Source organism: Acomys minous (genome assembly GCF_964271855.1).
Source record: "Acomys minous genome assembly, chromosome: 20".
NCBI classification, from domain to species: Eukaryota; Metazoa; Chordata; class Mammalia; order Rodentia; family Muridae; genus Acomys; species Acomys minous.
The window spans coordinates 17,910,390-17,970,480 of NC_140502.1; the positions used below are offsets into that span (position 1 = coordinate 17,910,390).

Consider the following 60,091-nt stretch of genomic DNA (forward strand, 5'->3'; position numbering starts at 1 on the left):
TCATGGGAATCCTTTCCACAGTTAGGATGGCAGACCTGAGAGCTGTAGGTGAGGTCCTACCCCCCCTCCCCAACCTCCCCTCCCCCATCCCCGCTCTCCTACCCCCCCTTCTCTTTCCTTATCCCCCCACCTCTACCCACAAGGCTGGTGGAACAGGCTGAGCCTTGTGCTTTTTTTTCTGTTCCCCCTACAGACTTTCCAGGAGAGACAGCATTCAGGGCGTTCCCCAGGTGCTCCACAGAGCCCAGGAAGGGCCTCTTGGCTCCTCCAGGCTCAGTCCGGGTCTCTCTCACTGCCCCTCTTCACCCTTTGGGAAGCCCCAGGCCTTTCTCCCACTGATGAAATCAAAAGGAATCTGGGTAGGAGGTTGGGCCAGGGTGGGTGGGGGGTGGGGGTGGGGGTGGGGGTGGGGAAGAGAACTGGCTGGAAGCAGTTTGTGTGTTTCTTCTTTTACTGGGTGCCAGGCAGTGGGGCAGAACATCCCCAGCCGGTTCCTAATCCACAAACTTCAACCACATTTTCCTCACCCTAATATGTCCCCGAGACTCTGGGTTCGGGAGGCCGCCTTCTTCCTCCTTCTCTCCAAGGCTGACATTCTCACCCTTAGAAGGATGACAGTGTCAACATGGCTAAGAATGGACTTTGTGGTGAATTGGCCCAAGGCCATTTCAGTTTCTTTTCTTTCTTCCTTTTTTTTTTTGTTTTTGAGACAGGGTTTCTCTGTGTAGCCTTGGCTGTCTTGGACTCACTTTGAAGACCAGGCTGGCCTCAAACTCACAGAGATCCGCCTATCTCTGCCTCCCGAGTACTGGGATGAAAGGCGTGCGCCACCATTGCCTGGCTCAGTTTCTTTTTTGCTCTATCCATCTATCCATCCATGCACCAATCCATCTATCTACTTATTTATTTGTCTGTCTGAGTGTGTGTTGCATGTGCCGTGCTCCCATGGGGAGTCATCCACCCATCCATCCATCCATCTACTTATTTATGTGTGTGTGTGTGTGTGTTGCATGTGCCATGCTCCTGTGGGCAGCCACCACTCTGTGAATGTCTGTAAAAACAGACTGCAAAAGGTCATTCTGCCTGGCTAAGGAGACGGACGGATCGCTGCTCAGCCACACTGACCGGAGTTTGAATCTCCAGCATTCATGTAAAAGCCTGGCACAGCAGTGAATGCTTGCAACTCTAGTGCTGGCAGACACAGATTAGGAGGGCCTCAAGGGCTTGCTGGCCCCAAGCCTAACCAAAAATCGATGAGCTCAGATTCCGTGAAAGAAGACCCTGTCTGTCTCAAAACATAAAAGGGTGCGCAATGGAGGATGTCCACCTCTGGCCCTACTCCCCCTGTTTGGTTTTGGAGACTGGGTTTCTCTGCGTGTAACCCTGGCTGTCCTGGACTCACTCTGTAGACCAGGCTGGCTTCGAACTCACAGAGATCTGCCTGCCTCTGCCTTCGGAGCGCCGGGATTCAAGGCGTGTGCCAACACCGTCTGGCCTGAAGCACTTTTTCAAGGGAAAGAGCATGATGTTACAGGCCTGTAACCCCAAGGTTTGGGAGGTGGAGGCAAGTGTACTTCAAGGTTATCCTTGGCAACCTAGGGGATTTAGGTCAGCCTGGGCTCCATGAAACCTTGTCTCAAAAAATACAAATAAAAAAAAAAAAAAGAAAATTAACCTTTTAAGATCTATGGCTCTTTCTGGAGGTCCTGTTGTGGCTTATCATATACAACCCTATAGATTCTTTTGGCTGAGGTGAGGCGCTTGTGGGTGGGTTGCTTGGATAGCTTCTCCACGCCCCGCCCCTTTCGGAAACCTCTATGGTTACGCCCCCTTTCCAGCCCCGCCCCAGACTAAGCATTGTTATTAACCCTTGGCTGGTGGTGGCGGGGAACCAGCCCCTCTTTGATCTTGGCCCCGCCCCTCGCTCTGCGCCTGGCGCCGAACTCTCGGTAACCAATCAGTGCTCGTGGGTCGGCCTCCGCCTTCTCAAGCCCCGCCCTTCGCTTTTAATCCTCGTTGCTTCCGTCTAGCAGCTCAGAGCCACGCGGCGCGGCTAGGGGGGCGTTGTTCCCTTGGCTCCTTGGCGCCACTTTCCGCATACCCCGGCCGCTGCCTTTCTGCATCTGAGAATCTGATCTCCTCCTCCAGGACCCGAGACCCTCAGTCTACTCCTTCTAGGGCTCCAGTACCCAAGCTGTCCGAGAGCCAGGCGCCCTAGCCCTGAGATCCCGGATTCCGGTCACCAGAGCCAGGCCTCCCGGATCTACGCCACCTGGGTTGAGTTTCTTGAAGACCTCAGCCACCTGAGTGCCCTCGATCCTTTCCCGAGTCAAAGATTCCCTCCCCACGTCGTGGGCTGAAGAACTGTCCTCTCCGCCCCCAACAAAAAAAAAAAAAAAAAAGAAAAGCAACTCAGGCACTCTCAACTTCCAGTTTTCCGGGATTCGATACCACCGGTAAAAGTAAAGGGATCTCGGCGCACAGCCTTGGGAACTTGGGACTCTCCAGCCTCCGAGAGCCGGTGGATGCACCGCTTCAAGGACCGCTGCAAAATTTCAGCCTCCACTCCGTCCTAAGGACGTTGCACTCAAGTCTCTAGGCGCGTAAGGAACCCCCAAGTGCGGCTCATTATGGCAGTGGATCCCCCTAAGGCCGACCCCAAAGGGGTGGTGGCCATGGATCTCACCGCGAATGGGGGTCCGGCTGTGGGCTCCAGAGAGGACCAGGGCGCGACAGCAGGTGGCTGCTGCAGGTCATGGCACCAGGTGCGCCGCTGCCTTCGCGCCAACCTGCTGGTTCTGCTCACCGTGGTGGCTGTGGTGGCCGGCGTGGTGCTCGGGCTGGGGGTCTCGGCGGCGGGCGGTGCTGAAGCGCTTGGCCCCGCGCGCTTGGCCGCGCTGGCCTTCCCGGGAGAGCTGCTGCTGCGTCTGCTGAAGATGATCATCCTCCCGCTCGTGGTGTGCAGCCTGATCGGAGGTGCAGCCAGTCTGGACCCCAGCGCGCTCGGCCGCGTGGGCGCCTGGGCGCTGCTCTTTTTCCTGGTCACCACGCTGCTGGCGTCCGCGCTCGGCGTGGCCTTAGCTTTGGCACTGAGGCCGGGTGCCGCCTTTGTCGCCATCAACAGCACGGCCGGAGACACTGGTGTCGGTGTCCACAGTGCACCCACCAAGGAGGTGCTGGATTCCTTCCTGGACCTCGCGAGGTATGTTCACGCAGGGAATGGCCGGGTGCAAGCGGGCAATCTTTTCTGCCTTACCCCCTCGAGTGCGGGATTACACGTGTGTGTCACCACTAGTGACAACAGATAGGGACCTTGGGTCCTCCAGAGTGAGACATGCCTTCTAGAACATAGGAAAACACAAGTTAAGGGTGACAGGACCTCTTAACACCTTGGAAGGGTAAACTTTTACGGAAGTTCCCAAAGTTTGGGGGCGGGTCTAGATATGGCGGGCTTTTAGCGGAAGAAAGAAGACTGGTCTTTCCTAGTCTGGTTATGTTTTTTGGAGACGGAGTACAGAGTCTCCTAAAGCCAAGCATGGCCTTGAACTGCTGATCTCCCTGCCTCCATCCCTCCCGATTGCCTGGGATGACAGAGCATCATTTGGCTTACCGAAAACAAGTCTGCAAGCAGCAGGCTGCTCCTTCCTCGGCTTGCAAGGGGAGTGTCCTAAGAGATACAGGGTCTGCCCTAAGGAAAAGAGCCAGAGCCAAGGTCGAGCCTCTCCCCAAAGTTATGCAGCCTACCCCCCACCCCAAAACAGCTGTGCAGACGATGGGGCGGGATTCTTTGGGTGGCAGAGGGTAGAGATGGGGCTCCCGGATAAAGATTTGGACCCAGGGTTTGGAGCCTTTGTACTCCTCCCCCAGGGAGTCGCTACAGGCCCGGTGGCGGTGCGAGGGGCTTCCTGATTCCCAGGGGTCACCCGGACATCACTCTTTCTAACCCCCGTGTAGTTCAGCTGGGCCAGGCAGCCAGCCTTCCCAAGTCCCTTCTCCCTGCCTTTGCCATCTCACAACCAACTGTCTGCTCCCCTTCAGTGCCTCTCGCAAAGTGGGGGAAGGAGCAATACTTATTCTTCTTGGACCCTCCCCACTTTGGAGGACTCTAGACTCGGGGTCCACGTGGCCTTGCCATGAGGGCCTCTGATTCAGTGTCTTCAGATTGGGGACTTCCTGGAAGGAAAAGAGAAGAGGGGGTTGGGGGTGGGGTTGAGGAAGCAGTGAGTCAGAAAAAAAAAAAAACGGGGCATCCTCTGCCTCTGGGCCATAGTACAGGGACCGGGCTCTGGGTGCCAATGTTGAGCATACCTTCTGGCTGGTGGAGATTAGCCGGGCGCTGGGCCCTGCCCTGCGCTGCGAAGTAGGCACACCCACCTTCGGGCTGTTTATTGGACTGAGGCTTATTCCTCCCACTCATGCTCAAAACAGCTGGGACTTAAACGTTCGGCCAGAATACGTCCCAACCAGCTGGAGTGCAGTTAAACACAGGCCCTGAGAAACACACGTGGCCTTAAAGTAGCTGTGAGGCATAAAGATCCGCCAGGGACTGGGCACTCTTTTTTTTTTTTTTTTTTTTGGTTTTTCGAGACAGGGTCTCTCTGTGTAGCCTTGGCTGTCCTGGACTCACTTTGTAGACCATGCTGGCCTCGAACTCACAGCGATCCACCAGCCTCTGCCTCTCAAGTGCTGGGATTAAAGGCGTGCACCACCACGCCCGGCCCTGGGACTGGGCACTCTTAACGTTTTTTATTCTTTCTGGTGTGTAGGAACATCCCGCTTGCATGTGTGTCTGTGCACCGCAAGTGTGCCTGGTACCCTCAGGGTCCATCAGGGGTTATTAGATTCCCCAGGACTGTCGTTAGAGGGGGGTTAAGAGCTGCCATATGTATTCTGGGTATCTTTATCTAGCTCCACTGAACCCCAGGTCCTCCCCGATTAGCACTCTTAGTGGAGCCACGTTTTTTAGGGTGGGGGTTGTTTGTTTTTAGAGGCAGGGCTTCTCTGTGTGTGGCCTTGGCTGTCCTGGAACTCAGATTTCCCCACCTGCCTCTACCTCCTGAGTGCTGGGATTAAAGGTGTGTGCCGCCACCGCTGCCCAGCTCGGAGCCACTTTCAGTCATCCTTAAATGCTGAAAGCTTAAACCCGTGTTCAAGAGGGTAGCACAAGTCAGACAAGGTGGCCTACGCTGTTAACTAAGACCCAGCACCGATGAGTTAGAGACCAGAGGGTCAAGAGTTCTAGGCCAGTTTCTTACCTTTCTGTACCTTAATGTCCGTTTTTTGTTTTTTGTTGTTTTGTTTTGTTTTTACTTTGGTCTGTATCTTATTTGTGGATTTCTGAGACAGGGTCACACGGTGTAGCTTTGTCCTTGCTGCCGTCCCCATGCCTGCGCCAACACACCGGCCGGTCTCTTCAGTCGAAAAGGAGCTGGCTGTGTAAAGTAATAGCTGCGCCACCTGGCATGGGGCACACACCCGCCACGCACAGGTGGCCATGCAAGGACAGATACATATTCATGACTGCAACAGCAGTCCCTGGTTACCAGCTCTTCCCCTCTCCTTGCTGCTGCCCAGGCTACTCCCCCCTCCTCCCCAACCGTGCTACCCCCCCCCCTTCCAGCCTGCCCCTTAGGGATCACCCTAACCTCAGCCCTCCAGGAAGTAGCTGATGCAACAAGCCCAGGGTGTTAAATGGTACTGTGGGCGGAGCTGAGGCCTTTGCCTGCCTCTCAAAAGCTCAGTTTTTTTTTTCTTCCCTAACCCACAATCCCTTGGTTCTGAAAATACCGGCTTCTTCCTGGAGCCAGAAGAGGCCAGTTGAAACTCCCACATCCTAGAATAGGTGTGCTGCCTTGCTGGTGTTAAAACTGTCTGTGCCTCTAGCTGGTGTGGGAACTGAAGCAAGCCTGGGCTTACACAGTTTAAGGCCATCCTGGAAAACTTAGCAAAGACACTGTCTCAAAGAGTAAAAAGAGCACAAATGAGTTGTAATCTGAATAAATTAATAATAATAATAATAATAATAATAATAATAATAATAATAATAATAATAAAAGAATAAAAAGAGCACTGAGGATGTAGTTCAGTGGTAGAGTGGGCAAGGTCCTTGGCTTCAACCTGTTATGGCAAATACATAAATAAATAGAGTAAAAATAAATAAAAAAGATTGGGGCGGGGGACAGGCTTTAAGGTCCTTTAGTTGCCGGCCCTGATGATCTTCAGTTTGATCTCTGGGACATAAAGTAGATGGAGGAAAAACTGGCTCCTGCGTACAAGTGGGGGCACACATGATCCCCACTAAGTATAGAAATGTTTATGGCTGGGCATGGTGGCACACACCTTTGATCCCAGCACAATGGCAGAGGCAGGTAGCTCTCTGGTGAGCTCAAGGCCAGCCAGCCAGCCCTACATAGTGAGACACTATACCAGAAAACAAACAAAAGAATTATATGTAGGGTGGGGTGTGTGTGTTATAAAGAACGTGGTTGTAATCCTAGCACTTGGGAGGTAGATGGCAGGAGAATCAGAAATTTGTCGACACCTTCAGCGAGTTCGAGGCCAGTATGGGCTATATGAGACCCTTTTAAAATTATTATTATTGTTGTTGTTATTGTTATTATTATTGTTACTATTATTATATGAGACCCTTTCTGTTATTATCATTGTTATTATTGTTATACACGAGACCATTTCCTTTATTGTTATTTTAATTTTATTTTATTTACATTGGTGTTCTACCTCCACGTATGTCTGTGGAAGGATGTGAGATTCCCTGGGAACTGGAATTACAGACAGTTGTGAACTGCCCTGTGGGTATGTGGGGATTTGAACCTGGTCTCTTCGGAAGAGCAGGCAGTGCTCTTAACTGCTGAGCCATCTCTCCAGCACCCGTTCTTAAACAACCAAGAGAGGAGAGATTCCCATCACCACCCTCCAAGAGGCCAGCCCTGCCTGTCCCTCACCCCTTTTGCCTTCTCCCCACACTCCCATGGCAGTATCTAACCAACATTTGTCTATTCCTACAGGAACATTTTCCCCTCCAATCTGGTGTCTGCTGCGTTCCGCTCTGTGAGTCCGATGGGGTGTGCTGAGGTGGCGATGGGCAGAGAAAAGGGAAATACATGTGGTAGCTTGCCAGGGGGCTTCCGGGTTACACACACGCACATGCACACACGTACACACGCATGCACAATTAAATTTTATTTTGTTTTTGTTTTGTTTTTTCCAGACAGGGTTTCTCTGTGTAGCCTTGGCTGTCCTGGACTCACTTTGTAGACCAGGCTGGCCTCGAACTCACAGCGATCCGCCTGCCTCTGCCTCCCGAGTGCTGGGATTAAAGGCGTGCACCACCACCGCCCGGCTTAAATTTTAAAAAGAAAGAAATGAGAATGTGGGAGGGGCTTCGTAGACCTGTAATACTATCCCAGAAAGGCTGAGGTAAGAGCATAGCGAGTTCAGGCTACCCAAGGAGACAGTGTCTCAATAAAGGAAACCGGGCACGACGATGACGGCTCTTACCTATAATCCCAGCAACTTGGGAAGTGGATGGGGAAGGTCAAGAGTTCAAGGTTACCCTTGGCTACCTAGGGAGCTAGAAGTCAGCCGGGGCTACAAGGGACCCTGTCTTTAAAAGGGGAAGGCGAGCCGGGCGTGGTGGCGCACGCCTTTAGTCCCAGCACTCGGGAGGCAGAGGCAGGTGGATCACTGTGAGTTCGAGGCCAGCCTGGTCTACAAAGTAAGTCCAGGACAGCCAAGGCTACACAGAGAGACCCTGTCTCGAAAAACCAAAAAAAAAAAAAAAAGGGGGGGGGGGAGGCTTTAATCCTAGCACTTGGGAGGCAGAGGCAAGTGGATCACTGTGAGTTCGAGGCCAGCCTGGACTACGAAGTGAGTCTAGGACAGCCAAGGCTACACAGAGAAACTTTGTCTCAAAAAAACAAAACAACAACAACAAAATAAAATAAAAGGGGGAAGGGAGGGAGGAATGAGGGATATTTGGAGCTGGGGCTTTGTTCCTGTTACGGTGTGAGGCATCTTTGGTGACAATTGACGCTGATTTTTTTTTTTTTCCTCTCACCCGGTCTGCAGTATGCTACCTTGTATGTACCCAAAGATGACCCAAAGACATGGGTAATACAGGTAAGCTGAAGGGGGGGAAGGTACAACAGAGCCTTGCCACCGGCCCTCCTGCCCCCCCCCTTTCTTTTTTGAATCTCCCAAAAGTTTAGGGTGAATTTATATTTAAAATCAGGCTTAGTGTGCAGTCCTCAGGACTGGGGTTCTGGCTCAGTGGCAGAAAGCTCACCTAGCATGCTATCAGCCAGGTGTGGCGGCGGCGGCGTACATCTGTGATGCCAGTAATAAGAAGGAAGTAAAGACATTTCAGGAGCTCAGGGTCATCCTTGGCTACATAGGGAGTTCTAGGCTAACCTGGGCTATAAGAGACTCTCTCAAAAGGCAGGGGATGGGGAGGTGGGAGGGGCCTAGGGTAGAGCGGGTTTTGAGCATTGCTGCTCCCAGCATATAGTGGGGAAGCCATGATGGTAGTTGGCACTAATCCTTGCAACCCTGTCTGCAGCAAGTTGCCTCCTGTCCTCAAAGAGAGATCAACGCAACCACGGTCCAGGTGAGCAGGGCAAGGGTGGAGGGCGCTATACCACTCCCTGTCCCATGAGGGCGCTACACCACTCACTGTCCCAGTATGGCTTTTTGGTTTGCCTCTTCCCCCCAAAATGTATAGAGTAGGAGCTAAGGAAACAGTGGCTCAGTGGTTAAGAGCCCTGGTTGTTCTTCCAGAGGACCCGGGTTCAATTCCTAGCACCTACATGGCAATTCACAACTGTCTGTAACTCCAGCTCTGAGAGATCTGACACCCTCACACAGGCAAGCACATTAAAAGGAAAAGCATAGAGCCGGGTGTGGTGGCTCACGCCTATAATCCCAGCACTTGGGAGGCAGAGGCGGGTTGGTCTCTGAGTTCGAGGCCAGCCTAGTCTACAGAGAGAGTTCCAGGACAGCCAGAGCAGTTACACAGAGAAACCTTGTCTCAAAAAACCTGAAATAAATAAATAAATAAATAAATAAATAAATAAATAAATCAATAAATATAAAAGGGGGGTGGGGAAAGGAAAAGTATAGTATGAAATTTGATTTAATCCCTACGGCCAATCTGACAGGAAATTTTTCTCAGTTGCACTTGTTCCTCTTTCCTTGTGTAAAGATGACCCAAACAAAAACAGAACAAAAAAAAAAAAACCAAAACCAAACCAAACCAGGACTGGTTAGTTCCAGCCCCCCTCTCCCTCTGGGTGAGCCCCGATTGACCTAGTTTCCTGGGCCTCGGCAGTTGCCTAGGTACCGAGATGCTGTGTCCATGGCTTCACGCTCCCTCTGCATCTCTCCCCTACCCTGCTGTTTCTTTCCCGAAGCTGGGCTGTGAGGTAGAAGGCATGAACATCCTGGGCCTGGTGGTGTTCTCCATCGTCTTTGGTGTGGTCCTGAGGAAGCTGGGACCTGACGGCGAACTTCTCATTCGTTTCTTCAACTCCTTCAATGATGCCACCATGGTCCTGGTCTCCTGGATTATGTGGTAGGTGGTGGGGACAAAGGGGGTGGCTCTGTCTGCTGTATGATATGGGGGAGCCTCCCAGCGTGCTCCCTGGACTCAGGGGATCCATCATTCCCTGGCTGTGTGACTTTGGATGAGCAACTTGCTTTCCCTGTGCCTCAGTTTCTTCATCTGTAAAATGGTGACCATTCTGTATTCCATGGGTGCCGAGACTGAGGCATTTGCCTTCTTGATTGTGTTAGAAGGATGACAGCCAAACTGATGTACCACAGTGGGTTTTTTTTTTTTTTAGGTTTAGTTTTTTTGTTTGTTTTTCAAGACAGGATTTCTCTGTGTAGCCTTGGCTGTCCTGGACTCGCTTTGTAGACCAGGCTGGCCTCGAACTCACAGTGATCCACATGCCGCTGCCTCCGAGTGCTGGGATTAAAGGGGGGGCGCCACCACGCTGCCCCGCTTTGTACCAGTTTTGTTTTTTGTTTTTTGTTTTTTGTTTTTTTTTGAGACAGGGTCTCTCTGTATAACCTTGGCTGTCCTGGAGTTGCTTTGTAGACCAGTCTGGCCTCGAACTCACAGTGATCCGCCTGCCTCTGCCTCCCCAGTGCTGGGATTAAAGGCGTGCGCCACCACGCCCGGCCCTGTACCACAGTTTTTAATATAATCACATGGCTGCTTTTCAGTTTAAGGATCTGAAATAGTGCCCGCCTTCCCCGGTTGCCATAGAATGTAGGTAACTCACAGAAACACAGGAAAGAGGTTTCTTTGGGGCCAGGGGATCCCTCAGATAGAGAGTACTTGCCTCAGAGGGGCTAAGAGCGCCCTGTGTTCCATCCCTGTGCCAGGCCAGTTGGGGACCTAGTGAGCAGCCCCCTGGTGTGAGTACTGTCCTTTGGGTTTGACTAAATGAATTCAGGAAATGCAAGCAAAAACCACAGGCAGAGGCCTCTGGCTTCTGGCTTCCTCTGTGTCTGTCTGGTCTCACATCCACTTCACCCACCTGGCCTGGATCTAAACATCAGAAACTGAGAGAAAAGACAAGATGGCTACTTAAACCCAAACCAAACCAGTTTTCTTCCAGAGGACTTAGGTTTGATTCCAAACACCCACATGGTAGCTCATTATCGGGCCATCAACCCTCTCTACTGGCATTTTAGGGCACGATGGATGCACGAGATGAATACATATAGGCAGAACACTCCTACATACAGAATAAAATGGAAAAATTATAGCCAGGTATAGTGGAACACGCCTTTAATCTCAGTACTCAGAGGGCAGTGGCAAGTGGATGGATCTTTGTGGGTTTAAGGCCAGCCTGTTCTACACAGCCAGTGCCAAGCAAGCCAGTAAGACACTGCCTTTGTGTGTGTGTGCGTGTGTGTGTGTGTGTGTGTGTTTTGTTTTTTGAGACAGGGTTTCTCTGTAGCCTTGGCTATCCTGGACTTGCTTTGTAGACCAGGCTGGCCTCGAACTCACAGTGATCGGCCTGCCTTTTTTTGTTTGTTTATTTGGGTTTGTTTGTTTTTTGTTTTGTTTTGTTTTCCGAGAACAGCCCCATTTTCTAAGGAGAAAAACCAAGGCATAAAGAAGTTAAGTCCAGATTAGCGTATAGCATATAGCTGGGGAAGGGCAGCACCAGGGTGGGAAACCAAACTGTTTTGGAAAGTTGTTCTCAGTCTCCCTACTCCTGCAGTGTTCCTACTGATTGGGAAGTACAGGGGCAGCCATGGTGAATCCCCCAGTGAGGAGCTGGGGTGTGGCTCAGTGGTAGAGTTCCTGCCTAGAATCTCCCAGTGAGGGGCTGGGGTGTGGCTCAGCTAAAAATAAAATGGGGCCGTGACAGCTGCTTGGGAGGTCACAAAAGAGTTAATACCTGTACTGTTCTCAGGACAGTGTCTATTCTATCCCATGCTCAGAGTAAACAATGGCAAATATTTATTTAAGCTTTTGTACTTACAAAGTTTCTGGGCAAGTCTGAGTGGCTAGGAATTGCCCCTCCCTGATTGCACAGGTGGCTAGGAACTGGTGCCTTTTCTTTGTGTAAAGGAAAAGGAGCAGAGGAAACAGTCAGCCATGGCAGCCACGCAGGAGGGTGTTGGGAAACGTGGCTGACAGCAAGTGCACCATGGGAATCTTTGCTCAAGGAGACAGGGGTGGTTGTAGCAGAAGTGGGACTGTGTACAAATGCCTCCCAGCTAGTGTCTCACTTTATCCTGTACCAATTCCTGAAGGTCAATAGCCTGGTTGGTGTTCTGTTGTTGTGGTGAAGACTAAAAAAGGGGGGCTTTGACCTATTCACTGAGCCACACCCCCAGCCCCTCACTGGGGGATTCTAAGCAGGGGCTCTACCACTGAGCCACACCTGTCAGTCCTCTTTTTCCTTGTTGAGACAGGGTTCTATAGCCTTGAACTTTCATATATAATCGTATATGTAAATATATACATATATAATCTATACATTATATATCAACATACAATTGTTTATATTTTATGTGGATGAGTGTTTGGCCTGCATGTATGTCTGTGCACCATGTGTATATGCAGTGCTGGTAGAGATCATAAGATAGTACCAGATTCTCTGGAACTGGAGTTTCAGGTTGTTGTGAGCTACCATATGGGTTCTGGAAACTGAACCTGGACCCTGTATCAAAGTAGCCTGCCTGCTCTTATCTGCTGAGCCATCTCTCACCCTCTGGCCTTGGACTTTTTTTTTTTTCGAGACAAGGTTTCTCTGTGTAGCCTTGGCCATCCTGGACTCACTTTGTAGACCAGGCTGGCCTCGAACTCACAGCGATCCGCCTGCCTCTCTGCCTCCTGAGTGCTGGGATTAAAGGCGTGCGCCACCACGCCCGGCTGGACTTTTTTTTTTTTTTTTAAATTTTTTTTACCCTCATATCTTAACTTCCTAAGTGGCTGGCATGGCAGCGTTGTAGTCCGTTTTATACGTAGTGTTGCCTCCACTAGCTATGACCAACACACTTGTCCTAGGAACTCCAGTGGGCTGTCAGTCAGCCACGATCAAAGACTTAGGTGGGGTATATTGCAAGTGTCTTAGACCCAGTCACACCTTTTTCCTTTTTTTTTTTCTGAGCGTGTGTTTCTGTTAGCAGTTGTTTTAGCAAGCAAACCCAGAAAGCAAATGTCTCGGTGGTGGGTGCTTCTTTCTCTCATTTCGTTGTCAAGTTGACATCAGAAGTCGCCCGTTCCCCTATGAACATATACAGGGGGAGGTAATCCCCCTCAGGAACAGTCATAGGGGAGGGGAATAAGGGGAAAATGGGAGGGAGGGAAGAATGGGAGGATACAAGGGATGGGATAACCATTGAGATGTAACAAGAATAAATTAATAAAGGAGAAAAAAAAAAAAGAAGTCGCCCGGTCTAGGAGGGATGGGCCTAATGTCTTCGGTGGTGGGCGGGCAACTCCAGACTTCCGGGAGAGGCTGGGAAGTGTTGAGCGCAGGGCTCGGCTGTGACGGTCACACGATCAGCCGCCGCCATGTGTCTCCCTGATGCGCAGGTACTCCCCCGTGGGCATCCTGTTCCTGGTGGCCAGCAAGATTGTGGAGATGAAAGACATCCGCCAGCTCTTCATCCGCCTCGGCAAATACATCCTGTGCTGCCTGCTGGGCCACGCCATCCACGGGCTCCTGCTGCTGCCTCTAATCTACTTCATCTTTACCCGCAAAAACCCCTATAGATTCCTGTGGGGCATCATGACGCCGCTGGCCACAGCTTTCGGGACCTCTTCTAGGTAAGCCCTGTTAGCGAAGGTAGCAAAGGGACCTGGGAGTGGGTATCCCTGTCTGCTTACCCATGAAATACTGTGACTTAGGTCATTTTAAGAGTTATTTGAGGGCTGGAGAGATGGCTCAGAGGTTAGGAGTACGACCTGCTCTTTCATAGCTCCTGAGTTCAAATCCCAGCAACCACATGGTGGCTCGTGACCATCTATACTGAGATCTGGCGCCCTCTTCTGGCATGCAGGTGTACATTCAGGCAGAGCACTGTATACATAACAATAAATAAATCTTTAAAAAAAAAAAGTTATTTGAGGACCCGGATTCAATTCTCAGCACCCACATGGCAGCTCACAACTGTCTGTAATTCCAAAATCTGACACCCACAGACATACAATGCACATAAAATAAAAATAAATTATTAAGACTTATTTATTTATTTATTTATTTTTTTTTTTTTTTTGGTTTTTCGAGACAGGGTCTCTCTGTGTAGCCTTGGCTGTCCTGGACTCGCTTTGTAGACCAGGCTGGCCTCGAACTCACAGCGATCCGCCTGCCTCTGCCTCCCAAGTGCTGGGATTAAAGGCGTGTGCCACCACGCCCGGCCCAAGACTTATTTATTTTATATGTATGACTGCTCCATGTGCAGATGCTAGAGGAGGGCGTCAGATCACATTATAGATGGTCGTGAGCCGCCATGTGGTTGCTGGGAATCGAACTTGTAACCTCTGGAAGAGCAGACAGTGCTCTTAACTGCTGAGCCATCTCTCCAGCCCCTCTTACTTAACCTTTTACTATTATTATATATATATAATTTTTTTTTTGGTTTTTTTTTTTTTTTTTTTTTGGTTTTTCGAGACAGAGTCTCTCTGTGTAGCCTTGGCTGTCCTGGACTCACTTTGTAGAACAAGCTGGCCTCGAACTTACAGTGATCCGCCTGCCTCTGCCTCCCGAGTGCTGGGATTAAAGGCGTGCGCCACCACGCCCGGCCCACCTTTTACTATTATTGTTTGTTTGTTTGTTTGTTTTGATTTTTCAAGTTAGGATTTCTCTGTGTAACAGTCTGGGCTGTCTTAGAACTCGCTTGGTAGACCAGGCTGATCTCAAACTCACAGAGATCCACCTGCCTTTGACTCCCAAGTGCTGAGATTAAAGGCGTGGGCCACCACGCCCAGCTGAACCTCTATTTTTTTTACATTATGCGTATCAGTGTTTTACCTGAATGTGGGTCTGCAGTGTATGCAGTACAGAGGCCAGGAGTGGGTGGGGCTGTAGTTATTGCTGTGAGCCACCATGTGGTTGCTGGGGATTGAACCCAGGTCCTCTGGAAGAGCAACCAGCGCTCATAACCACTAAGCCATCTCTCCAGCTTTCTTTCATCGGTTCCTTAGGGCCCTGATTCCACTGCCCTTGAGAAAAATGAGACCACTACTGACTTAGTCCTCTTTTTTTTTTTTCTGTTGTTTTTTCTTTCCTTTGTGTGTCTTATATACATGTTACTGTGAGCTCACAGTGCAGTGTGTGTGTGTGTGTGTAAGTCAGAGAACACGCACAGGTGTCCCCCCTCACTTCCTACCTTGTTTGAGATGATCATCTTTGCCTTTCTTCTGTGTATTCAGGCTAGCTAGCCTTCAAGTTTCTGGGAATCCCCACCTCCCGTCTCTCTGCAGAGGTGCTAGGATTACAGATCTTTGGACGGTGTGTCTGATTTTTACATGGGTGTGGGGAGTTGAACTCTGGTTGTCATGTTTGAACAACTAGAACCATCTCTCCAGTATTTTGGTTTTTTTCTGACATTTATCCGTAGCCTGGCAGTGGTGACACATGCCTTTGATCTCAGGCGGAGGTAGGCAGATCTCTTGAGTTCCAGGGGCTGGAGAGATGGCTCAGAGGTTAAGGGCACTGGCTGTTCTTCCAAAGGTCCTGAGTTCAATTCCCAACAACTGCATGGTGTCTCACAACCATCTACAATGAAGTCTGGTGCCCTCTTCTGTCCTGCAGATTTTACATGCAGGCAGAATACTGTATACATAATAAATAAATCTTTTTTAAAAAAATAAGTTCCAGGACAGCCAGGGCTACACAGCAAACCCTGTCTAGGGCTGGAGAGATGGCTCAGAGGTTAAGAGCACTGACTGCTCCTCCGGACGTCCTGAATTCAATTCCCAGCAATCACATAGTGGCTCATACCATCTATAATGTGATCTGTTGCCCTCCTCTGGACTGCAGAGCACTGTATACATAGAAATAAATAAATAAATATATATATATTTGGTTTTTCGAGACAAGGTCTCTCTATGTAGCCTTAGCTGTCCTGGACTCACTTTGTAGACCAGGCTGACCTCGAACTCACAGTGATCCGCCTGCCTCTGCCTCCCGAGTGCTGGGATTAAAGGCGTGCGCCACCACGCCCGGCATAAATAAATAAATATTAAACAAAACAAAAGAGACCCTGTCTAAAACCAAACCAAACCAACCAACCAAACAAGCAAAACATTTATTCTTGCATGTATTTGTACATCTGTGGAGGTCTGAGGACCAACTTTTTTTTTCCTACCCTGGGGTTGAATTCAGGCTGTCAGGCTTGGCAGCAAACACCTTTAGCCCCACTCCCATCCCCTATTTGTGGTGCTTTGAATTGAAACCATGACCTTGTGTGTGCTAAGGATGGGCCCTACCGCAGAGCCACACCCATCAGCCCTAACTGGTAGGTTCTAGCCACGAGCTTAGCCACTGACCTACATTCCAGCCTTCTTTGTTTCCAGACAAGGTCTCACTGGGTTAGCCTAGGCTGTACTCAACCTTGGAATCCTTGCTGCCGGGCATGGTGGTGCTTTAATCGCAGCACTTGAGAGTCAGTGGTGGATGGATCTGATCTCTATTGGAAGCTAGCCTAGTCTACATAGCAGGTTCTAGGCTGGCCTTAGCTACATACATAGTGAAACCCTGCCTTTAAAAAAAAAAAGCACACAAAGAAACTTGGTCCTCTCCCTCCCAGGTGTTACAAGCAACAAGCCAGTGTCACCGCATCCAGCCTTCTGTGGGCGTTTGCAGAAGCAGCATACGACACTCAGTACTGTTCAGGATTCCTGTGTTTAGCAGGATCCTGGGTGCCTGCTGCTATGAGAAGGGAAGGACACGGGAGAGCTACAGGAAAAAGGGGGTTTGGGCAGGTGGGCAGGGACTGTGGATGATGTGTAGAGGGCTGAACGGCAGGTGAGGACCTCAGCTGGGGGGCGGGCCTAGACTTTGCGGGTCCGGGAGTGCTCCCCCACGCTCACTCCCGCGCCACGCCCTCCATCAGCTCTGCCACCTTGCCCCTGATGATGAAGTGCGTGGAAGAGAAGAACGGCGTGGCCAAACACATCAGCCGGTTCATCCTGCCCATCGGCGCCACGGTCAACATGGACGGGGCGGCACTGTTCCAGTGTGTGGCGGCCGTGTTCATCGCGCAGCTCAATGGGGTGTCCCTGGACTTTGTGAAGATCATCACCATCCTGTGAGTGCCGCGGTGCTCGGGTGGCAGGAGCACCCTCCCCTGCCCCTCCCCGCTATCTCAACCTCTCCCCTCCTCCACCCTCCCCAGGCTCACAGCCACTGCATCCAGCGTGGGGGCCGCAGGCATCCCGGCAGGGGGCGTCCTCACCCTGGCCATCATCCTGGAAGCAGTCAGCCTCCCTGTCAAGGACATCTCCTGGATCCTGGCCGTTGACTGGCTAGTGTGAGTGGGGCTTTGAGAATCTGGGGCGTGGAGAGGAGATGGGGTGTCTGAGGAGTCTCCTGGGAAAGGGCATGAAAAGCTTCTGGGGACAGTGAGAAAAACAAGACAGGTCTAGAGGGAGCATGTGGGACCTTAATCCTTTCATACAGTAGGGCGGTTAGCATTTTTAGGGGCTCTCCTCCCTCCTCTTTTCCTCCTTTTTTTTTTTTTTTTTTAAAAATAGAGTCTTACTATGATGCCCTGACTAGCTTAGAACTCATGGTGTGGACCAGGCTGCCCTCAAGGTCGTAAATATCCTCCTGTCTCTGCCTCCCCGGTGCTGGCATAAAAGGTGTATGCCACCAACACGCTCCCCTAGTCAGTAGTACAGATCTTTAATTCCAGTACTTGGGGCGCTGAGGCAGGAGACTCTCTGAGTTTGAAGCCAGCCTGGTTTACATAGTGAGTTCCAGAACAGGCTATGCCGAGAGACCCTTTGCGGTGGGAAAAGGCAGACCAGCTGGGCCTGGCCTCCTGCCTACTCTTCCTTCCGTCTCACTCGGCTGCTGCTCGCACCATCTTAGGGACAGATCCTGTACCATCCTCAACGTGGAAGGTGATGCTTTTGGGGCCGGGCTGCTTCAGACTTACGTGGATCGTACGAAAAAGACACCAACCTCGGAGCCGGAGCTGATCCAGGTGAAAAACGATGTGTCTCTGAGTCCACTGGCCCTCACCACGGAGGAAGGGAACCCCCTCCTGAAACAGTACCCAGGAGCCGCGGGAGACGCCGCTGCCACGTGCGAGAAGGAATCTGTCATGTGATTCTCAGGAGGCACTTCCTGTGCCCTGCCGGCATCGCGTTGGAAGTGGGAGTCATGAGGTCTGGTTAAATGGACTGGGCTCCAGGGGTGGGCTGTTTACACAGTGCAGGAGACCAGGGGTCCCCGTCTCCCCCTCCTGGACCGGCTATGAGGAGCCTCGTTGCTGGGGTACATATGCTTATATATGAATGTGTCCGCAAATCTCCCCCACCCAACTCCCACTCAAGGAGATGACATTTTCTGTCACCCAGAGCCATCCCTCCTACCTGTCTCGGCTAGGGGTGTCCTGTAGAGCTCTCTACCCTTTGAAGGCAAAAATATTGTGATGTGATGTTAATGGCTATAGCTGCTGTGGTGTGTGTGTGTGTGTGTGTATGTATGTGTGTGGCCTTCCCAATAGTCCCTCCATGACAACAAACACTCCGGGTCTCAACTGCAAGCCAAGGGGGAAAAAAATAACTGAAAAAAAAAAAAAACAACACATTATTTTTTAGCAATTAAATGGTGTCAAATGTATTGAAATGTACCCTAGAGTCGACGAACGCCAGCCCACTGGCACACATCTTTAATTTCAGCATTTGCGAAGCAAGTTCGGGTTTTTTTTTTCTTTTTTTTTTTTTATTGGTTCTCTGCGTTTCACATCATGCACCCCAATCCCACTCATCTCCGTCTCCCCTCATACGCGTCCTCTACCCTTGTACCTCCCCCCAAGGGAGGGGGGAGGGTGTTGTGGAAACTATGGTGACGGTGTCTCCCATAGTATAGCGTTTTGTCCACACCTCTTCTCCCTGCCCCCAGACATGAGGTTTCTCTGTGTGACAGCCCCGGATGACCTCAAACTCAGCAGAGTTCCACCTGCCTCTGCCTCACAAGGGCTGGCATTGAAGGCTTATGCCACCATGCCCAGCTTTTTTTTGTTGTTTTGTTTTGCTTTGTTTTTGTTTTTTAAGATGGGTTCTTTGTGTAGCCTTGCCTGTCCTGGACTCAGTTTGGGGACCAGGCTGGCTTTGAATTTACAACTCAGTAGAGATCTGCCTGCCTCTGGCTCGCAGAGAGCTGGGGGTTACAGGTGTGTGCCACCACGTCCGGCTGTTGTTCACACTTCTTTGATGTCTGTGTTCATGTTCTGGCACAAGGCCTCTGGCTTCCGCTACTCCGTCAGTACTGGAACCTCACTGGGACTCCTCCTGGATCTCCTGCTGTTGTCCTGGGTCACGTAGAGCCTGTAATTTTAGGTCTTTAGGACCGTCCCCTTCATGCACTCCAGCAGCCCATCAATGGGGTAGATGTTAGGGTGGGCCAATTCAAAGTTCAGGATCTGGGCCTGCAAGGTAGCTGAACTGGGTCAGCCTGCTGCCTCTCTCGCCCTCGGGGCTGGCTCACCAGCACCAAGGCCGGCTCTATGCTGCTGCCCAGGCGAGGGTGCCAGGCCTACTCTCCAGTGAGGGACATGGCCGGTTCTCCCAGTCTCATGACTCAGGGGCCAGCTCTCCCACCTGCCATAGGTGGCAAGGTGCGAAGTAGTGTGTGTGTGTGGGGGGGGGCATCTCTCCCTCACCCATGTCATTACCCACTTGGCAGACAAGTGGCAGGGCCAGCTCTCCCATGCTCTCACACCCTGGGGTCCTTTTCGCCTGCACCTTCCCACCAGGGTCAGCTCCACTGTGCTATAGCTGTTGAAGGGCAGGGCCAGCTCTCCTGCTCTCAGGGCCGGGACCATGTCTCCCACCCACCACAGGTGGGTAGGGAGGAAGAGGGTATCCCTTATCCATGCAACCACACAGAAGATTATGTGACAGGGCCAGTTCTTAGGTGCTCACCTGCAGCTTCTGCAATGTGTGGGGCCCAGCTCTCCCATGATGCCCAGGTGAGGGCTAGTTCTGCACAGCCCCCAGACACCAATATTTCCCCAAGAGCCAGCCCGGCCCAGCCCAGGGTCATCTGCCTAACCTTTGGTGGTAACACCTTTACTGCTGCAGGGCCAACAGGCCCAGACATGGCCCATGCTGGCAGCACAGGCCAGGGTTCCACCATGGTCCCAGGTGGCATCACCAGCTACTCACATCAGGCAGTTCCTCACCACCTCTTTTCACTGTGCCCACATCCTTCTGTTTCTCTCTCTCTCTTCCATGTCTCCACTACTTACTTCCTCCTCTTAGTAGAGCACAGGGTCTCTGAGTGTCTGGGGTCACCTCAGGAGTGCCGTGCCTCTCTTGGGCATTATGGCGCCAGGCAGGAGACATCTCAGGCATGGCCTGCCCCACCCCTTTACCCCACAAGGCTTGCATAGCACCAGACTGGTGGTCATCACAACTTATTTGTTTCCTCTCCCTGGCCTGCCCGAGTTGTCTATCTCCAGCTCACTTCCACCTGGCTCCTGTGTCCCCAGGCAGGGTTCTTCTGGTCTCTGGCTGGCTCCCTGCCCTGGGAGCCCATCCTGGTGGGCATCCCAGGCTCACTTTTTTCAGGGAGTGCGAGGTTACTAATCATTAAGATGCTCAGAGGTCACAACACTGAGCACAGACATAACCACTCTCCTCTCTGCCACCTCCTGTCACACCTGTGACAGCAGCCACACCTGCAACGCTTCTAGGGGCAGGGAGTTCAAGGATTTTTACCTGGGAAAGGACACAGGAAGAAGAAATCAGGAACTGAAGGCCAGCCTGGGCTGTGACACTGTCTAAAAAAAATATTAGAGCCGGGCATGGTGGTGGCACACAACTTTAATCCCAGCACTTGGGAGGCAGAGGCAGGTGGATGTCTGTGAGTTCGAGGCCAGCCTGGTCTACAAAGTGAGTCCGGGACAACCAAGGCTACACAGAGAAACCCTGTCTTGAAAAACCAAAAAAATAAAAAAAAGTGTGTGTGTGTATATATATATCCTTTAATCCTAGTACCCCAGAGGCAGACAGATCTCTCTTCAATGCCAGCCTACTCTACAAAGTGAGTTTCAGGCCAGCAGTACTACATAGATCCTATCTCCAAAACAAAAAAATATTTTTTTTAATATTTCCACTAAGCACACAAAGCATATTAACACCAAGGTCAAGTTTAGACTTCACTGAACTCATCAGAAGCCATTGCGGCCGGGTGGTGATGGCACAGGCCTTTAATCTTAGCACTGAGGAGACAGAAGCAGGTGAATCTATGTGAGTTTGAGGCCAGCCTGGTCTACAAAGCAAATTCCAGGAGAGCCAAAGCTGTACAAAGAAACACTGCCTCAAAATCAAAGAGCAGAGAGGGCTGGAGAGATGGCTCAGAGGTCAAGAGCACTGACTGCTCTTCCAAAGGTCATGAGTTCAATTCCCAGCAGCCACAACCATCTATAATGAAATCTGTAAACCTAAGTATTTTTTTTAAAAACCAAAGGGCAACATAAAAATTGTGACCTGGTGAAGACAGCTCAGGGGTTACAGGCGCTTGAGGCAGACAGATGACATGACTTTCATCCCTTGGACCCATATGGTCAAAGAAGAGAATTGATTGTTACAAGTTGCACCCCACCCCACCCCACCCCATATGTGTATGCAGAAGCACAATGTGAAATACTTTAAAATATGTGTACTAAAGGGGGGTTGCCCGGGCAGTGGTGGCGCACACCTTTAATCCCAGCACTTGAGAGGCAGAAGCAGGCGGATCTCTTGAGTTCGAGGCCAGCCTGGTCTATAAGGGGAGGCCAGGACAACCAGGGCTACACAGAGAGACCCTGTCTCAAAAAAAAAAAATAGCACCTCCTGTTTCTCAGAAGAAATGCCATTCCCAGCACAGACATGGTAGCTTGCAAGTGTCTATTGCTTCAGTTCCAGGGATGCAACACTCTCCTCTGACCTCCAAGGTCACCTACACATGGCGCACACTCACACAGTCACATGTATAAAGAAAAGGGTGGAAAGATGGCTCAACAGTTAGGGGCACTAGCTGCTCTTGCAGAGGATTTGGGTGAATGACGTCATTCACGTGGATGGCTCACAACCATAACTTCCTAGGGAATCCGGTGGCCTCTTCTGACCCCCATGGGCATGGAGCACACAGGTGGTGCACGCATGTACGCACAGGCAAAGCATTCTTACAAAGCCGGGTGGTGGTGGCGCACGCCTTTAATCCCAGCACTCGGGAGGCAGAGGCAGGCAGAACTCTGTGAGTTTGAGGCCAGCCTGGTCTACTGAGTCCAGCCCAGCCAAGGCTACACAGAGAAACCCTGTATCGAAAAACCGAAAGAAAAAAAAAAAAGAAAAAAGGTACTTTGTGTTTTATTCTCTGTCTTCTACTTACAAATCCTGTATAGGGGCTCGGGGCGGCTCAGGTTCAGAGCCCCTGCCTAGAATCCCCCAGTAAGTATGTAGTGCTCTGCCTGCATGTACACCTGCAGGCCAGAAGAGGGCACCAGATCTCATTATCGATGGCTGTGAGCCACCATGTAGTTGCTGGGAATTGAACTCAGGACCTTTGGAAGAGCAAACAGTGCTCTTAACCTCTGAGCCATCTCACCCAGCCCCATTATGGCCTTCTTAAAAAAGGATATGTTTGTATGTATATATGTGCGAGCATGTTTGTGCACATTCATGTGTGCGATGTGTATGATTACATCAGTTCTCTCCTTCCGCCATGTAGGCTCTAGGGCTCGAACGCAGGTCTTCAAGCTTTGGTGGCAAGTGCCCTGACCCCCGTCTTCCCTGCCAGCTATTTCTTGCATATGTCAGGCTGGCTCTTGCCCCATAGCCCTTGCTCTGGCTGTCCCTTCCCCTAGACACCTTTGGCCCAAATCTCTACTTGGGTCTTCATCTCTTTCAAATCTTCACTCAGATGTCACCTCAGCAAGGTCTTCTCTGCGGATGTCAATCTAATCCCCACCCTCACCCCACGCACGGCTCCTACCCACCTGTCACCTACTCTAGCTATTTAGGTAGTTCTTGTTTTAACTTGTTTTACACTTACTGATTTTTGTGCATGTGGCCATCACAGGCCAAATCCCAGTTCTTTCCTTCCAGCCTGTGGGTTCTGAGACACCAACTCAGGCCCCAAGGCTCAGTGGTAAACAACTTTGATCTACTCAGCAGTCTCCTGGGTCCTGTTTTGTTTTGTTTTGTTTTGTTTTGTTTGAGACAGGGTCTCACCTCGTAGCCTGGACTAGCTGAGAACATGTAGCCCAGGCTAGCCTAGAATGTTGCATGTAGCCCAGGTTACCCTTGAGCTCCTGCTTCTTCTGCCTCTACCTCCATTAAGTGCCGAGGGCTGAACCTAAGGCCTTATGCATGCTGAGCACTCTCCCACCGACTGTAGTCCCAGCCAAAAGGCTAGTCATTTGTAACACTATGCAGATGTGTGGGTCCCTCTTCTCGACGCCCCAGGAGGCAGTCTGACACTGGTACCCACTACACTGGCAGCTCCAAGTGTGTTGGAAGATGTTCTGGTGGCTAATTACCAAGTGCCCCTGGGCAACAAGATTTTCAGTGCGATAGGCAGGCCTTGGCCAAGTCTCTAATGAAAGCCAACAGACCTTTCCCTCATTTTACATGGGTGTTACACTTCCTGGAAAATCCACAGGCGGGTAGTCTCACCGAGAAGCTTGTGTTTACAATGGAGACTTCAGCATGGGGCACAGATCCATAGTATTCTCACCTGCAAGGAAGGCTGCGTTTAGTTGGTCTGATCTTGATGTACAGGCCATTAAAAGGTTTGCTTGTTTGTTTGTACAAGGTTTATCTGTGTAGCCCAGACTGTTCTGGAACTCACAGAACTCTGCCTGCCTCTGCCTCCCGAGTGCTGGGCTTAAAGGTATGAACCATGACTGCCTGGCTTTGTGGTTTTTGTTTTTTGTTTTTTCCCCTTAATACTTTTACTTATGTCTACGAGGTTGGCCTGTGTGTATTTTCTGATGCCCTGGAAATACATTATACGCCCTAGAGCTAAGGTTAGTGGTGGTCCTGAGCCACCTTGTGGGTGGCAGGAACGCAACCTTGGCCTTCTGCAAAAGCAGCTTGTCTATTGGGCACTGAGCCAGAACACCAGCCTCTGGTGGAAGGTTCCATGGGTGCTGGATCCTGAACTCAAGCCTCCTGCTTGGACAGTGTCCTAGGTAGGTTTCTATTGTGATTAAAAACAAAACAAAACAAAAAACCAAAAACCCCATGGCCAAAAGCAATTTGGGGAGAACAGGGCTTATTTCCTACAACACTCAGGTGACATTCTATCACGGAGGGAGTCCACGCGGGAACGGAAACAGAGGCCATGGATGGGTGCTGCTTACTGGCGTGTCCCTATGGTTTGCTCGGCCTGCTTTATATATATATATATATCCGAGGTCCACCTGCTCAGTGGTGCCACCATTCACAGTGGGCTAGGCCCTCTCTCATCAATCAATTAATCAAGAAAATGCCCCACAGACTTGCCTACAGGCCAGTCTGATAGAGGCATTTTCTCAATTGAGGGTCCTTTCCCTAGATGAGCCCAGCTTGTGTCAAGCTGACAGAAAAACTAACCAGCACACATAACAAGCGCTTTAACCATTGAGCCCCCCTCCCTACTCCCCCAGCCCCCACTTTTTTGTTTTTTCCAGACAGGATGTCTCTGTATATTCTTGGCTGTCCTGGACTCACTTTGTAGAGCAGGCTGGCCTCGAACTCACAGCGATCCTCCTGCTTCTGCCTCCCAGTGCTGGTGGGATCAAAGGCGTGCATCACCAAATAGTTGTTTTGTTTTGTTTTATGGGGACTTGGTCACTTGTAGCCCAGACTGGCTTGGAACTCTCCATGTAGATAACTGAACTCCTGCTCCTCTCAAGTGCTGAGCTTGCAGGTACAAACTGCCACTCCTGGTGGGCGTTAGTTTGGTCGAGATGGTGTCCTGCTGTGTTGAAGGCTGCCTTGACCTCCTGGGCTGGAGATACTCTGCCTTCAGTTTCCTACGTAGCTGAGATCACAAATGCATACAGCTGTGCCCGGCTTTAATAGTTAGCCTTTATGATGATGATGATGATTTTAATTTTTTTCTTTTCTTTATTTTATCTTACTTAATTTTTTTCGAGACCAGGTTTATCATAAACAAATATGCTATAATAAATAATGGCTATTATTTCGTGGTAGAGGTGATCAAGCCTAGGGTCTGTGCAAGCTAGACAAAACAGAGAGCTACATTCCTAGGCCTGTGTTTTAAAAAAAAAGAAAAATCAGGACCACATACCTATAATCTCAGCACCTGGGAAACTGAGGCAGGAGGACTGCAAACTGCAGGGTCAAGGAGTGACAACAGAAGACCTCTTCTGAAACCAGTCACTGTGGTGCATACTTGTAATCCTAGCACTGCGCTGGCAGAGACAGGAGGAGCCTAAGTTTGAAGCCAGCATGGACCAGAAAGTTAGAGCCTGTCTCAAACTCCTGCTCCTCCCAGGAAAATGAGTTTGGGGGGTGGGGCACATGCCGGAAGTGTGTGGAACAAGTCCTAGAATGAAGCGAGAAAACAAAAGGCTCTATTCGTCTTGAATTTTTAAAATTTAAAGTAGCATAATTTAAGTCGTGTTTAACAATATACAGCCAGGCAGTAGCAATTTGAACATAATATAAATAAATGCATGATCAAATAAGGTAATCTTTTTTTTTTTTAACCTGTTAAATGGCACAGCCACCGTAAGGCCCCACTTGGGTACTATTTCTACAGTGGGACCTAAAGAAGCGAAGTGTGGGCTTTGAAATGATGACCTGAATCCAAGTCCCCTGCTGGCCACTTCCTAAACTCTCTGGTTATAGATACGTAACCGTCATTTTGGCCTCAGTTTTCCTCCCCGGAAAATGTATGTAATAGCAGCTGTCACTTCAGGGGGGTGGGAGTGAGGATACATCCGTCTGTGTGGATGCCTGGGCCCCAGTAAGCTCTCCTTACAACTGTGCGCGATGACGAAGGTTTACCCCTGCTGGCAGGTGCAGGGAAACAGGTGCAGAGGACTGAAATGAAGAGGTAATATGCCCGCCACGATCCCAGAGCAAAGTTCTTAGTCCTCCAGGAGCACGATGGGGTTAGAAGCAGCAGATACTTCACGCGGCGCTCTTGAAGAAAAGTGCCACATTCAGAGAGGACGAGAGGTGGCCAGTGCTGTCCCACCTCCCAGAGCCACCCCAAGAAAACCGGAGATGAGGGCTGTGAAGTTGAGGCGTTGGGCGGGCATCAAAGACGAACAGGAACGGGACGGACGCGCCCTCTAGTGGAGGAAGCAAACACTACAGCTAAGGGTCCTGAGGATTCTAGACACCGACGGAGGCCCAATAACTAACTGGTCCAGGGCCACCTAAGTTGTATGTGGTAGGCTGAGGCTGGCTGGTCAGTCCTTCGGTCCTACGGCGCTTGAAATATAGGGCAGAGACTATGAAGATGGACTCAAATCCTTCGGCTTTGACGTCACTTTCCTCCATTACGAGGATGGGCAAGGAGGTCTCCACACATAGCCCCATCTCATGGCTTAACCAAAAAAAAAAAAAAAAAAAAAAAAAAGAATCTATGTGCTGCTCCAGTCTTTGGCTGGGTTCTGCTTCCTGCCAAAGCTAGACTTGTCCTGCGGACTACCTCGTCTTCCTTGGCCAGTTCACCTCTTTTTTTTCTCTCCAGTGCACAACGCTACTGCCCAATCAAACAAACACACCCAGATCCACACAGAACTCCAAAGGCAAAGAACAGATAGATTCCTGTACCCTGCTGTTCCTCTCCTGGCCCCAGACACGGGCACAAGGGCTTCAGCCGCCTGCCAAGCTTAAAAGTGCAGGGTTGGGGTACTCTGGGTTCTCAATGACCCCGGGCCCGAACTTGAGCTCCAGGAAGCGGCGGTAGTTGTTAGGGGCCTGTGCCATGAAGCCGGCAAAGGGCAGGGGAACCAGCGGCTGCAGGAAGTGCTCCGGGAACTCAACATCCTGCCGGTGGTCCAGCCACGTGTCCTTGGTCATGACCCCATTGCGGGGATAGAAGGGCCACAGGTCTACGTGCAGGTGGTTGCTCTCGCTGTACTGCACTCGGAAGAAGTCGCCCTCCACCGCCTTCTCCCACACGAAGCCGCGTTCATCCACTACCGAGCCAGCTTCGGCGCCCCGCAGCTGCTCGCAGTTGCCCACGTCCTCCAGGTAGATGCCCAGGTCTACGTCATAGTCCCATGGGATGATGTCGCCGTGGCGGGCTGCACCCAGCAGCGAGCCGCCCTCCAGCCAGTAGCGCACGCCCGCCGCCTCCAGCACCCCCACCACGTAGCGCGCAGTCTCGCGCAGGGCGCGCAGGCAGCAAGGTGGTGTCCAGCGGCCCTCGTACAGGTAGGCGGGTGTGTCGCCCGCCACGGTACCGAAGCAGCGCGCGCTCTCCTTGCTGCAGCCGAACCACTCGAGCCGACCCCCCTCCCAGTTCACCAGGCGGATACCCAGCGAGCGCAGCAGCGCCGCCCTCCGTGAGCGCCCCTCGCGTTCCGCCTTCCAGCGCGCGTGGGCGGTGGTCAGCGGGGGTTGGCGCGCCGCGGAGAAGGTCAAGTCCAGCAGCTGCACTGTCCAGCCGCGCAGGGCGGTCTGCAGAAAGAGGCTGGTGGCCAGGGGCCGCGCCAGGGGCGCCGAGAGGTTGAAGAGGTCGCGGGAGCGCAGCACGAGCACCGCGTCGCCATCCAAGGCGTCACAGCGGGGCGCGCTGGGCGCTGGGCCGTAGCGTGCGGTCCACTCCCGCAGGCTGATGTTCAGCGCCAGGCACCGTGCAGGGTTGGCGGTGGCGACCGGGGCGGCCACCAGGCGGGCGCTGCTTCCTCGGAGCGCCTCCACCATCCGCTCCAGGTGGCCTGGTGACTCAGCCCGCGCTCCGTCAGGCACCAGGGCCACGAACTCGGTAGCCACGTAGGTCTCTGGGCGCGAGGCCGCAGCTGGCCGGTCCAGGGCCGGCTGGAGCAGCGCCAGGCGAACATTAGGGATGCGAGGCAAGGCCAGGGGTGGGTAAGGGAGTGTATCGGCCGCCACCACCACGGGCTGGGCCGGGTCCTGCTGCAGGAAGGAATCCACCAGCTCTGGTACCGCGTTGTCAAAAGCCTCAAATTCCCGAATTAGGACGGTGACTCGGGGACCAACGGCAGGAGTCCGGCGGGGGGCCCGGGCCCGGGAGTTTCTGGGCTGGTGTTGTAGCCAGGACACATAGAAGAACACTAGGAGATTGAGGATGATGGCGGCTGCCAGGGCAGCCCAGCAGCGGGTGAGCCGCATGGGGCCCCGATGTCAGACCCTAGCCTTGGGGTCCAGGGCATCCTGGGGAGATAGGATGAAAACGGAGTCTGGAACAAGTTGTTAGCATTCCCCTCCCTCAAACTCTCAGCTCCTCTGCCTGGATCTGATCTCAGACTCTCCAGGACTACTTAGGCTGGCTTATGCCCCTGCCCAAGGCGGACCACTTGAAATTGTCACTTCATCCGGAGGGGGTCGCTGTTCCCCACTCAACTACACTGTGAGTTCTTAAGTTCTTAGGTTAACATGTCAAGGAAGGCCTGTTTAAAACTAAAACCCAAAACCGAACTTAACCCCCCAGCCCCCAACGAACAAACAATGCTGGTTGCTGCCAGCGGGTGGAGGAAGGGTGTAGACTTTTGATTTTTCTTGAGATGCTAGAGAGGCTAGGGCACTCACTACCCATGCTAGATAAATGATCTACCAAGCCACACTCCCAGCCCCTCACTGGTGGATCCAGGCAAATAGTTTAAACACACCCTCAGCACCCAGGTTTAGTTTTTGCAAGATGAAACACTTCTGGCGCCTTATTTGCCCAACAAAGAGAGCGTGTTTAAAGGGAGGAGTGTGTGGTTTCACACAATATTCCAGGCCACGCAGCAGAGGCCAGCCTTGGACTGCTGACCTTCCTGTAGCCACACAGTTGTAAATGTACTTAGCGCGACTGGACTGTGTGTGCAAGACTGGTTAAGATGATGCGTTTGACGGAAAGTGTATTAGGTCAGTTTTTAAAAGCCGCAGTACAGCCTGTAATCCAGCCCTTGGAAAGTGGAAGCAAGGGGCTGGGAGGGCAAGGCAAGCATGGGCTGCATGGTGAGACTTTACTGCCTCAAGGAACAAAAGAAAAAGCAAAATGCAAAAATCCAAAAGCAGAGCCGGGCATGGTGGCTCATGCCTTTAATCCCAGCACTCGGGAGGCAGAGGCAGGTGGATTGCTGTGTGTTCGAGGGCAGCCTGGTCTACAAAGTGAGTCCAGGACAGCCAAGGCTAACACAGAGAGACCCTGTCTCAAAAAACCAAAAAAAAAAAAAAAAAAAAAAATCCAAAAGCAGGATGGGCAGGAGGAAAGAAGCAACAGTTGCTGCTCTTTAACCTTTAACCCCAGCACTCAGGAGGCAGGTGCAGGTGGATCTCATGAGTTCAAAGCCATTCTGGTCTACAAAGTGGATTCCAGGATAGCCAGGGCTACAGGCTGTATTTTTTAATTTATATATTATTATTAATTTTATTAGTTGTTTGGTTTTTTGGGACAGGGTTTCTCTGTGTAACAGCCCTGCCTGTCCTGCACTCATTTTGTAGGCCAGGCTGGCCTCAAACTCACATCGATCCGCCTGCTTCTGCCTCCCGAATGCTGGGATTAAAGGCTTGCACCACCATGCCCGGTCTTCTGTATTTTATTTTTTATTTAAAAGAGGGCTGGGCTGGAGAGATGGCTCAGAGGTTAAGAGCACTGACTGCTCTTCCAAAGGTCCTGAATTCAATTCCCAGCAACCACATGGTGGCTCACAACCATCTATAATGTGGTCTGATGCCCTCTTCTGGCCTGCAGGGGTACATGCAGACAGAGCACTGTATACATAATAAATAAAAGGGGGGCAGGGGGCATAGATTAGCAATAGAGGGCTAGTCTAAAATTCACCATCGAGGGGTCCCCTGGGGGTGTGGCTTTTAGTGACATAACTGCACAGCATAAAAAGGTATTTTATGTTTAATCCACAATACAATAAAGAAGAGTGAGTGTGGTGTGTGTGTGTTTGTGTGTGTTCGTGTGTGCGTGTGTGTGTGTGTGTGTGTGTGTGTAATCAACCAACCAAATAAACACAAAACAGGGCTGGAGTGGCGTGATGGCTGCTCACAACTTGTCTGTAACTCCAGTTCCAGGGGCTCTGATGCCCTTTTCTGGCTCCTGTGGGCACCAGGCACATATGTGGTGCACAGACATGCATGCAGGCAGAACACTCAAACACACATTTAAATAAAAATAAAGTGAGGAAACTGAGACACAGAGAGGTGAAGTCACGTGCTCAAAGTCACACAGCTGAGAAGGACATGGGATTTGAAACAAGAAGAAGGTAGCTCCGAATCCTGCTTCAATGGGCACAGTAGCGCTTGCCCTTAATCCCAGAATTCTAGGGGCAGAAACAGTGTGTGTGTGTGTGTGTGTGTGTGTGTGTGTGTGTGTGTGTGTGTATGAGTTTGGCAGCAGCCGGGGGTACACAACAAGACCTTGTCTCAAAAACCAAAAAACCCTAGTAAACTGTCATGTTGAGATGGGGGTTCTCAGCCAGACGTGGCGGCGCACGCCTTTAATCCCAGCACTCGGGAGGCAGAGGTAGGCGGATCGCTGTGAGTTCGAGGCCAGCCTGGTCTACAAAGTGAGTCCAGGATAGCCAAGGCTACACAGAGAAACCCTGTCTGAGAGAGAGAGAGAGATAGAGAGAGAGATGGGGTTCTCCTTTGAAGGCTGGCTGTGAACTAAGAACCTCTTGCCTTCGCACTGCTGGGATTACAGGCATATGCCACTATGTCTACCCAACTCTGATTCTTTTTTTGCCATCAATCACATAGCCCAATTCTTACACTAAAACTCATAAGCCTTTTCCAGCGCTAAGTTGACAGGCGCTTGTAAAGCTGAATATGGCACGTGGCTTATCAACCGGAAGTCAGAATATCAGCAAGCAGGTACTTACCAAGTACTCTGTGCCAGGGTGTTTTGTGTTTGTTTTTGAGACAGGGTCTCCATGTGGGCCAGGCTGACCTTGAACTAGGGATGTAGCTGAGGGTTGACTCTACCTGCCAAGGGCTGGGCTGGGATTACAAGCATGTACCACCATCTTCCACAAGCACTCCACTAGCTGAGCTATATTCTCAGCCAAAGCCCAGCCCTCTGTGTTCAGAGATCTGCAATGGGGCAGCTCTGAGCCAGGCAAACCAGAACAACTTAGTGGTAATAAGGTCAGAGACCAGCAGGGGGCATGAGTGAGCATCACTGGTCACGGGAGGGAGAGGGACACTGAGTTCTTACTGGTTTTCCATCCTTTCCCCCAAATATCATGTATGCTGGATGAGGCGTTAAATGCTTATAATCCCAGTCCTGGAGAGGTGGAGGCAGGAGGATTAAAAACATTCCAAAGCAACAGCCAACAGCCAACAGCCAAACAGTGCTTAAAGTCTGCTGAGATGGCCCAGCAGGTAAAAGTGCTGGACTAACCTCAGTTTAGTCTCCAGGACCCAAACAACAGAATCAATTCCAGCAAGCTGTCCTCTGACCTCCATGCATGCGTGTGCACACAACAAATAAACAATTGAAAAAATTTAAAATGTATGTAAGTGTATTACTTGGAATTGGCCTGAGCCTTATCACCCACAATAGGTACAAAAAGGAGATCTATTCAGGAAAGCCTTTAAGCACATAGGAAGGGCAGTATCCGTGTGGCCACTGTGACATCAAGGGCACCAAGGGACTCTTACCTCCCTAGGTTTCAGGCTGAGGGTGATTAAGGAGGGTGGTCCCACCTTGGGTCATCTGGGCTGCTGAGGGAGGAACCAGAAAACATCAAATGAGCCAACACCACACAACTAAGTGCAATTTCATTCTACCGACAGAAGCAACATTTACAAAGCCAAGGGTTCTTTTTTTCCTGTCCGGAGTCCATAAACTTGGTTTTACACCTTCAACCATCTGGGAAGTGGGGAGTAATCAACCGTTAGCTATACCTATCCCTCTTCCATATGATGGTGTCCAGAAGAAGGGCAGAAGCGCCAGCAGCTGTTACCATGACAACCCCTCCCCCAGACACACGCATCCTTTGGAGATAATCCTAAAACATCCCCTATCTTCCTGGACCTGGTTCCTAGGATCACTAGAAGGTGGGTGATTGCCCTGTGACTGTAGCCAGGACGTGGCTTTGTTTCTCATCCTCCCTGGAAATGGTCCAGGCCCTGTAACCATAGCAACTGTCCCACAGCAGCACTTCTCTTCTAAATAAAAACACCTGGTTGGTTTGTCCATGGACCTCCCATATGGGAAGGGGAGATGGTTTCCATGGTAATGCCAACTGGGTTGGATGGGGAGGGGGTGGGGCAGAGGAATGTCTTTGGGGCTGGGTACTCCTCTACCTGAGCAGAAGGTGAAGGAAGGTTGCTATAGCAACTGATGAGGATAGGGTCAGAAGCACCACCAGGGACTTGGGTTACCTTAGCAACCTCCTCCTGGTGCAGTGATAGTAGAGGATGGGACTCCACATAATGAAAAACGGGAGGGGGGGGGGCTGGAAGAGGTCTCCAGGTTGGCTAGGGTTACTATGACAACCGACATGGTCAGGACTCAGAACGGGGTCCACTCCCCACCCCAGGCAGTCTATTCCTCCCCCCCCCCCCGCCTTAAAAAGTGAAAGTGATGGGGGGGGAGGTGTATTTACATCTGTATAGGGATAGGGCTCTGACACTGGGTGGAGGGGGGAAGCCAGAAAGAAGTCCAGTCTCATTCCCGCAAAGGAGACAATTGAGAGGGGCGGCGTAGGACCTTTGCCTAAGTTGAGGCAGCCCCTCCCGGTCCCTGTCTGCAACCCCCGCTCCCCCCCCCCCCGCGCACGCGCAAGCACCATCGAGGGGTGGGGGTGGGGGTAGTGGACCCGGGTGGGCGAGGCTCGCGCTCAGCCCCGGGGCTCGCCACCGCTCCCCTCGCCCCCGCCGAGAGAGCGCGCGCGCGCACGCGATCCGGAGGGTGTGTGTGTGTGTGTCAGTGCGAAGCTGCGCGTCCGCGCAGGCGCGCGAGGCACAGCGGGCGCGCGGGCCGGCCCGGGGGCCTCCATGATGGAGGAGCGAGCGGCCGCCGCGGTCGCATCGGCCGCCTCCTCCTGTCGCCCTCTGGGCTCGGGCACGGCTCCCAACCCGGCGGCGGCGGCGGCCCCGGCCTCCAGCCCTGCTCCCGGGCCCGTCCCGGTAGGTAAAGGAGGTGGCGGCGGAGGCAGCCCGGGCCCCACGGCGGGCCCGGAGCCCCTCAGCCTGCCAGGGATCCTGCACTTTATCCAACACGAGTGGGCACGCTTCGAAGCCGAGAAGGCCCGCTGGGAGGCCGAGCGCGCCGAGCTGCAGGTGAGCGCCGCCGCTGTCGCCGCCGCCGCCGCCGCCCTCCCGCGCCCCCCGCCCCAGCCTTGCCCGGCCTCGCCTCACCCGCCGCCGCCGCCGCCGCCGCCGCTGCCGCCATCTTGGAGCAATGGCCGCCGGGACGGCCGGGAGGGGGCGGGCGGGGACGGCGACGGGCCAGCGGCGGGGTCCCCGGGGCCTCGGGGCGGGACGCGGGCCGGGTCGGGGCCGAGCCGGGTCGGCGGGGGAGCAACGAGTGGGAGTGACGGGCCCAAGCCTAAGGGCGTCTGGGCGATGTGACTCGGGGTCCTCGGGGACGGAGTGCTGAGAAAGTGGATTGGGGGGATCTGGGCGAATCGATAACGCCACACCTCGCATCCGGATCCTAAAGCAGATGCTGGCTGTCAGGGTGGGATGGACGGGGGTGTCTTGTGGGGTGACACACTCTTGACATCCCCTGGGTGCAAGGAGTGAAGAGAGGAAGTCTGGGAGCTGGGATCGGGGCGGGGGTAGCTTGGGGGAGTGTCCGGCGTGGGGGAATTGAAAGGTGGCTGTGTGAGGACTTCTGAGGGTGGGAGGAAGGTTTACGGGAGATGTCCCAGGATGAAGTGGGTGGCCTCCTGTCCAAGAAGGACACTTTGGGGGGGATGTCGGGGAGGAGGGGGTCGTTTGGGCGGAATCACAGAGAGGGCAAGAGGGCGTACCTTAGGCTCCCCTAGGAGAGCTGGAGAGAGGGGAGCGACAGTTTGGGGGCTTGGAGGGATCCGAGTGGATGGTTCAGGTATCGAAAGATGTGAAGATGTTAAGTAGGAAGCCCTGAACTGTAGGGGCGTCTGTTGGGTAGATGTAGCGTGAAGCCAAGAGCACCTGTGTTGCACCCGGTGAAAAGAAATGGAGGTGCCTTTGGGTGAAAGGGAAAGACAGGGTAAGGAGAGACTCCGGGAGAAAAGTGTGTGTGCAAGGTGCTGACAAAGACCTAGAAGGTCTGTGGAAAAGAGCGTGCCAGGTGACTGATGCCTCATGGAACAGGAGTTGGGCTGGGCTTCTGTGTGTGACCTTGAGAAAGGTACAGCCTGTGGAGTGTGACCATTAGGATCTAGGCAGTCAGAAAGGTGGGCACTTCCAAGGCCCTCAGGGATGGGCCACCAGGAGTCAGATGCTTCGTAAGATGGGATGTTATGAACAAAAAATAGCCAGTATTTGGCTTTCTGGCAACCCATCTCTCTGTTTCCAGTGTGCTCTTTCCCTGTCTAATTGAGGTAGGGCCCCAAACAAGTGACTTGACTCAAATTTTGCCCATGGGATGAACGGAGGGAGCGCTCTACTTTTGCGTGTTTCTCTTCCATCCTGGGCAGGTGGTAGCTGAGGCTGGGGGGGTGGGAGAGAAATCCTTATGTAAGTGCTCCTCGTGTTGTGCCCAACTCTAACCAAGGCCCTTTCCCAGCATACATCTCATCAGATCCTCTCAATACCCCCATTATGTAGGCAGGGCCAATGTCATTACCTCACTCAGCAATAATGACAGCAGCTGCTATTTATTCAGGGCATATTATGTGCCTGACACTGTATTAAGTATTACGATATATGCTGTCGTTTAATTCTTGTAGCGTTCCAAGAGGGGGAAACGGTATCCCTTCCTCTCTCTTTTTAATAAGCAGAGGAGGAACGGGGTTTCGAGAAGACAAATATTGTGGGTCACAGCTGCGGGTGGCTGTGTTGACCTGTGTCTTTTCCCTCTCAGCACTAGCAGCACTAGTGAGGAAAGTCTCCAGGGGAGTTCACAGGCCTCACCAGGTTACCCGAGCCATCCTAGCAGAGTGCGGGGCTGACTCTTGGTCTCTGGAACTTGGCTTGAGTACAGATGACAGCATCCACTTTAACATCTCCGCCTCCCTGGCTGTGTACTCACACTTACCATCCTCCTGCCTCAGCACTCTAAGTGTTAGGATTGCAGGTGTGCGCTCCCTCCTGATGAGAGATGTGTGTCTGTCCCCTCACTTAGGAACCTTTTGTGGCACTCACGGAGAACAGTCTGTGGGGCTGCGGCATCAATCGTCACTTACTTTGTGCTTTTGATACATTATGTGTCAAACATCAGGCTGTGTGTGTGTGTGTATGTGTGTGTGTGCGCGCGCGTGCGCGCGCGTGTGCCCGCCCTAGAGCGAGTGAAAATGTGCTAGGATATAGCACTTTGTGGCTCTTTATAAGGTCTACTTTTTAGTTTCCTTTTCCTATCAGCACAGAGGGCTCGTATTTTTCATAACCCTGTAGTGTTCCCTTTGGGTATTTAGACCATAACTCATTTATCTTGACCCTTGTCACTGGATTTTGAGGATTATTTCTACCTTTCCCCCTGCCAGAAATGGCTTCGAGGCCTCAAGACACTGCTCAGTTGGTAAAGTACACATTGTGCAAGTATGAGGGACCTGAGTTTGATTCCCCAGAACCCCCCACTTAAAAAAAAAAAAAAGCTAGGCACGGTGGCACACACTTGTAGTCCAGTACTGGAGAAGTGAGGCAGGGTCTCGCTGTGTAGCTATGGCTGTATTGGAACTCTATACATAGGTCAATAGATGGGGCTGCCCTTAAACTCAGAGACACCCTTCCTACACCTCACCCCCACATACGTCTGCCTCCTGAGTGCTTGAGTTAAAGGCACTCGCTACCACATCTGGCCTCTTTTTATTTTTTTGATTCAGGTCTTACTCTGTAGCCCAGGATAGCCTCGAACTCACAATGCTTGTGCTCAGCCTCTGGAGTGCTGGAGTTACAGGCCATGATAGGAGTTATCCCATCCTTTATAATGGGTGTGCACCGGCACATCTGGCAAGCAGCACTCCTTCTCTGCAGTCTTTCTCCTGCCCAGCAGTCAGGCCTCCTTTTTGTTTTTGTATTTGTTTTTGTTTTTTGAGACAGGGTCTCTCTGTGTAGCCTTGACTGTCTTAGACTTGCTTTGTAGACCAGGCTGGCCTCGAACTCACTGTGATCTGCCTGTCTCTGCCTCCTGAGTGTTGAGATTAAAGGTGTGCACCACCATGCCCGGCCACTCAGGCCTTCTGAAGGCCAACTCCCATGAGACCCTTCATGACTGGGCAGCGTCAGCACTGAGGAGCTGGTCCTGGGTGTTTAGGATATGAAACCCACTGTGCAGCCAGTGCCCAGGACACCCTTGGGAAGAGGGCTCAGAGCAGAGAAGTGGTGGAGGTGTACTCTGATAATCAGTGGAAATGTGTGGGCATGGGTGGCTCCTGCCCTCAGAAGCTTCTAGACCATTGGAAGAGGCTGCTTTATTCAGGAGACTGCACTCATGCATGTAGTCAGTTGTGGGGCTCTGCTGTATGCTCCTGAGAAGGGCGCTGTGGGGAGAGGTCTGAACCTCATGTCTTTGTGATGGAGAGAATAGATGAGGTGCCAAGGAGAAGTGTGCGGTCCCCTCCTCCCCTCAGCCTCCTGGGCACTCTGGGATCCAGTGGGCACTCGCTGATGGGAAGGTCTGCAGCAGGAATGGCTCTGTGTTCAGGAGGATGCTGCCTTAGAGAGCGGAGCATGCTGGGAGAGATGGCAGTCCCAAGTCAGAACTCAGGGCATTGGGGCCCCGGGACTGGAGGGCATGGCACTCCCGGCTCCCAGCTTGCCTGCTGCTGTCATGTAAAGAGACAGACAGACGGGCTAGTGCCAAAACTTCCCATTTCTGGTGGGATTCCACTGATCGAAAACACTTCAGCCACATCTTCCTGGTTCTCCTTCCTCTTTTCCACCAGAGGAACTGGGAAGAGGACAGCAGAACGAGAGGCTGCTGGCGAGACCCCCACTCATCCCTTCTCAGTGCTTCTGGGCTTTAAACAAGTTTTCATTGCATTAATTTATTCGCATGTGTGCCAAGACTACAGGTATTAATGCCATCATATCAAATTTTATGTGGTGCTGGAGATCACATAAGCTGGAGCTTCATGCATGCTGGGTGAGCACCCCCAACATCCTCAGTCCTGTCCTAGGGTTCCTTTTTTTGTTTGTTTGTTTTTTCTCAGGACAGGGTTTCTCTGTGTAGCCTTGGCTATCCTGGACTCACTTTGTAGACCAGGCTGGCCTCGAACTCACAGTGATCCACCTGCCTCTGCCTCCCGAGTGCTGGGATTAAAGGTGTGCACCACCACCGCCCAGCTCCAGGGTTTCTTTGGCTATTCCTTTTATTGGGTTGCCTCTTCTTTGAGCTTTGCTAAATTCACAAGTGTAATGACTTTGGTGACATGCACACCTGGTTGTAGCTTTCTTCTGTGGCTTCTCTGTGCTCTTCCAATAGACACCATGTTTATCTCTGTGGCCCGTGGTCCTTTCAGCCCACTCTCTTCACTCTGATGCAACCTTGATGTACTTTTATTTAAGAGTGCCTTCAATCTACCCTGCCTGCTTGTCTCTGTCTTCTGCTTACAATTCCCTCCTCTTAGCTAGCTTCTGGTCAGCCTCAGTTCTCTGTTAACCCTGGGTAAAAGCGGAGGTGAGAGATAGCAAGCCTTGGGCAGGGGGACAGGGCAGATAGGTCCCTGCTATGCTAGCCCGAAGGAGAGGCTAAGCAGCATGGCTGGACGTCTGACCACTGCCTGAAGAATCAGCCACGTCAGCCTGGAAGCACTTTAGCAGACCTGTGATGTGCAGAAAGCAGGGCATCAGGAAGACAGTGTCCCCAGGGGCCTGGCCTCCCAGGCGCTTTTCCTGATGTCAAGGGTTAGGTCCCCTTGACTAGCTGGCTGTTTGAACTAGTGGACACAGAGAGAGAATGAAGAAAGGTTAAGGCAGGGACTGACACAGCAGCCCTCACTGCAGGCTGGGGCAGCGTGTGAGGGACAGTGCCCACCGTGGTCCACTCTCTCAGCAGAGGAAGACCCCATGCGCTACTTAGTGTCTGCAGCACACGAGCTGTATAGCCAGGCCTGGCTCTCAGGCTGCCTGGGGCAGGAACAGTGGAGCCATGCTGGGGAAGCCAGTGGGAGAGCCGTGCTCTGGGTTCTGGAACGTGATTGTGGAGCGACAGGCTTTGCCTTGAAGACTGGCGGCCCAGTGTCTCTAATGACCTGTTGACAGACTGGAGCCGACTGGGGCAGCCCAAGCTTGCAGGCAGAGAAGAGAGCTTGGCAGGAACCGGAGACTGTGTCTGGGGCACATCTCCTCATGCCTTGGGCGGCATAAAGCTCCGAACAGCTTCTGCATTGCAGTGGGAGCTGATCCCACCTCCTACTCTTGTCCCTGAGCGCCAGAAGTAGCTTCCTACGCCTCCCAGCAACAGATGCTCTGAAGGAATAGTAGGACGCCACCTCCACCAGCAACCATAGGGACAGCAGCTCTGATGGGGGCGGGAGGAGTCCAGGGCTGTTAATACTTAACACCCCCAACAGCACCGCTGACCTAACTCCTCAGAAGGCCACAGCCACGTCAGGTTGGATTGTCCCTGTTTGAAGTTCATGGGTTAAAGATGACTCCAGTTTTTTTTATTTTTTATTTTTCCTTTTTTAAAAGATAGAGCCTTATCTTAGCCCATACTGGACTTGAACTCTTAGTAATCCCTCTGCCTCGGGCTCCCAAGACCCTGGAGGTGGGCCTAGCATGTCCTCTCTTCTCACTGTTGTGGAGGGGCTGGCGCTGTGCATGAATAAGGAGGGAGGTGTGTCCCCTGATCTCTGCCATCCTCTCTCTCCCGTCCCAGGCCCAGGTGGCTTTCCTCCAGGGTGAGAGGAAAGGCCAAGAGAATCTGAAGACAGACCTGGTGCGGCGCATCAAGATGCTGGAGTACGCGCTGAAGCAGGAGAGGTGAGCCCTGCCCCAGCCAGGGATGCCACTGATCCAGACGGGTGACCGGCGGCTAGCCACGCTCCTGCCAGCAAAGGCGGCTTCTCCGTTCATCCCTAGGAGTGGGGTGAAGCAGATGACAGCCGCATTAGGGCTGTGGCGAACCTGCTATGTGCCCCAATTCTGGACAGCTGCTACCTTGCTTGTTCTTGCCGTAATCTGCCGGTGTTGCTGGCCATGGTTCTGGGGCGGAGCTGAGGCAGCAGGAGAAGGGCAGCTGGGAGAATCCTAGAGCTGGGGCATGTGGGTCCAGGAGTAGATGGGGGGCCCTGGGGTCCTGAGTTGGGTCCGGGAATGGATGGGCCCTGGGGTCCTGAGGTGGGTCCGGCAGTGGTTGGGGATCCTGGGGTCCTGAGGTGGGTCCAGGAGTGGATGGGGCCCTGGGGTCCTGAGGTGGGTCCGGGAGTGGATGGGGTCCTGGGGTCCTGAGGTGGGTCCAGGAGTGGATGGGGCCCTGGGGTCCTGAGGTGGGTCTGGCAGTGGATGGGGGCCCTGGGGTCCTGAGGTGGTCTCCTGGCCTGTCTGCTCTTCTTTCTCTACTCATTGTTGTTTGTTCTTTTAGGGCCAAATATCATAAACTGAAGTTTGGAACAGACCTGAATCAGGGGGAGAAGAAGGCAGATCTGTCAGAACAAGGTACTTCCCTTGCAGCCTCCCGTGGCACCCCCAGAGGCACCGCAGACAGCAGCCTCCCGTGGCTTTCCCAGAGGCACCCCCAGACAGCAGCCTCTCATGGCACCCCCAGAGGCACCCCAGACAGCAGCCTCCCGTGGCTCCCCCAGAGGCACCGCAGACAGCAGCCTCCCATGGCACCCCCAGAGGCACCCCAGACAGCAGCCTCCATGGCACCCCCAGAGGCACCCCCAGACAGCAGCCTCCCATGGCACCCCCAGAGGCACCCCCAGACAGCAGCCTCCCATGGCACCCCCAGAGGCACCCCCAGACAGCAGCCTCTCGTGGCACCCCCAGAGGCACCCCGGTCAGCAGCTGCTTGGTGTAGAGCAGTCACAGGTGGCCTGCGCTTCCTCTCTGCTTTATGAAAAGCAGTGGCGGCCATAGGGGTGGGATGGGGTGGAGTTGGCATCCTTGTTGTCAGACACTGTGCCCAGCCCTACCTGTCTGCCATCCTGATGTCCTCCTGGGGACATGACGGATATCTTCCTGGGGACATGACCGATGGCCCAGCAGCTCCTGCCTCCTGTTAGGAGAGTGAGTGGAACTATTTTTAGTGTGCTGCGGAAGGCATAGGGAGGACTTCATTGAAGAGGTGCTGTTTGCACTGGGCTGTCACTTAGTCATTTACCCCCAAGAACTGAAACACGAGGTGCTGGCTTCCTGTCACAGAGCAGAGGCACAGCAGAGAGCAGAACAGATGTGGGCCTGTTCTGTGGACACTGGCGGCTTAAGCTTCTGGAAGAAGGGATCAGATGCCCATGGGAGTGAGACACTAGTGTCCAGTCAGCGTAGGTGGACCCGGTGGCAAGGGCACCGGTGTGTTTGTGCTTGCCTGTGCGTGGTGCGGGGAGCTTGGTCTCAGGCCTCTGTGAAGGTCTCGCCTGCGGGGTCTGGGGAGGTCATGGTCTCATGCCGCGCTCCCCCTGCCAAGATGTAAGCTCTTGACTGGCATGGCCTGTGCATCCAGCTAGCCTTGTGGATGTCCAGTGGATACCTGATGAGTGATGCACAGAGTGGGTTTCCTAGCCAGCCTCACCTCACCTGAGAGCTGAGACCTGTGCCGCTACCCTTGCTTTTCAGCATGGGCAACACTCAGAGATGCTCCAGGAAGTGCACAGCCGGCTCAGTTCCAGCCTGCCCACTCCTTGCATAAGAAAGCAGCTGCCAGCCATACATGTGGAGGCACAGCCTAGCAGTGAGGAGAGCTTCCAGGAGAGAGAGCGAGTGGGTAGAGCGTACTCAGGAAGTAGGGACGGGCCTGTGATGGTGGCACATTCAGACTTGATGTGAGAGGAGAGAGGGTGACGGCAGGTTTCCGTGCCCTGCCTGAGACAGCTCCTCTTTTCTCCCTACAGTCTCCAACGGCCCTGTGGAGTCAGTCACACTGGAGAACAGCCCATTGGTGTGGAAGGAGGGGCGGCAGCTTCTGCGACAGTGAGTGAGGGGAGGGGTGAGACAGGATGGGGCATGAGACACACGGCATACTTGGCTCAGGAGATAAGCCCGAGGAATCCACAGGCCTTCCTGTCCCACAGCTGGAATGACCTGTCACCCAATGGGAACTAGAGGGAAGGCTTGCAGCAGGGGGCACCCCTGCACCCCGACTTGACCCTGCATGCCTCTCTGACATTTCCTTTTAAAAGAGTGATGCTGGGAAAAATATTTTTAGAAGAGTCATGTTAAGTTATAGTGGTAGTAGTTGGGGCTGGAGAGATGGCTCAGAGGTTAAGAGCACTATCTGTGCTTCCAAAGGATCGGTTCCCACCAACCACACGGTGGCTCACAACCATCCATAATGAGATCTGGTGCCTTCTGATGTGCAGGCACACATGCAGGCAGAATAATAAATAAGTGAATAGATCTTTTTTAAAAAAGTTATAGCAGTAGTAGTACCTGGGTGCTGTGGGCTCAACCCAGGCCCTCAGAGAGAAGTGAGCTCTACTGGCCTGCCCTGTGAGAAGTAAGCTGGCCTGCCTCCTGACAGGAGAAAGGCCCCAACACGGAGTCAGTGGGCCACCAGCCTGCAGCCAAATCTGGATTTTTATTACTGTAAAGATTTTAACATTTTAGGATATCTGAGAAGTAAGTAATCCTATCCTGAGGAAATGTGACCCTGTAGACGTTGGCATCTCCGCTGTCAGTCTCAATGCTTGGAGAGGTACCACGGTCTCTCAAGTGGTGTGCTCTGTGCTGTGTTAACAGCTGGGACTCTCCTTTTACTGTTCCGGTATTTGTAATGCGTTTGCTAAGTACTGTCAAATCCCTAGGTTACATAATGTTAACAATTTCATAGGGTGGAGCGTGGCTTAGGGGTTGAGCCCTTAGTTACTGTGCACTAGGCCCTGGCATCCATCCCCAGCACCACAAAAATCGCCACTGTGTAATAGGCACCCTGCTGGGAAGCCAAAGATCTCCAGAGCCAGTCCATTCTGAGGTGTTCCGCTGAGAGCTGCTTTAAAACTTTAGTCTTAGGATGTGTGGACCTCAGGAAGCTGACCCTGACTGCCCTCAGCTCAGTGTCCGCCAACCTCTGCCAGCTTAAGCAAGCACAAATAACCCAGGGGCTTGTGAAACTATCTAGTGAGAGCCAGCCTCGGTTACCGTGGATCTGCCGAGGGCCTGGCACCCCACAGCACTGCACTGTGTAACTGCTGGCTTGCCCCTGATTCTTACTGGGCCTGCAGTGCCATCTCAAGCGACTAGTCACCCCTAGAGCCACAGGGGTTCCAGATTGTCCCCTGGGAGATAAGAGCCTGGGCCACACACACGGGCATTGCAGAGATGGAACAAGCAAAGGAGGGCACAAGTGTCCAAAGGGGCCTCCAGCAGAGCAGCGAGGCAGTGTTGTCTCTTAACTTTGGAAGCCACAGATACCCAGGATTGACTTTTTCATCTTTTTCTCTTCTTTTTCCTTTAGGCCAGTCTCAGCTGGCTTCAGTTTTTTAAGTTGCAGAAGTAATAAATGCTCAGGTGTAGAAGTAAGTAGACTGATCCACAGCGCTCTCTTGTGGACTGCGGATGTAGCGCAGCGGTAGAGCGCTTGCCTCGCATGCTCAAGGCTCTGGGGCCCAACCCCAGTACTGCAGAAAAAACAGTGTACTCTTGTGTCCTGGATCCTCCCCTGCAGAGGTCACTGTTGGGCAGTTTATGTCTGTCTTCTAGGCGTCCAGGAAGCAAGCACAAGGGTGTGTCTGTGTGTGATGGAAACATACACACGCCTTCACACTCGTTTTTCCATTTTTATAAAACCTGAAGTCACTGGAACATGGAGCCTACACCATGTTCGCTGTGTTGCTGATCATAGCCATCTCTCGATGGCTCTGCCTTCGTCACCTTCTGCCTAGCGTCCATCCGTGGACATCTGGCTGTTCCTGCACGTGGGCTCTCCCCTACATGTTGGGGACACCGTGTGCCATAGCAGCGTGCATGGGGACCAGGGCTTCCATTGATAAGAATCAGAAGCCAAGCTGCTGCTCAGGGGTTGCTTCTGAAAACTGCCGTCTGCTCTTTGGTGGCCCCTCAGAAGGCTGCTGGGTTCTGCGTGGCCCCAGCAGTCAGAAGCAGCTCGCTTCATGTGTTACCTGCCCTGGCTCTGCTCCCACAGGTACCTGGAAGAGGTGGGCTACACGGATACCATCCTGGACATGCGGTCCAAGCGAGTGCGCTCCCTTCTGGGCCGTTCGCTGGAGCTCAATGGGGCTGCTGAGCCAACCGAGGGGGCCCCCAGGGCTTCACCAGCTCCCGGGGGACTTAGCGGTGGCGAGTCTCTGCTGGTGAGACAGATCGAGGAACAGATCAAGAGGTGAGACCCTGACCCAGTGGGAGCCTGGTCTTCCTCCCCTGAGGAAGGCAGGGCATGACGTCAGGTGCTCCCAGCTATTGCGCCAGCCGTTCCAGATTGTGTGTGGGCGCCACCATTGCCAGGCTTCCAGCTTCAGGCTCCTAGCTGAAGACAGACCTCGGGTGGTTTGGCTGCAGAGGGCAGTAATGTGAGGCCTCTGTCTTTGTCTTAGGGGGCTCATTTGTTCATTTCCCATCAGTAGTTGGTATTGTCACAAGCAGTAAGTCACCATTAGGTGATGCTAAGTGCTATCAGGAACGTGAAGAGAGTCAGATTTCCAGGTACCGTGGCATGCCATGGTCACAGCTACCCAGGAGGCAGAGACAGAGGCAGGGGAGTGCTTGACCTCAGAAGTTGGAGACCAAGCTGGCCAAACAAACAAACAGGTGATGAAGTTGAGGGTGTATGTAGCTTGGATGGTAGCGGGCTTGCCTAGTGCGCATGAAGTCCTAAGTTCCATCAGCAGCACTGCATAGACCAGATGTGGTGGCCCATGCCAGTAATCCCAGCACTCAGAAGGCAGATGCAGGAGGATCAGAAATTCAAGATCGCTCTTGGCTACATAGCACATTTGAGGCCAGCCTGGTCTACAAAGTGAGTCAAAGACAGCTGAGGCTACACAGAGAAACCCTGTCTCCAAAGAGTCTATGACAGCCAAGGCCACACAAGGAAACAAAACAAAACAAAACAGAAGTAACAGAAGTAGTGTCTGTCGGTGGCTAGGAGGGAGGCTCGCTCTGGGGGGTGGCATTGGGAAGGAGAGGAGCAGGAAGGAGCACTGTCTAGGCAGGGGAAGTACTGAGGGCCGGACTCTGAGGCAGACCGGGCTTGTTATGTGTGGGAGCAGGAGACCTGTGTGGCACGGCTGCTGCAGTCAACACATGAGCCTTTGTGGCCTGTGGTCTGTGGTGAGGCCAGATCTCAGGAGGCTGATCACGGAGTGCCTCCCAGGCCACGATAAGCAGTGGATGCTTACCCACAGGGCTGTGGGAAGCCAGTGGTTTCTAGCAGGGGTATATCATCTGACATCTTAGTCTGCTTTGAGGAGAGATTGCGGAAGCAGCCAGGGTCTAGGCCAGTGCTGGTGGCTGTTAGCAATGGACAGGTAAGAAATGGTCTCTTGTAAAGGACTTGGGGGGCGGGGGGAGACATGAGGAAAGCAGGAGTGGATGCAGCTGTGAAGGGAAGGCACCTGTGTGTTGCACCAGGCGGCCACATGGAGCTGGGAGCCCTGAATAGCTCTAGTTTACCAGCACACTGATGTGTTTGGGGATCCTGTGGATCCTGAGGGCTCCTAGGTCTAGAGATTGGAGGAAGTGGCAGCCAGAGAGGAGACAAAGGTAGATGGAGGAGGAGGAAGTCCTCAAAAGAAAGTGGTCTCAAACAGCCAGAGAGGATGTTCTACATTGATGTCCATCAGAAGTAGGAACTGTGTCCTGGCAGTTGACAGCTCTGGGGTGACAGAAGACAGCAGGAGGGGGGCTGGGAGTCTGTAATGAAGGGAGGACATCTGAATCCGTCCATGCTGCCTGCACTTGGTATTGGAGTCTGGCTCCCCTTGAAGACGGGAGGCAGAAGACGAATGCTGCCTATATGGTGGGGCAAGGCTCTCCATGTCCGTATTAGCTGACAGTTGAAGTGTTGGAGGTGACTGAGTGTTGTAGAGTGGCTGCTGCCTCTGGCTGATAGGGCAGAGGGCTGGTGCGCAGTGATAGCGTCTTCCCCAGCTTATCTCTGGCTTGGCTAGATGTGGGGCATGTTCAGGGGACGGCGGGGGCAGAGGGGAGGGGCATGCTCTGTCACCACAGTTAAGACTCAGTGTGGCTGTAGGTAGCCTTAGGTCTATACAAGGGTCCCAGGGCTAAGAGGCTATGTGTGTTCAAAGCCAAGGGTCCTTGGGTCTTAGGAGCCCAGCTACGTCTGGGGTGTCTCCCTCTCTTGAGTTCTGTCACCTGGCAAAACTGACATCCCTCTGTCTGCTTCCCTGTCTTGGCAGGAATGCAGCTGGCAAAGATGGCAAGGAGCGCCTGGGTGGCTCCGTGCTGGAGCAGATCCCCTTCCTGCAGAACTGCGAGGACGAGGACAGCGATGAGGACGATGAACTGGACAGTGTGCAACACAAGAAGCAGCGTGTGAGGGTGAGCCTTCGCTGCTGCCCGGACCTCTGCCTGGGGCTGCCCCGGCCCCAGATAATGCCCCGACCTACCCCTCCAGCTTGGTGCCCTGACCCACTTAGGCTGCCTCCCTTCAGCTAGCCGCCCCCACCCTAAGCTGAAGGGTTTTTCCCCGTGCCTCTTGCTTTCTGTCCACATGTCCTGAAAAAGGTGTGAAACACATGGTCTCAGTAAAGATGTGTGAATGGAGTACATGTGTCTGGCCCAGGCCTGGAGACATCTGGGGAGTCAGTATGATCTGCTGGGGTCTGATCTGCTGCTGTGGTCAGGACCCTTGCCTGTGGACACTGACCCTGGGGTAGCATCCTGACCTTATCAGCACATCCTCACATTGGGCTCCCAGCATGCAGTATGGCCCAGCTTCAGGAACATGTGCTTCTCTTCATCTTAGGGTTCTATTCTTGTCATGGTGCGGCCTTAGTTGCCCATTAAGCATCTGCTGAGCCCTTCACAGCTCAGCTCTGAGCAGGCATGGGACAAGAAGACACAGGTCTAGACCACAAGTAGAGTGGCAGTGGCCGGGGGTGGCCACTTGCAGGATGTACTGTGAAGGCAGAGATAGCAGCTGTGGGAAAGGCCTCTGCTTTCCCTGAACCCCACCTTCCCAGATGGAGGTTCTATGGCTCTTTCCCACTCTGTCCAGGCACCCTTCTCTGTCTGGCCCTGGAGCCACAGGGTATCTGTTTTGTCAGCTTCCAGAGCCTCTGGGTTCCCTTCATCAGACCCTGAGCACCTGTTAAGATGTGTGCATACCAGGAGAGGGGGCTTGGCCTGACTAGGCACAGGGTCCTGGCCTGACGAGATTCTGATGGGAGCAAAATGCACAGACCTGGACCCCAGAGGAGGCAAAAGGCTACAGGGCATCTTTGAAGTGTCGACTCGGACTTAATTTTACTTCCTGGTTCAGATGCTGGAGCAGACTAGGGAGTGTGTGTGTGTGTGTGTGTGTGTGTGTGAGAGAGAGAGAGAGAGAGAGAGAGAGAGAGAGACACGGGGGGGGCGTAGAGAGAGAGAAAGAGGGAGGGATATGTGTGTGCAGGTGATACTTCATATGGAGGCTGGAGGTTGGCTTCCTCAAGAGCTCTCTCCCTTGTGGTTCTTTGTTTTCAGTGTGTGTGTGTGTGTGTGTGTGTGTGTGTGTGTGTGTGTGTGTGTGTGTGTATTGGGGTTCTCTAGAGAAACAGAACTGATAGACTAAATAAGCTTCCAGCAGGTGTGGCCCAGATTTAAAAGTAGATCTTCCCACTTCAGATGATTTATTAAAGAAGCTCCCTCCCAGGTGTGCCCACTTGCTTGGGTTTCAGATAATTCCAGGTGTAGTCAAGGTGACAACCAGTGATAGCCATCACCAGTTTTTTGTTTTTTTCAACACAGAGTTTCTCTGTATAGTCCTGGCTGTCCTGGAGCCTGATATATAGACCAGGATAGCTGGAACTTAACGATATCCTCCTGCCTCTGCCTCCGGAGTGCTGTGATTAAAGGCTTGTACTACCATACCCGGCTTACCTTGTGTTATTGAGGCAGACAGGCCTCTCACTGGGCCTGGGTGTGCTGTAAGCCTGCCGGCTGGGTGAGGAGCAAGCCTCAGAAATCCTGTCTCCCTCTTCTCTGCACCGAACTGCAAGTATGTGCTGTGCTGCCATACCTTTCTTTGTACCTGGGTGCTGGGGATTGAACCCGTGGCCTTGTGCTTGTTTGGCAAGCTTTTCATCCCCTGAGCCATCTCCCAGCCTCTCAGGGCTTTTGAGTCCAGATGTTGTTTCCTCCGGGAAGTGGCCCTCACATCCTCTTAGCTCCTCACAGCAGAAACTATTTTGCACCTCAGTTTGATTTTGTGTTCTGTGGTTCTGGTGATTAAACTCAGGGCCGCACACGCCAGGCAAGCTTCATCCCAGCCCATTTGTTTGCACTTGCGGCAAGGGCTCATACTCCTGGCCATCCTTCTGCCTCAGTCCTGAGTACTAACTAGTTCAGGCATGAGCCATCGCCCCCACCTTACCCCTGCCTGTTGTATATGCTGTCTGTGCGCATTCACTCTCCCCATGCCCTGTGGGCTCGTTTGTGTGGATGCCTGAGTGTTGTCCTTCTAGATTCAGAGCCTCCTCCACCTTGGGGGTGTTAGCTGTGCCCTGGGGTGCCACAGTCTGTTGGTGCTGCCCAAGCTTTGGCCCAGTTTGAATTTGGGGAGCTGGGGCAATTGACTTTATTCTGTCTAGCCTATTCCCACATATGTAGGATGGAAAGAAAGTCCTCTCGGTCACTGTTCACAGGGGTGGGGCGAAGCCACGTCTGAAAGGTCCTTTTGTGAGTCACTGCTTCTTGCTCAAGCAAGCAGCTTGCTGACAAGTGCATGTTGCCACTGTCAGCTTTATGCCCAGAATGGAAAGATAGGGCTCTGTTCATCCCCTCTTCAGTTGTGTGTCTGTATGTCCCCAGGGGTTGTATTGTCACTTCCCAAGAGCCGTGTGCTAAGTAGGGGCTCAGCAAAGCTGTGCAGAAAGATGCGTGAGTGCCTGGAGGTGGGGGAGGCCACCGCAGAGTGTCCAGGAAATGAGCTGACTGACCTGCCTTTTCCTGGGCCCCAGATGGGTTTGGTCGCTGCACTCTAGCCTCCTCCCCACTTCTTTTCCCACCACAGCTCCCATCCAAGGCCCTAGTGCCTGAAATGGAGGACGAGGATGAGGAAGATGACTCAGAAGATGCCATCAATGAGTTTGATTTCCTGGGCTCAGGAGAAGACGGGGAGGGGTCTCCAGATCCTCGACGGTGTGCTTCGGAGGGGAACCCCCATGAGCTGGGTGAGTTGGGGACCGACAGGCCTGGCTAGGACAGTATGTAACCTGCATGCTTCAGCTGCTTCCTGCCCAGGGCTGTGCCCGGACGGATATACTTCCCGAGGGTTAGGTCAAGGGTAACTCAGCCCCAAGCCAGGCCAGGCCCTTACCCCTTCCCTGGAAAGTCCCTGCAAGCTGTATTCAAGTGGCCCTGCCGGAAGTCTAGCCCTGTCCCTCGTAGCGAGTGTCCAGTGCATGTCCAGCTCAAGCAGGAGGCAGCGTGAAAACTGATGGTGGAGGAGGAGGAGGATGGGGCTGCGTCTTCTAGTCTTGTGACTCCTGGCCATAAGAGCCTAGGGGTCCCCTGGGCCCAGGACAGGGCTGGGATTTGCCTGCCACCTTTCACTGGGTCCCTGCCAGTTTGTTTCCTGTCTGTCCGTCCCTGGGGTCAGGGCTTTGCAGCCTCTACTGTTGCAGGAAAGCCGGCAGCAGTGAGGAGGGCTTCCCTGAGAGATTGACAGGACTGGGGGAGACTCTTGCTCATGCCTCTTCCGTACAGAAAGCCGCCGGGTCAAACTCCAGGGAATTCTTGCTGACCTCCGGGATGTGGATGGGCTGCCCCCCAAAGTGACTGTCCCACCTCCTGGCACACCCCAGCCCCGGCCTCATGAAGGTAATCTCCAGCCCCACACGCCAGTCCCTTGGGGTCCATGACAGAGGGAGGCTGCAGAGCTAACTAAGCCTGGGGCTTCTGTGTCCTCAGAGGTAAGGCCCAGCCTCCAGTCTGCAGCCTCCCTGTCCCAAAAGGTCGTCTGTCTGTCTGTCTCCCTCTCTTTTTGTCTGTCCTCCCTTGTCTGTCTGTCTCTGTCCTCCTTTCCAGCTGCGATTCTTGATCCTGTCTTCCTGCCTCTCTTCCTTGCTCCTCATCCTTTCCACCTCTCTCTGCCTCTCTCTCTCTCTCCCTGGCCCTGTCTGCCCCACCCGCCCCTCCCCCCTACCAGGTTCCTTTGGCTTCTCCTCAGACGTCTTCATCATGGACACTATCGGGGGCGGGGAGGTGAGCCTGGGGGACTTGGCAGATCTCACCGTCACCAATGACAACGACCTCAGCTGTGATGTAAGTTCTTGGGGTGCCCCATCAGTCCTTGGCTCAGCTCTGACCACGCTGCAGGCCTGGGTTCTGTCCCTGTCGTGTGAGGACCGTGAGAGGCCGTTCCTTAGCCCCAGGGGGAGGCTTCCACACATTGTGCCTTACAGAGGGGTGCCTGGCAAACACGTCACTGAGGTGCAGGGTCTGAAGGGCACCGTGCCCTCCCTCTCGGAGGATGTGGGGAGATGAGTGCCAGCCATGCGCTCTGTGGAACAGCTGGGCTAGAATGAAGCAGCCTTGTGACTGGCATTCTGTGCTGTGCACCTTGGAGGGGGTCACTGGGACTTTCTGGGGTGGGTTCGGATGCGTTTTTTCAGGGCAGAAGCAGCCTAAGTGACTGAGCCCAGTGAGGTCACTGGGCTTTTCCTGGGAGTGTATTGCAGGTTCCTCCGCCTTCCCCACAGTGGTGGTTCAGAGTGGAGGATGCACTTGAGCGCACGTCCTCCAGTTCTTAGAATCATGGTAGAAATGCCAGCTAAGCCCAGGTGAAAGGCGTCTGAGGCTAAATTGACAGCTCATGGTGCCAAGCTGGCCTCCTCCTTGCAGTGAGCAGCCTTACTTTGCAGGACACGTGCTCTCAGAGCCTCTCTCCCAGGGCCGGCGGCGCCTCTGCCCAGAAACTTGTCTCAGACTCCACAGTCAAGGGTTGTTCCCTGGGACTTTGTATCTTCGGGCCCTGTCTCTGCAGTCACTCTGACTGTCCCCCAATCCCAGCCTCCTTAGAGAAGCCAGGACCAGCCCTCATTGCCTGCTCTGCAGGGTTCTCAGCAGGACCCAGTGTTGTGTCTGTCATTGGCCTTTCCTGCTTCCTGTCCTGTGGCATGCCTCCAAATGTCGTGTATCCCAGCCTCGCTGCCTCCTGCCTCAGGGCCTTCACACTAGCAGCTTCTTCCCCCAGTCCCTTTCCCTGCTTCTAGCTAAGTCCTGCGTATTTGTCACTACCTCGTGAGAGCCTCTTGGTCCCTGCAGAGGAGGCCAGGCTGCCTTGGTGTCCCTTCCTCATGCTCAGAGTTCCTGGTTCTGTGTATGTAGGACCTGCCTGTCTTCCTGAGTCAGGCTCCCCTGGCCCCTCCAGAGCCTCCATGTTGGTGAAAGCTGCCGTATGTGGGAAGGGCTCTTGTGGGCGCACAGAAGGCAGGCTCCGGCTGGGGCCAGTCAGTTCCAGTCTAAGTGGGCGGTGTCAGTGTCAGTATGAGTGCTGGGGTATTCAAGAGGACACTGAGGTTACTCCCCATCCCCAGCTGTCTGACAGCAAAGATGCCTTCAAGAAGACATGGAACCCCAAGTTTACCCTCCGCTCACACTACGATGGCATTCGGTCCCTGGCTTTCCACCACAGCCAGTCAGCACTGCTTACTGCCTCTGAGGATGGCACACTCAAACTGTGGAACCTTCAGAAGGCAGTCACGGCCAAGAAGTAAGACTGCCACCGAGGAGGGGGCGGGGCCTGAGGGCCTAGGGTCTCAGTGACGGGATTCCTCTTTTTCTCACAGAAACGCCGCACTGGATGTGGAGCCGATTCATGCTTTCCGTGCTCACAGGTAGGGAGATGTCTGACCCTCCTCTCAGCCCTGCATCCCGCAGCATGTGCTAGGCCGCTGCCTGCTGCTCTGCAGTCTCTGTCCAGCCTTCTTACACTGGAGCCTGGGCACTCCCCTGACTCAGCAGCCATGTTGGTTCCCACTGTGGTTACACTGAGGCCCTTCGGAGCAGTAAAGGAAGGGTAGGAGACAGCAGCTTTCTTAGGTGGCATAGCCAGAGCATAGGTGCCAAATTCTTGGCATCCTTAAAAATACCTAGGCATCCTTAAAAATACCTAGGAAAGGAGACTGGTGAGAGGTATCGTCTACTAAGCTTGGCAAACCTGAGTGTGATCCCTAGGACTCGGTAGGAAGAGAGCACTAGCTTCAGAAAGTTGTCCTCTGACCTCCATGTGTGTACTGTGATCTGTGGCAATAAATACATTTAAACCATTTTTAAAAATAGCTAGGAGAACCAGGCATGGAGGCGCACGCCTTTAATCTGAACACTTGGAGGCAGAGACAGGCAGATCTCTTGTGAGTTCAAGAGGAGCCTGATCTACTGTGCAAGTTCCAGGTCAGCCAAGGCTGCACAGAGAAACCCTGTCTGGAGTAAAACAAAACAAAACAAAAACCTAGGAGAAATCCTTAAGCTCCTGTGAACAAGGAAGGCTTGAGACTTAGCTGCCTTGCATCACCTGCCCTTGCACCCTGCAGGGGCCCTGTGCTGGCAGTCACCATGGGCAGCAACAGCGAGTACTGTTACAGTGGTGGGGCTGATGCCCGAATACACAGCTGGAAGATCCCTGACCTCAACATGGACCCATATGATGGCTACGGTGAGGACGACCCTACCCACACACACCTCAGGTCATAGCCTGGGGAGTAGTTCTGTAGGGCTCCCCGTCTGGTTTAGCATTGGTGGGTGGGGCAGAGGGAGATGAGGCGGGAGTGGAGGTGGGGAGGGAGGGTTGGGCTGCGTCTGAGAGCACGAGCTGGCTTTTGGGTAAGCCTCAGTCAGGGCTTGGTCAGCTTGGTGGGCTCTGTGTGTCCTTAGTGTGGGTCAGGGGGTTGTTAGACGCACAGGAGCGGAGCTGAGAGGCGTCAGTGGACTGGATGCAGGGAATTTAGCTTTTGACCTTTAGCCGACTCAGAAGTTAGTGGAGGAGCTAGAGCTGGGGATCCGTAGGTGGGGACCACACCTAGCACAGGCAAAGCCTGGGTCGCATCCCAACACCACGTGAGCCAGGTGTGCTGCTGCACACTGCATTCAAAGCTTGAGAGGGGAAACGGATCAGAACTCCAACAACGTCAGGGTGGCTATATAGGCAACTTGAGGCCAGCTAGACTACAGGAAACCCGATCTCAAGACAAAGAAGCAAACCAAAAAGACATGAATCTTTAATCCCAGCACTCAGGAGGCAGAGACAAGCAAAGCTCTGAGTTCAAGGTTAGCCTGGTCTAGGCCAGCCAAAGCTGCATGGTCTTTACCTGTCTCCAAAAAAATAAAGTTCTTTCTGTAATGGATCATCAGTGGCAGGAAGGATAACCACTAGCGCGAGACCAGCTCGGTTTCTGTGTTGGGTTCCAGGCCTGCTGTGCCACTTGTCAGTCAGTCAACATAGTGAATCCTCATCACAAAAAAAGAAGTCTTCTCCACACTAAGAAAAAACTAATGGGAAGCCAAGCGTGATGGTACACTCCAGTAGTGTTAGTGCTCAGGAGTCTGAGGCAGGAGGATGTTAAGATCTTGTCTCAAAATAACATTACATAGGACCAACAAGATGGTCAGCAGGTAAAGGCATCTGCCACCAACCCTCACGATCTGAGTTCGATTCCCAGAACCCATATGCTAGGAGAGAACCTACTCCCACATGTCCTCTGCCTGCACACATACACACACATACATACACACTCTCTGTCTCTGTCTCTGTCTCTCTCTCTCTCTCTCAAATATGTATAAACAGACTGAACAGCAGCCAGGTGGTGGTAGCACACGCCTTTGATCTCAGCACTCAGGAGGCAGAGGCAGGTTGATCTCTTGAGTTTGAGCCCAGCCTGGTCTACAAAGTGAGTTCCAGGACAGCCAGGGGTACATAGTGAGACCTTATCTCGAACCTTAAAATACTGGACAGATGGTGGGCGGGCAGGTGGATGGATGGGTAAGAGTTAAAGGGGAGGTAACAATCTATCTTGGGAACGCACACCCGTGTTGTTGAGTGTTTCTCACCTTCCTGAGCACTGCTTTCTGTATTGACTCCTGTGTTTCTGTTTATTCTGTTTTGAAACAAGGTTTTGTTCTGTCTTAAGTCCAGTTTTTAAGTCTCTTTTTACAAAGTCTTTTGCCAGGCGATGGTAGCACACAGCTTTAAACAAAAAACAGTCTGGTCTCCAGAGTGAGTTCCAGGAGAGCCAAGACTACACAAGGAAACCTGGTCTTGAGGCCCTCCCACCCCCATGTCTCTCAGTAGGAGAAACAGACACTGAGTCCCACCCTAACTGAGAAACTATTTGCAGCGGGTTCCTGGTGCCCTGAGAAAGGGAAAACCTGTTTTCTCTGATGCTGACGCAGTGCCAGTGGGTGCAGCAGTCACACCCCAGGCCTCATGCCCACGAGTAATTGGGCAAAATAAACTCCATGTTGTTCGGGTTGATTTTGTTTCGTTGTTTACGTTTTGGCACTTTTTGCTTTTCTTTTTTATGTTCTGTCTTTAGTTGGACTTTTTGTTTTTGGTTTGTTTATTTATTTATCTATTTTTGAGTGAAAGAACATAAAGTTGGGTAGGTAAGGTGGTGGGAGAATCTGCAGAGTTGGGGAGGGAAAGATTCTTCATGAAAAAATTCTTCAAATACATTTTTTAACTGTCTTAGAGGTGGGGTGTGGCTGTGCACACCTTTAATTTCAGCACTCAGGAGGCCGTGGCAGGCTAGCTCGGGCTACACAGTGAGGTTCTTTTTCAAAAAAAAGAAAAAGGAAAGAAATGTTTTTAAATAGACCCCCAACTCTGCTAAATTTAAAAAGTTTTTTTTTTTTTTTTTTTTTTGGTGGGGCTGGAATATGGCTCAGAGGTTAAGAGCACTGACTGCTCTTCAAGAGGACCTGAGTTCAATTCCCAGCAACCACATGGTGGCTCACAACCATCTATAATGAGATCTGATAAATCTATTTAAGGGGGGAGGGCTTGTTTTGTTTGTTGTTTGTTTTGGGATTTTGGGGGGGTTTTGTTGTTTGTTTGGTTTTTTGTTTTGTTTTGTTTTTTGCAGACAAGATTTCTCTGTGTAGCTCTGGTTGTCCTGGACTTTATGTAGACCCGGCTGGCCTCAAACTCAGAGGTCCACCTGCCTCTGCCTCCCAAGTGCTGGGATTAAAGGTATGCGCCACTACTGCCTGGCAGTTTTTTAAATTTTTAAGTAGTTAATGTTTTTTTAGCGAAGAGGTACCCAGAGTCCCTCACACTCTGTGCCCTTGCCCTACTCCTCAGTGCTTGGTTTGCTCTTTTTTACATGTATGTGTGCGTATTACAGATGGTTGTGAGCCACCGTCTGGGTGCTGGGAACCAAGCCTGGTATAAAAGCAAATGCTCTTACCCACTGAGCCACCTCTCTAGCCCCTCCTTTTAAAGACAGGATCTCACTATGTTGTCGGGTCATCCTGGAAATCTTATGTAGACCAGATTGACCTCAGACTCCCAGATATCACCCTGCCTGTGCCGCCCCCACCCCCCCACCCCCACCCCCGTACTATTTTACTAAATCTTTAACATGGCCTTGTGCTAAATTTGTCAGGGGAACAGTTGTCTGGGCAGGTCAAGGGTCCCACGTGAACTGCCATACTTCAGGTATCTGCTGGACTTGACCCAGAACTGTGTGGTGTCCAACAGCTAGAGAGACCACAGAAGGCTCTCAGCGCAGCAGAGGCTGTGAGAAACTACCAAAAAAAAAAAAAAGACATTCCAGGGGCTAAAAGGGGAGCCAACCTTGGTCAGCAGAGGTAGCGCTGGTGCCCTGAGCTGCTGACCTTGGCCCTGGGGAGACAGTGAACTCAAAGCCTCGTTTGCTAAGCTGTTGAGCTGTTTTCTGAGCCCTAAAATCTGCCCAGAGGTGCTCGTGGGCAGTGGGCAGCCACCCAGGCCCCAGCAAAGCTGCAGCCCTTGGGCTATCTCATGGGGCTGGTGTCCCTAACAGCGTATTTTCTCCTGGCCTGCCCAGACCCGAGCGTGCTGAGCCATGTCCTGGAAGGCCATGGGGACGCTGTGTGGGGTCTGGCTTTCAGTCCCACTTCCCAGCGCCTAGCATCCTGCTCTGCTGACGGCACTGTCCGCGTCTGGGATCCCAGCAGCAGTAGTCCAGGCTGCCTGTGCACCTTCCCCATGGCTGGAGGTGAGTGTTGACCCCAGTGCCTTACAAGCAGGACGCAGAGCCCAGGGCTTGGGGGTGGCTCCTGAGGAGGGCCCCGAGCCATGGGGCAGGATTGGCCCCTTGAGCAGCCTTCTTTCCTCTGTGCTCTCAGAACACGGGATCCCCACCTCCGTGGCCTTCACCAGCACTGAGCCTGCCCATGTCGTGGCCTCCTTTCGTTCTGGTGATACTGTTCTTTATGACTTGGAAGCTGGCAGCGCCCTTCTCACATTGGAGTCCCGAGGGAACAGCGGTGAGGGCCCCTGGCTAGGCAGGCCAATGGGACTGGGCTTTGAATACCCATAGGACCCCAGTTCCTCCTGTGGTTCTGGGGAACCTAGCCATCAGTGAGATCAGAATGTTTCCCATGTGCCCTCAGGGGCCACAGGCAGGAAGGAAACAAGGCTCAGTGGTAGCCAGGCAGCTTGACACAGTGGGCTGGGTACCATGCCCCCAATTGCAGATGTGGCCTGCCCCTCCTGCCTCCGTCCCGTAAGTCTTTTCTCCTCTCCCCACTGACTTTCCAGGCCCAACACAGATCAACCAGGTGGTGAGTCACCCAAATCAGCCCCTCACCATCACTGCGCATGACGATAGGGGTATCCGATTCCTGGACAATCGGACAGGTGAGGCCCAGCCTTAGTTGTGCCCTAACTGTTTTCCCATGTGGGAGAGGGGTGGGGGAGATGGGCAGAGCGCATTCAGACGGCCACACCCTAGTGTCTGCCTCCTAAGCTCTCAGATCCCTCCCCCCGCCAGCTAAGGCTAGGACTGGGGACCACCAGCCACTGTCTCCCTCTCTCCAGGTAAGTCCGTGCATTCCATGGTTGCCCACCTGGACGCAGTCACCTGCCTAGCCGTGGATCCGAATGGTGTGTTCTTGATGTCGGGAAGTAAGTTGAATCCTTGTTGCCCCTTCCTCGGGAGGGTTGGAGGCGGAGAGGAGGGGTTGCAGCCACTCTTGAGTTTGCTACAAGTCCCTGCCTCATCCTCATTGACTATCCTTGGAGCCCTGCCTGGGGCGTGTCTTGTGTGGCATGCATGTGGTGATAGGCCCAGATCCCCTCAGAGTCTGAGTACTTGGTCTCACTCTGCTTTCAGATACAGGCTCGGCAGCCGTCTACTCTAGAGTGGGTGGATAGGTCCCTCAGACCAGTGTCAGCTGCAGGGAGTGTGCGCACTTGTGCTTGCAGATGTGCAGGCAGTGGTGGTGGAGGCTGTGGGAGGCTTGGGGCGAATAACAGCTTGCTCTGCCTGATGTTGCCATGTACTGTGGGCCGCTCAGCTACACCCCGGCTTCCTTGTTCCCTGTCCAGTGGTATCAGACCCAGTACGGATACAGACACGCTTAAGATCTGAGGTTCTGCTTTCTGGCCTGAGCCCCTGGAGCTGGGCGGACTGGAGGAGCAGAGCCGAGGCTAGTTAGGCCCTCCTATGCCCAGCAAAGGGCCTCCTGCTGGTATCACGTCCACCCTCAGTTCCCTGCAGCCATCAGTCTTCATTGGCCCTCGTTCGCCGTGCCTCTACCCGGACGGTTCCCCCTCCTTAAGCCTATTACCCAGAGTCAGTGTCTGCTGCTTTTTTTCCCCCCGGTTGTGCTGGGAATAAAACCCAGGGCCTTGGGCTGGCCAGGCCAGCGTACAGGCACTGAGCCACATCCTGCCGTTTCCAGCTGTTCTTGCTCAGTCTCCCTGCAGGCGAGAGCTGCCTGTTTGTGTGCAGCATTCCTCCCAAGGTCCTTATATATACTTGGCAGTTAGCCGAATGGTTGACAGGATGGGGACAGAAAGGCTACCCTTAGGGTAGAGCCATGGGAGGATGAGGGCTGAGCTGCCTCCCCTCCAAGGTCTTTCCAGGAGGCCAGGTGAAGGGTTCAAATCCCAGGTCTGGGCTGAAGCTTGGTGACGGCCTTTTCTGCTCCACACCTGTGCAGGCCACGACTGTTCTCTGCGCTTATGGAGCCTAGACAACAAGACATGTGTGCAGGAGATCACGGCCCACCGCAAGAAGCACGAGGAGGCCATCCATGCAGTGGCCTGCCACCCCAGCAAGGCTCTTATCGCCAGTGCTGGTGCTGACGCCCTAGCCAAGGTCTTCGTATGATCCCACCTGGCCTCGCCCTGGCTGCACGGTGGCAGGGAGCGGGGCCAGGCCGGTGGGGCTGAGGTAAGGGCCAGGGGCCATTTGTATTCTAGATAGGAATACGGACATCCAGTGTCTCTGTCCCAGAAGACACCCTCTACCCCAACCCCATTCTCTCTCCCCGCCCCCACCCCTGCGACCCATTTGCCTGTCAGTTGTCCAAAGCCCAGAGTCCTGTGAGGATAAATGAGGCTTCCCTGAGAAGGCTGGGGAGGAACTGGGGCTGGAGCGGGACTCTGTCTAACCAGCTGCCTTCCCTTTGTCTCTGCAGGCAGCCCCCAGCCTCCCTTGAGAGGCTCAGAGTCTTGGCCTCTTTCATCTTCTGGAGCCTGGTGGTGCTAATGGCCCTTTCCCCAGATAGCCCCCCTCAAGGATGGCCTCTGGGGTTTCTGCTCATGTCCCATCCCCAACTCCTGACATAGTGTCACCCTGAGTGTGACACAGCCAGGGCTAGGTGTCCAAGGTGATAGAAGGTACCAGGCTCCATCCTAGAGAGCCACCCTCCTCACCCATCAGATGAAGGCTGTGCTGAGAGGGGTCTCCTGTGGCCTCCTGCGTGGGCCCCAGGCTGTCCTTTCGGACCTCAGTCCCTTCCTCCTGCTTTCCAACACTAACCAAGCCTCTGGGGCCAAGCCTTCCTGGGGAGGGGCCTCCACTCCTCCAGGGCACTGTCCTAGCCACAGGCCCTCCTTGATGGAGAGGTGGAGTGTGCCCCGGGCCCCTAGCTCGCTGTATATCTGTATAAATGAATGGGATTTTAATGGCGCCCACCCCACGTTATCACTGTGTGATAGTTTGTCAGTCTCCTCCCAGTTCCTCACTTTTGCCTCTTATTTATTTCACTCTTTATTTGGATTCCATTTCGTGCCCTTGGTTCCCTCCCCCTCCAGGTTCCTGTTTATAAGCCCCATCCTTTTTGCCCCTAACTTGTATGTGGAAAAAAACCAAAACTGTCTGAATAAATCCTTTGGAGTAAACTAGGTTCCCCGGGCATCTCTCAAGGGGATAGTGGACAGTGGGGGAGGGTCACGCCCTCTGCCTTGGCTGAGTGGAGTCTGGGGAGAAGGATGTGGGGTGAGGGCGCCATGTCAGTGGGAGGGTGGAAGTGGGAGCACATGACCGAATCTCTGTGCCCCTCCTTTCTGTCCCTAAACATGTCTTTCCGGGGAGCAGTGAGCTAGTGAGCGAATGGATGCTGCCATGTGGCAATAAACGATTTGGTTGCAGAACCCTTGCCTGCTCGGGAGCTGAGAGCTAAAACCCCTTTCCTGCCCCATGCCCACTCCTGGGCTGGCAGAACAGTAACCTAGGCAGAGGACATGCAGGTGTCTAGCCTTCAGAGCAGTGCAGAGCCCTCGCCCCTTAGGGCCCGCTCTCCCCCCCACACCCGTGTTTAATGTCAACTTGTAGGGGTTAGGCCTTCATCCCTCACCATCTGTAGCCTCAGAAAGTGGGGTAGGACTGGGAGACGGCATAGTGCATAGTGAGAAGGCCTGCTCAAGGGCTCTCCTGCTGACATTCCAATCAGCTTGCCTCACAGCCTCCACCTTCCAGCACCTCCACAACGTCAAGGGCTAAAAAAGGGCTGTGAGTCCAAGTCCCCAGGCAGGCCAGTGAACATGCTGGGGACACGCCCATCTAGGAGAAGGTGTGGTGGGCATGTGATTTTTTAGCTCCACGTGGCCTTGCCTCCCCCCGCCCCCCATCCCTCTGGGTTCTCTGCAGCTTCCCCAGGTGGTAGTTCGGGTTTTCACTCCAGCCTCAGACTTCCTTCCCCAGCCCCTGCCCCCGGATGTGGTGACAGCCAGCACTGTACCGACCTCAGCTGCCCCCTGCAGCACTAAACCATAGGGGGTGGGGTGGGGTGGGGGGCTCTTGGGGACAAGTTGCTGCTCTCTAAAGCTCCAGCTTCCTGCATGTGAAAACTAGCTGGTAGCCACTGCCTGATTCTTAGGGTACGTGTCAGAATTGCTCCTGATGGGGTTGGGGTTCATTGCACAGACCTGGCTCGTAGGCTCTCAGTATATATGGTCACCTTTTAAGTTTCCTGTTACTGCGCTGTTATTTATTTCAGAGGAGGGTGAAGGTCAGAGCGCAACCCACACAGGAGCTGGTTGTCCTTTGATTACATGAGTGTCCAGGATTGAACTCAGGTCAGAGAGCTGGGCAGCAAGTGCCTTGACCCACTGAGCCACCTCACCAGCGAGATGTTGGGTGATTCAGTTAAAACACAACCACTCAGAAGCTCCTGAGTGATTTCCGTGTCTTCCTTTTTCTCCGCAAAATGAAAGGGCAGCCACATCAACTCAACTTTAGCTGTGTTCCAGGCACCTGTAAGGAAGGCATCTCTGGAATACAGCCTCACAACAGGAAACTAAGACTCAACAGTGGGGAAGCCCCTACCTCAAGTCATACAGCCAGAAAGATGTAGGCCCCCGGG

At 53.1% G+C, this 60,091-nt stretch overlaps 3 protein-coding genes across 8 annotated transcripts; 2 read left to right on the forward strand and 1 right to left on the reverse strand.

The window, feature by feature from the left end:
* The first annotated feature begins 2,016 nt into the window (after window positions 1-2,016).
* SLC1A5 (solute carrier family 1 member 5) lies at window positions 2,017-18,414 on the forward strand. The gene is made up of 9 exons (XM_084771003.1): window positions 2,017-3,202; window positions 7,026-7,068; window positions 8,089-8,139; window positions 8,579-8,626; window positions 9,429-9,589; window positions 13,082-13,315; window positions 16,606-16,800; window positions 16,888-17,022; window positions 17,586-18,414. Exons 1-9 carry the CDS (start codon window positions 2,631-2,633, stop codon window positions 17,824-17,826), a joined length of 1,680 nt encoding a protein of 559 aa, XP_084627129.1. The 5' UTR covers window positions 2,017-2,630; the 3' UTR covers window positions 17,827-18,414.
* Window positions 18,415-25,293: 6,879 nt separating this feature from the next.
* Window positions 25,294-33,293, reverse strand: FKRP (fukutin related protein). Of its 3 annotated transcripts, none has more exons than XM_084771004.1 (3): window positions 33,224-33,293; window positions 31,520-31,579; window positions 25,294-28,072 (listed from the first exon to the last, which is right to left on the reverse strand). In XM_084771004.1, exon 3 carries the CDS (start codon window positions 28,028-28,030, stop codon window positions 26,546-26,548), a length of 1,485 nt encoding a protein of 494 aa, XP_084627130.1. In that variant the 5' UTR covers window positions 28,031-28,072; window positions 31,520-31,579; window positions 33,224-33,293; the 3' UTR covers window positions 25,294-26,545. The 3 variants fall into 3 exon arrangements, with proteins under 3 accessions (XP_084627130.1, XP_084627132.1, XP_084627131.1); XM_084771006.1 differs by having other exon boundaries at window positions 31,520-31,581; window positions 33,229-33,248; XM_084771005.1 differs by lacking the exon at window positions 33,224-33,293 and adding an exon at window positions 33,163-33,181 and having other exon boundaries at window positions 31,520-31,583.
* Window positions 32,813-58,628, forward strand: STRN4 (striatin 4). 4 transcript variants are annotated; one of them, XM_084770996.1, is made up of 18 exons: window positions 32,813-33,145; window positions 38,835-38,938; window positions 39,540-39,613; window positions 41,008-41,086; window positions 43,257-43,454; window positions 45,490-45,631; window positions 48,306-48,465; window positions 49,001-49,114; window positions 49,464-49,558; window positions 50,833-51,008; window positions 51,085-51,132; window positions 51,829-51,950; window positions 55,321-55,491; window positions 55,622-55,762; window positions 56,037-56,135; window positions 56,316-56,402; window positions 57,443-57,675; window positions 57,923-58,628. In XM_084770996.1, the coding sequence occupies exons 1-17, from the start codon at window positions 32,861-32,863 to the stop codon at window positions 57,610-57,612; spliced, it is 2,265 nt and encodes a 754-aa protein (XP_084627122.1). In that variant the 5' UTR covers window positions 32,813-32,860; the 3' UTR covers window positions 57,613-57,675; window positions 57,923-58,628. The 4 variants fall into 4 exon arrangements, with proteins under 4 accessions (XP_084627122.1, XP_084627125.1, XP_084627123.1 ...); XM_084770999.1 differs by having other exon boundaries at window positions 32,814-33,145; window positions 49,443-49,558; XM_084770997.1 differs by lacking the exon at window positions 32,813-33,145 and adding an exon at window positions 36,722-37,097 and having other exon boundaries at window positions 49,443-49,558.
* Window positions 58,629-60,091: the final 1,463 nt, after the last annotated feature.

Bases quoted from the DNA above. Each gene is read 5' to 3' on its own strand.
- FKRP (XM_084771004.1), bottom strand. From the start codon at position 28,030: ATGCGGCTCACCCGCTGCTGGGCTGCCCTGGCAGCCGCCATCATCCTC.
- SLC1A5 (XM_084771003.1), top strand. From the start codon at position 2,631: ATGGCAGTGGATCCCCCTAAGGCCGACCCCAAAGGGGTGGTGGCCATG. The intron at 9,590-13,081 runs GTAGGTGGTGGG...CCTGATGCGCAG, and splicing joins CTGGTCTCCTGGATTATGTG to GTACTCCCCCGTGGGCATCC. The intron at 13,316-16,605 runs GTAAGCCCTGTT...GCCCTCCATCAG, and splicing joins GCTTTCGGGACCTCTTCTAG to CTCTGCCACCTTGCCCCTGA.
- STRN4 (XM_084770999.1), top strand. From the start codon at position 32,861: ATGATGGAGGAGCGAGCGGCCGCCGCGGTCGCATCGGCCGCCTCCTCC. The intron at 45,632-48,305 runs GTGAGCCTTCGC...TTCCCACCACAG, and splicing joins ACAAGAAGCAGCGTGTGAGG to CTCCCATCCAAGGCCCTAGT. The intron at 48,466-49,000 runs GTGAGTTGGGGA...TCTTCCGTACAG, and splicing joins GGGGAACCCCCATGAGCTGG to AAAGCCGCCGGGTCAAACTC.